The following is a 72,089-nucleotide window of genomic DNA, read 5'->3' as shown; positions in this document are numbered from 1 at the left end:
GTTTTCACTGGATTTTATTTTGGGGCGGGAGCCATGTCACATTTCCAGTGTCTTTGTTCTACCAGTAATGTGGGAACCCCTATATTTCCAGTAACAGATGACGCACCTGCATTGCGGCTGGTTTTGTGCAGGGATAAATAAGGGTTTTCTTTGTAAATCCCACAAAAATGCAACCCTCGACGGAACCATCCACCATAATGAGGCAGATGGAGACAATTTGGACTCCATTTAGTGCCTGTTCAGATAGTATCCATCTTTCTAGGCGTTCACAGAACGGTGATCGATCACACTTGTGAACTAAAAAGACGCCTAAAATAGTGGCACACCGCCGGAACAGACACCAGACAGACTCCAAAGTGACTCCATTTGCCTCATTATAGATAGTGGTTCTGTCGGTGGTTTTGTCCAAATCAGTTTTTGGAAATTTACACGGTAACCCCAAAGTAAGCGCTCAGAGGAAAGCCCACGATAAAGTCGACCTGAGCCTTTTACTGATTTTTGGGAGGCAAAACTACGACATAGACAGCAATACAAGAATAGTTCTTATTTTTGTGTGGGTCACCGTGCAGTACAAAAGATCGTGCGGATTTATTCATTGGCTCAGTTCAATTACAGCAATACCAGATTTATATACTTTTCTATAAGAAACATTTTTTGATTAATTTTTAACCCCTTTCTGACCTCGGATGGGATAGTACGTCTGAGGTCAGATCCCCTGCTTTGATGTGGGCTCCGGCGCTGAGCCCACATCAAAGCCGCGACATGTCAGCTGTTTTGAACAGCTGACATGTGGGCGCAATTGCGGCAAGTGGAATCGCGATCCACCTGCCGCTATTAACTAGTTAAATGCCGCTGTCAAATGCTGACAGCGGCATTTAACTACCGCTTCCGGCTGCGTGGCCGGAAATGCTCGTATCGCCGACCCCCGTCACATGATCGGGGGTCAGCGATGCGTCGGCATAGTAACCAGAGGCCTCTATGGTTACTGATGCCGGCTTGCAATTCAGCTACATAGGAGCGATAGGAGCGATCTATATTTAGGTTTATATTAATCAATTGGTATGGTATATTTATAGATATATAATAATTTATATGAAATATTGCACTTATGTACACTTTGTTTTTAAGTTTTATGTTTGTTTTGTTTGATATATAAATATGCATTGCCAATTGCCAGTTTTTATACCAATTAGGTGGTTATATTATTATTAGGCGGTATGGTAGATTAAAAATTATGAGGAAATTAGTATAGATTAGTAATTGAGTAGTAGTATTCAGTCGCTGCCTGAAGGTTGCACACTGTTTCAGTCTTGCTGGGTGTAAACTTCATTCATTTCCGGCAATGTGACTTTGCTGGCACGCATTGCTCTCATAATTGAGCACCTGGGTGTTTGCGGTCCACGGTCCGAGAATAGTGAGTCACTTCCGGTACAGAGCGGAAAGAGACAACGCGCCATATTCCTCCATGGTAACACTGACGTAGTAGTAATTGTTACATAGCGGCTAATTGGTGGAGGGTATGTATATAAAGTCCGGTGTCCCTCTTCCCCGACACGCCCCCTGAGTAAGTGTGGATGAAACGCGCGTCGGGGTGTAGGAACGATTACACGGACATCACGCACCATGTAAGTTAGTTACTTTCAATTTACACACAGGAGCTTTAACTAATTGGTGTCTTTTATGCATGAAGGGTATTGATCTACGGATTGCATATGTTTACATAGCATTTGATAGTTGTTTATAAATAACCCAGCATTATGGCACTTTATGTGGATTTTCTGGCAATGGATTGCTGCATTACATTTTGCTTAAAGCCCAAATTTTAGTGTGTTCATTGCTATTTAGGATTACTGCAGGTGCTTTTTGGTTAATAGTCCTTATAAATTGTGTTCCCTACATTGGAGGTAATTCTTTTTATGAAAAATTGTTAGTGTTTTTTATATGTGATTAATAAAATTGATTATGATGTTGAATAATTTTGTGCATTGTGTAATATGTCATTTTTCGCTTTATATAAGTGAATAGTGGCTGATTTTTGATTATGGTAGTCTATTTATAGCACAATGATAATTTTGGGATCACAAAACTGTTTGATTTAATTCTGCTACATAGGAGCAATCTAATGATCGCTGCTATGTAGAAGAGCCGATCAGGCTATGACAGCTTCTAGCCTTCCATGGAGGCTATTGAAGCATGGCAAAAGTTTAAAAAAAATGTAAAAAAAAAATATGAAAAAAAAATAAAATAAAAGTTTAAATCACCCCCCTTTCGCCCCATTCAAAATAAAACAATAAAAAAAATTCAAACCTACACATATTTGGTATCGCCGCATTGAGAATCGCCCGATCTATCAAAAAAAAAAAACATTGACCTGATCGCTAAACGGCGTAGAGAGAAAAAAAATTCGAAACGCCAAAATTACGTTTTTTTGGTTGCCGCAACATTGCATTAAAATGCAATAACGGGCGATCCAAAGAACGTATCTGCACCAAAATGGTATCACTAAAAATGTCCGCTCGGCACGCATAAAATAAGCCCTCAACCGACCCCAGATCATGAAAAATGAAGACACTATGAGTAACAGAATATGGCGCAATTTTTTTTTTTATATAGCAAAGTTTAGAATTTTTTTTCACCACTTAGATAGCCTAGAAAATAGCCTAGACATGTTTGGTATCTATTAACTTGTAATGACCTCGAGAATCATAATGGCAGGTCAGTTTTAGCATTTAGTGAAGCTAACAAAAAAGCCAAACAAAAAACACGCATGGGATTGCACTTTTTTTTCAATTTCACCGCACTTGGATTTTTTTTCCCATTTTCTAGTACACGACATGGTAAAACCAATGATGTCGTTCAAAAGTACAACTTGTCCCGCAAAAAATAAGCCCTCACATGGCCATATTGATGGAAAAATAAAAAAGTTATGGCTCTGGGAAGGAGGGGAGCGAAAAACAAACATGGAAAAACGGAAAATCCCAAGGTCATGAAGGGGTTAATCATATTCTTCAGATGTAGATTAACCACCAGCAATTCAGTTATTGCTATATTTTATTTTTTACGTGGTTCAGCATATGGAAAAAGTGATAAGGCTGATTTCTTCTTCGGGTCAGTACAGTTATAGCAATACCAGATTTATATATTTGTGCGCTTTGCTACTTTAGCACACTAAGAACAATTTTTACAAAAATGAGTTTGTTTTTGCATCATCATATTCTGAGACTTGTCACTTTTTTGGAGGGCTGAAAGAGCCATATTAGGGCTTATTTTTTTGCAAGACGATTTGACATTTTTATCGCTAACATTTTTTTTTACATATGACTTTTTGATCGTTGTTTATTGTATTTTTTGTGTGTCAGTACGGTGAAAAAGCAACATTTTTGGCGTGTTTTTTATTCATTTTATTTACTGTGTTGGCTGTTTGGAATATATACTATGACCAAATGAGGCTGAGTCCAATCTGGAGGAACAGTTGGGTGCCAGTCCCGCTGGTGAGCACAGCGTGACAGGAAAAAACAACAAGGGATTAGATCAGGCACTCCGACCCATAAGGTAAAATATCACAACTTTATTTTGGCATGTCAAGCCATAATTAATAACATGAAAAACACCTGACGTGTTTATGGCGCTGTAAAAGTGCCCTAGGGTATGTGTCCATGTTCAGGATTGCATCAGGATTTGGTCAGGATTTTCCATCAGTATTTGTAAGCCAAAACCAGGAGTGGAACAATTAGAGGAAAAGTATAATAGAAACACATGCACCAATTCTGCATTTATCACCCACTCCTGGTTTTGGCTTACAAATACTGACGTAAAATCCTGACCAAATCCTGATGCAATCCTGAACGTGGACACATACCCTAAGGGCTGACCCACACGTCCAGATAATTCCGGTACCGGAATAAATCGGTACCGGAGTTATCCGTGTCCGTGTGCCTGGGAACTCACGGAGGCCATACCTGCGGCACACGTGTGCCGCCCGTATGGCGAGTGGGTACCACACGGAGCGTGTGGTACCCACTCTGCATGGTGCTGAAGCTGCGATTCATATCATCCCTGCAGCAACGTTTGCTGCAGGGAAAATATGAAGAATAGTGTTTAAAATAAAGATCCATGTGTCCGCCGCCCCCCCACCCCCTGTGCGCCCCCCCCGCTGGTCAGAAAATACTCACCCGGATCCCCCGTCGGCAGTCGCTCCTTCCTGGTCTGGCCGCGGCTTACTGTATGCGGTCACGTGGGGCCGCTCATTTACACTCATGAATAGGCGGCTCCGCCCCTATTGGAGGTGGAGCCACATATTCATGAGTGTAATCGGCCGCATACAGTAGAGAAGCCGCGGCCAGACCAGGAAGGAGCGACTGCCGACGGGGGATCCGGGTGAGTATTTGCTGACCAGCGGGGGGGGCGCACAGGGGGTGGGAGGGCGGCGGACACATGGATCTTTATTTTAAACACTATCATTCATATTTTCTCTATAGCAAACGCTGCTACAGGGAAGATATGAATCGCGGCTTCAGCACCATGTGGGGGGGACAGCGCTTACTGTAGCGCTGTCTCCGGCACGCCACACGGACCCCAGACGGAGAATGTCCGTGTGAGGTGCGTGTTTTACGCGGACCCATTGACTCTATTGGGTCCGTGTAAAACGTGCGCTCCCACGAACACTGACATGTCTCCGTGTTTGGCACACGGAGACACGGTCCGCACACGGTCCGCAAAAAATCAATGACATCTGAACAGATGCATTGATTTTTATGGGTCTACGTGTGTCAGTGTCTCCGGTACGGGAGGAAACTGTCACCTCACGTACCGGAGCCACTGACGTGTGAAACCGGCCTAAGTCATAGGATGTAACAAACAATTTGACCTGGTCTTAAATGGAAAACAAACAAACCAATCAGAGAAACATGGATAATTGCGTTAGTATGCACAAGGTGTTGAAAAATTCAATTGAAAAAACACAAAAACATATTAATAAATATAAAATAGGTAATTTCTGGAATTCATGCCCTTTTGATATTTTGTATCCAATTTTAGGATCCAAAAGGCTTCCCGTGTGGTCAATCATTTTTGTATAGACGCAAAACCAAAGAGGTGAGCACCGCAAGAAAATATATCTGAATATTAAAAAAATAACACCTGGTGCTACTAATGCGCTAAAAATATGTACATGGGAACAGAAGAGCAAGAAAAGTAGCGCAAATGAAAGTGCACACACAGAAAATATATATAATACGGCTTTATTACACAAAATGCCAGAAGACAATTACAAGTTAAAAAGAATTAAAAGACATGCAAAAGAAGTGATAGGCAGGCATAAGAATGAGAAATATCCCTTAAATCGCACATATCAATGACAAAAATATCCTTATTGATACACAGAAAAAAATATGGCAAACAGATAGCAAATTATATACGGTAATAATGTTCAATTTGAGATACGTGAAATCACAAAGAGAACCATGCAGGAGCGATCCAGCATCGGAGAATATAACATACAATAGATTATGTATACAGTGGGTGCGGAAAGTATTCAGACCCCTTTAAATTTTTCACTCTTTCTTTCATTGCAGCCATTTGGTAAATTCAAAAAAGTTCATTTTTTTCTCATTAATGTACATTCTGCACCCCATCTTGACTGAAAAAAACAGAAATGTAGAAATTTTTGCAAATGTAACCCCTTTACCCCCAAGGGTGGTTTGTACGTTAATGACCGAGCCAATTTTTACAATTCTGACCACTGTCCCTTTATGAGGTTATAACTCTGGAACGCTTCAACGGATCCTGGTGATTCTGACAATGTTTTCTCAAGACATATTGTACTTCATGACAGTGGTAAAATTTCTTTGATATGACTTGTGTTTATTTGTGAAAAAATCCGAAATTTGGCAAAATTTTTAAGATTTCGCAATTTTCAAACTTTGAATTTTCATGCCCTTAAATCACAGAGATATGTCGCACAAAATACATAATAAGTAACATTTCCCACATGTCTGCTTTACATCAGCACAATTTTGGAACCAACATTTTTTTTGTGTGGAGTTATAAGGGTTAACAGTTGACCAGCGATTTCATATTTTTACAACACCATTTTTTTTAGGGACCACATTACATTTGAAGTCACTTTGAGGGGTCTATATAATAGAAAATACCCAAAAGTGACACCATTCTAAAAACTGCACCACTCAATGTGCTCAAAACTACATTCAAGAAATGTATTAACCCTTCATTCAAGAAGTTTATTAACCCTTCAGGTACTTCACAGGTACTTTTGGAATGTTTTTATTAAAAATGAACATTTAACTTTTTTTCACAAAAAATCTACTTCAGATCCAATTTGTTTTATTTTACCAAGGGTTACAGGAGAAATTGAACCACAAAAGTTATTGTACAATTTGTCCTGAGTACGCCGATACCCCATATTTGGGGGTAAACCACTGTTTGGGCGCATGGCAAAGCTCAGAAGGGAAGGAGCGCCGTTTGACTTTTCAGTGCAAAATTGGCTGGAATTGAGATCGGATGCCATGTCACGTTTGGAGAGCCCCTGATGTGCCTAAACAGTGGAAACCCCCCACAAGTGACACCATTTTGGAACATAGGCCCCCTAAGGAACTTATCTAGATGTGTGGTGAGCACTTTGAACCCCCAAGTGCTTCACAGCAGTTTATAATGTAGAGCCGTAAAAATAAAAAATCATATTTTTTTTCACAAAAATGATCATTTCACCCACATGATGTGGGAGAAAACTACTGTTTGGGCACGTCGGGTGTTGTGAAATTGGATTCTGGGCTCCCCCGGTGGCCACTTGTGGAATTGTACTTGTGTGCATCATCCCCTCTGTTCACCTGCTCCTATCAGGATGTGGGAGTCGCTATATAACCTTGCTCCTCTGTCAGTTTCATGCCGGTCAACAATGTAATCAGAAGCCTTTCTGTGCATGTTCCTGCTACTAGACAACTCCCAGCTAAGTTGGACTTTTGTCCTTGTGTGTTTTTGCATTTTGTTCCTGTTCACAGCTGCTGTTTCGTTACTGTGTCTGGAAAGCTCTTGTGAGCGGAAATTGCCACTCTGGTGTTATGAGTTAATGCTAGAGTCTTAAAGTAATTTCTGGATGGTGTTTTGATAGGGTTTTCTGCTGACCATGAAAGTGCCCTTTCTGTCTTCTTGCTATCTAGTAAGCGGACCTCGATTTTTGCTAAACCTATTTTCATACTACGTTTGTCATTTCATCTAAAATCACCGCCAATATATGTGGGGGCCTCTGTCTGCCTTTTGGGAAAATTTCTCTAGAGGTGAGCCAGGACTGTCTTTTCCTCTGCTAGGATTAGGTAGTTCTCCGGCTGGCGCTGGGCATCTAGGGATTAAAAAACGTAGGCATGCTACCCGGCCACTTCTAGTTGTGCGGCAGGTTTAGTTCATGGTCAGTATAGTTTCCATCTTCCAAGAGCTAGTTCTCATATATGCTGGGCTATGTTCTCTCGCCATTGAGAATCATGACAGTTTGACCGGCCCAAAAAAAAAGGGTTAAATTACTGGCTGAGAAAGGAGAGAAAAAAGAAGTCTGCTACAATTTTTTTTTTTTTTTTTTTTTCCCTCTAGTTCTGAGTGTGCTCTTAATTGAATCACTTGCTAGTCTGCCTATACTGCAGCCTTCCTCTCTTTCTCTCCTTCTTATCCTTGAATGGCTCTGTGTTCACCTGTTTCAAATGGATCTTCAGAGTGTAGCTACAGGTTTGAATAATCTCGCCACAAAGGTACAAAATTTGCAAGATTTTGTTGTTCATGCACCTATGTCTGAGCCTAGAATTCCTTTGCCTGAATTCTTCTCGGGGAATAGATCTCACTTTCAAAATTTTAAAAATAATTGCAAATTGTTTTTGTCCCTGAAGTCTCGCTCTGCCGGAGACCCTGCACAGCAGGTCAGGATTGTAATTTCCTTGCTCCGGGGCGACCCTCAAGACTGGGCTTTTGCATTGGCACCAGGGGATCCTGCGTTGCTCAATGTGGATGCGTTTTTTCTGGCCTTGGGGTTGCTTTATGAGGAACCTCATTTAGAGCTTCAGGCGGAAAAGGCCTTGATGTCCTTGTCTCAGGGGCAAGATGAAGCTGAAATATACTGCCAAAAATTCCGCAAATGGTCTGTGCTTACTCAGTGGAATGAGTGCGCCCTGGCGGCGATTTTCAGAGAAGGTCTCTCTGATGCCATTAAGGATGTTATGGTGGGGTTCCCTGTGCCTGCGAGTCTGAATGAGTCCATGACGATGGCTATTCAGATCGATAGGCGTCTGCGGGAGCGCAAACCTGTGCACCATTTGGCGGTGTCTACTGAGAAAACGCCAGAAAATATGCAATGTGATAGAATTCTGTCCAGAAGCGAGCGGCAGAATTTTAGACGAAAAAATGGGTTGTGCTTCTATTGTGGTGATTCAACTCATGTTATATCAGCATGCTTTAAGCGTACTAAGAAGCCTGACAAGTCTGTTTCAATTAGCACTTTACAGTCTAAGTTTATTCTATCTGTGACCCTGATTTGTTCTTTGTCATCTATTACCGCGGACGCCTATGTCGACTCTGGCGCTGCTTTGAGTCTTATGGATTGGTCCTTTGCCAAACGCTGTGGGTATGATTTGGAGCCATTGGAGGCTCCGATACCTCTGAAAGGGATTGACTCCACCCCATTGGCTAGTAATAAACCACAATACTGGACACAAGTGACTATGCGTGTTAATCCGGATCACCAGGAGGTTATTCGCTTTCTGGTGCTGTATAATCTACATGATGTTTTAGTGCTGGGATTGCCATTGCTGCAATCTCATAACCCAGTCCTCGACTGGAGAGCTATGTCTGTGTTAAGCTGGGGATGTAAAGGAACTCATGGGGACGTACCTTTGGTTTCCATTTCATCATCTATTCCCTCTGAGATTCCTGAATTCTTGTCTGACTTTCGTGACGTTTTTGAAGAACCCAAGGTTGGTTCACTACCTCCGCACCGGGAGTGCGATTGTGCCATAGACTTGATCCCGGGTAGTAAATACCCTAAGGGTCGTTTATTTAATCTGTCTGTGCCTGAACACGCGGCTATGCGAGAATATATAAAGGAGTCCTTGGAAAAGGGACATATTCGTCCTTCGTCATCTCCCTTAGGAGCCGGTTTTTTCTTTGTGTCTAAGAAAGACGGCTCTTTGAGGCCGTGTATTGATTATCGACTTTTGAATAAAATCACGGTTAAATATCAATATCCGTTACCACTGCTTACTGATTTGTTTGCTCGTATAAAGGGGGCCAAGTGGTTCTCTAAGATTGATCTCCGTGGGGCGTATAATTTGGTGCGAATCAAGCAGGGGGATGAGTGGAAAACCGCATTTAATACGCCCGAGGGCCATTTTGAGTATTTGGTGATGCCTTTTGGTCTTTCAAATGCCCCTTCAGTTTTCCAGTCCTTTATGCATGACATTTTCCGCGATTATTTGGACAAATTTATGATTGTGTATCTGGATGATATTCTGATTTTTTCGGATGACTGGGACTCTCATGTCCAGCAGGTCAGGAGGGTTTTTCAGGTTTTGCGGTCTAATTCCTTGTGTGTGAAGGGTTCTAAGTGTGTTTTTGGGGTTCAAAAGATTTCCTTCTTGGGATACATTTTTTCCCCCTCTTCCATCGAGATGGATCCTGTCAAGGTTCAGGCTATTGGTGATTGGACGCAACCCTCTTCTCTTAAGAGTCTTCAGAAATTTTTGGGCTTTGCTAACTTTTATCGTCGATTTATTGCTGGTTTTTCTGATGTTGTAAAACCATTGACTGATTTGACTAAGAAGGGTGCTGATGTTGCTGATTGGTCCCCTGATGCTGTGGAGGCCTTTCGGGAGCTCAAGCGCCGCTTTTCTTCCGCCCCAGTGTTGCGTCAGCCTGATGTTGCTCTTCCTTTTCAGGTTGAGGTCGACGCTTCTGAAATCGGAGCTGGGGCGGTGTTGTCGCAGAGAAGTTCCGACTGCTCCGTGATGAGACCTTGTGCTTTTTTTTCCCGTAAATTTTCGCCCGCCGAGCGGAATTATGATATTGGGAATCGGGAGCTTTTGGCCATGAAGTGGGCTTTTGAGGAGTGGCGTCACTGGCTTGAGGGGGCCAGACATCAGGTGGTGGTATTGACTGACCACAAAAATTTGATTTACCTTGAGTCTGCCAGGCGCCTGAATCCTAGACAGGCGCGCTGGTCGTTGTTTTTCTCTCGGTTTAATTTTGTGGTGTCTTACCTACCGGGTTCTAAGAATGTTAAGGCGGATGCCCTTTCTAGGAGTTTTGAGCCTGACTCCCCTGGTAATTCTGAGCCCACAGGTATCCTTAAAGATGGAGTGATATTGTCTGCCGTTTCTCCAGACCTGCGGCGGGCCTTGCAGGAGTTTCAGGCGGATAGACCTGATCGTTGCCCACCTGGTAGACTGTTTGTTCCTGATGATTGGACCAGTAGAGTCATCTCTGAGGTTCATTCTTCTGCGTTGGCACGTCATCCTGGAATCTTTGGTACCAGGGATTTGGTGGCAAGGTCCTTCTGGTGGCCTTCCCTGTCACGAGATGTGCGAGGCTTTGTGCAGTCTTGTGACGTTTGTGCTCGGGCCAAGCCTTGTTGTTCTCGGGCTAGTGGATTGTTGTTACCCTTGCCTATCCCGAAGAGGCCTTGGACGCACATCTCGATGGATTTTATTTCGGATCTGCCTGTTTCTCATAAGATGTCTGTCATCTGGGTGGTGTGTGACCGTTTCTCTAAGATGGTCCATCTGGTTCCCTTGCCTAAGTTGCCTTCTTCTTCCGAGTTGGTTCCTCTGTTTTTTCAAAATGTTGTTCGTTTGCATGGTATTCCGGAGAATATCGTTTCTGACAGAGGGACCCAATTCGTGTCTAGATTTTGGCGGGCATTCTGTGCTAGGATGGGCATAGATTTGTCTTTTTCGTCTGCTTTCCATCCTCAGACTAATGGCCAGACCGAGCGGACTAATCAGACCTTGGAGACATATTTGAGGTGTTTTGTGTCTGCGGATCAGGATGATTGGGTTGCTTTTTTGCCTTTGGCGGAGTTCGCCCTCAATAATCGGGCCAGCTCTGCCACCTTGGTGTCCCCGTTTTTCTGTAATTCGGGGTTTCATCCTCGATTTTCCTCCGGTCAAGTGGAATCTTCGGATTGTCCTGGAGTGGATGCTGTGGTGGAGAGGTTGCATCAGATTTGGGGGCAGGTGGTGGACAATTTGAAGTTGTCCCAGGAGAAGACTCAGCTTTTTGCCAACCGCCGTCGTCGTGTTGGTCCTCGGCTTTGTGTTGGGGACTTGGTGTGGTTGTCTTCTCGTTTTGTCCCTATGAGGGTTTCTTCTCCTAAGTTTAAGCCTCGGTTCATCGGCCCGTACAAGATATTGGAGATTCTTAACCCTGTGTCCTTCCGTTTGGACCTCCCTGCATCTTTTTCTATTCATAATGTTTTTCATCGGTCATTGTTACGCAGGTATGAGGTACCGGCTGTGCCTTCCGTTGAGCCTCCTGCTCCGGTGTTGGTTGAGGGTGAGTTGGAGTACGTTGTGGAAAAGATCTTGGACTCTCGTGTTTCCAGACGGAAACTCCAGTATCTGGTCAAATGGAAGGGATACGGTCAGGAGGATAATTCTTGGGTCACTGCCTCTGATGTTCATGCCTCCGATCTTGTCCATGCCTTTCATAGGGCTCATCCTGATCGCCCTGGTGGTTCTGGTGAGGGTTCGGTGCCCCCTCCTTGAGGGGGGGGTACTGTTGTGAAATTGGATTCTGGGCTCCCCCGGTGGCCACTTGTGGAATTGTACTTGTGTGCATCATCCCCTCTGTTCACCTGCTCCTATCAGGATGTGGGAGTCGCTATATAACCTTGCTCCTCTGTCAGTTTCATGCCGGTCAACAATGTAATCAGAAGCCTTTCTGTGCATGTTCCTGCTACTAGACAACTCCCAGCTAAGTTGGACTTTTGTCCTTGTGTGTTTTTGCATTTTGTTCCTGTTCACAGCTGCTGTTTCGTTACTGTGTCTGGAAAGCTCTTGTGAGCGGAAATTGCCACTCTGGTGTTATGAGTTAATGCTAGAGTCTTAAAGTAATTTCTGGATGGTGTTTTGATAGGGTTTTCTGCTGACCATGAAAGTGCCCTTTCTGTCTTCTTGCTATCTAGTAAGCGGACCTCGATTTTTGCTAAACCTATTTTCATACTACGTTTGTCATTTCATCTAAAATCACCGCCAATATATGTGGGGGCCTCTGTCTGCCTTTTGGGAAAATTTCTCTAGAGGTGAGCCAGGACTGTCTTTTCCTCTGCTAGGATTAGGTAGTTCTCCGGCTGGCGCTGGGCATCTAGGGATAAAAAAACGTAGGCATGCTACCCGGCCACTTCTAGTTGTGCGGCAGGTTTAGTTCATGGTCAGTATAGTTTCCATCTTCCAAGAGCTAGTTCTCATATATGCTGGGCTATGTTCTCTCGCCATTGAGAATCATGACAGTCGGGGCTTGGAAGGGAAGTAGTGACGTTTTGGAATGCAGACTTTGATGGAATGGTCTGCGGGCGTCATGTTCCGTTTGCAGAGCCCCTGATGGACCTAAACAGTGAAGAAAAAACACAAGTGACATTATTTTGGAAACTACACCCCCCAAGGAACTTATATAGATATGTTGTGAGAACTTTGAGCCCCCAAGTGTTTCACTAAAGTTTATAACGCAGAGCCGTGAAAATAAAAAATCAATTTTTTCCACAAAAATGATTTTTTAGCCCCCAAATTTTTATTTTCCCAAGGGTAACAAGAGAAATTGGACTACAAAAGTTGTTGTCCAATTTGTCCTGAGTACGCTGATACCCCATATGTGGGGGTAAACCACTGTTTGGGCGCACGGCAGAGCTCAGAAGGGAAGGAAGATCGTTTTACTTTTTCAACGCAGAATTGGCTGGAATTGAAATCAGACACCATGTCGCATTTGGAGAGCCCCTGATGTGCCTAAACAGTGGAAACTCCCCAATTCTAACTCCAACCCTAACCCCAACACACCCCTAACCCCATCACACCCCTAATCCTAATCCCAACCCTAACCCTAACACACCCCTAGCCCCAACACACCCCTAACCCCAACCATAACCCTAACCCTGACACACCCCTAACCCTAATCCCAACCCGATCCCCAGCCGTAAACATAATCCAATCCCTCAGCGAAACTATAGCCCCAACCCTACATTTGACCCCAACCCTAACTTTAGTCCCAAACCTAACTTTAGCCCTAACCCTAACTTTAGCCCCAACCCTAATGGGAAAATGGAAAGATAATTTTTTTATTTTATTATTTTTCCCTAACTAAGGGGGTGATAAACGGGGGTTTGATTTACTATTTATAGCGGGTTTTAATATTGGGTTTTCATGTTTGGCCGCTGTCACACGCTAAAAGACGCTTTTTATTACAAAAAATAGTTTTTGCATCACCACATTTTGAGAGCTATAATTTTTCCATATTTTGGCCCACAGAGTCATGTGAGGTCTTGTTTTTTGCGGGACAAGTTGATGTTTTTATTGGTACCATTTTCGGGCAGGACATTTTGTGATCGCTTTTTGTTACGATTTTTGGGTGGCAGAGTGAATAAAAACTAGCAATTAATGAATTTATTTTGGGTGGGGCGTTAATGCCGTTCCGCGAGTGGTAAAATTGATAAGGCAGTTTTATTCTTCGGGTTAGCACGATTACAGCGATACCTCATTTATATCATTTTTTATGTTTTGGCGCTTTTATACAGTAAAAACTATTTTATATAAAAATAATTGTTTTTGCATCGCTTTATTCTGAGAGCTATAACTTTTTTATTTTTTCGCTGATGGCACTGTATGGAAGCTCATTTTTTGTGGGACATGATGATGTTTTCAGCGGTACCATGTTTATATATATCTGTCTTTTTGATCGCGTGTTATTCCACTTTTTGTTCGGCGATATGATGATAGAGCATTGTTTTTTTATTTTTTTATGGTGTTCACTGAAGGGATTAACTAGTGGGACAGTTTTATAGGTCGGGTCGTTAAGGTCGCTGGGATACCAAATATGTGTACTTTTATTGTCTTTTTTATTTACATAAAGAAATGTATTTATTGGAACAATATATATATTTTTTTCTTTATTTAGGAATTTAAAAAAATATATTTTTACACAGTATAATATATATATATATATATATATATATATATATATATATTTTTTTTTACTTTGTACCAGGGTGGGACATCACTATATAGTGTCAGATCGCTGATCTGACACTTTACAGAGCACTGTGTCAGATCAGCGATCTGACAGGCAGTGCAGGAGGCTTGCCACTGCCTGCTCTCAGCAGGCACTGAGAAGCCACCTCCCTGCAGGACCTGGAAGGACTCCGTGGTCATCTTGAATCTGGGGGCCTGCAGTGAAGAGACAGGAGGAGACCCTCAGAACAATGCTATCTCTGGAGAGACCTGAAAATGGCTGTCCGCCAACGTTCACCATCCAACCTGATGGAACTGGAGAGGATCTGCAAGGAAGAATGGCAGAGGATCCCCAAATCCAGTTTTGATAAACTTGTGGCATCAATCCCAAGAAGACTCTGTACTAGCTCAAAAGGATGCTTCTACTCAATACTGAGCAAAGGGTCTGAATACTTATGACCATGTGATATTTCAGTTTTTCTTTTTTAATAAATTTGCAAAAATAGAATTAGACTTACCAGTAATTTGGTTTCTAGTAACCCACCACGACAGCACACCTGGAGGATGTTACCCCTTTCCTAACAGAGACAGCAAATGACAAAGAGGTTAAATAACCCCTCCCTCATCCTCCCTTCAGTGTTATTATAAAGGACCACAGGAGAAGGAATGCTTCAAATTATATTTATTCTTTGAAGAACGTAAAGTAAAGGGAGCGATTACTCCTACTGTCGTGGTGGGTTACTAGAAACTGAATTACCGGTAAGTCTGATTCTGGTTTCTCTAGTAACCACCCACAACAGCACACCTGGAGCAGTACCCAAGAGTAATGGTTAAGGAGGGACTATAGCTCTAAGGACTTTTTCTCCGAAGGCCAAGTCCTCTTTTAACATCAGGTCTAGCCTGTAATGTTTGGAAAATGTATGGACCGAGGACCAGGTAGCAGCTCTGCATATTTGCTCGATGGGAGCACTGGTTTTCTCAGCCCAGGAAACAGCTGTTGCTCTGGTAGAATGGGCTGTAAATTTCTTAGGCGGTGGAAGGTCCTGGACCTGATAAGCCTCCAAGACTGCTCTCTTGATCCAGTTGGCGATTGTAGACTTGGAAGTCTTCTTCCCTTTATTTTGGCCCTGAAGATGAATGAACAGGTTCTGGTTCTTCCTAATTTTCTCCGTCACTTGGAGATAATGAAGTACAATACTCCGAACATCCAGAGTGTGGAACTGTTCTTCTTCCTCACTTCTTGGATCTTGATAGGAGGGGAGAATTATCTCCTGAGACTTATCGCAGAATAAGTCGGCCTTTAGGATCTTCAGCCTGTAATTCTCCCACTCTCCTGGCTGTAGTTATTGCTACCAGGAAGGTGGTTTTTCAGGCATGTCTGTCAACGTCTATTCACGACAAGGGCTCAAAAGGTGGAAGTGTGAGTCCTTTTAGGACTATATTGAGGTCCCAGGATGGAACTTGGTTCATAGCTCTTGGACACATGCGGGATGCTGCTGTCATAAACCTTCTGATCTATCTGTGATCGGCTAAAGACTGGTCAAAATATGAGCTTAGGGCCGCCACCTGGACCTTGAGGGTGCTGGGTCTGAGACCCTTCTCCAGCCCTTCCTGCAAAAAATCCAAGATTCTGGCTAAGTTCGGCCGATGTGGCTTAGACCGTTTGAGAGCACTCCATGTGATAAAGGTCTTCCATATCTTCTGGTAAATGGAGTTGGTCACTGCCTTTCGGCTTTTTTATAGTGTCTTAATGACCTTCTCTGACAGCCCTCTGGTCTTCAGGATTGAGAATTCAGAAGCCATGCCTTCTGGTGTAATCTCTCGGGATCCAGATGAAGTATTTGCCCTTGATAGAGAAGGTTCTTGACTGGAGGTAGTGCTATCAGTCCATCTACTCTTAGGTTGGTAAGGGTTCCCAACCAGCTTCTTTTGGGCCAGAATGGAGCCACCAGGATTACCTTGATCCTTTCCCCCATTTTTTTTTTTAGGACTCTTGGTTGAATCGGTAATGGAGGGAAGGCATAAGCCAGTTTGAATGTCCATGGTTGGGCTAACACGTCTACACCTAGGCCGGGATCGGTTGGAACTAGTGAATAATACTGGTCCACCTTTGTGTTCTGACCACTTGCGAACAGGTCTACCTCTGGCTGGCCCCACCTTCTGGTCAGTCTCTGAAAGACCTTGAGGTCTAGACTCCATTCTCCGGGATGGATCTTTATTCTGCTCAGGAAATCAGCCTGTATATTTATCGCCCCATTTATGTGTAGAGCAGACAGTGAGAGAAGGTGTTCTTGTGCTCACGAAAATATTCTGGCTAATATTGCTTTCAGATCTTCGTGCCTTGTACTTCCCTGATGGGGAAGGTGGGCAACAGTTGTCATGTTGTCCGAGTATATTTTGATATAGGAATCCTGGACAAGTTACTGCTGCTCTGAGGTCCTCCTCTACCGCTTTTAGTTCCCTGAAGTTCGAGGATCGTCGGCTTATCTCGTCTGACCAGCATCCTTGTAGTATGTGTTGGGATGCCATGGCTCCCCATACTTTCCCGCTGGCGTCTACTCTTATAGTGATCGCTGGGTCTTGCGACCAGGGAACTCCTCTGGTTAAGTTTTCCTTTTGTAGCCACCATGTTAATGAGTACTTTAAATGCGGTGGTATGCGGATCTTCTTGTTTAGATTCTGGGGATCCATCCCAGTTTGCCAGGATATGAGTCTGAAGTGTCCTGGTGTGAGCTTGTGCCCATGCTACCATCTGGATGCAGGATGTCATGGATCCGAGAACCGACATGGCCCATCTTAATCATACTATTTCTTTGTCCCGCAACATCTTTATCTTTGCTGTTAGCAAGATTTGTTTTTGTCTGGGCAAGAAAGATGTTTGGCTTTGTGAGTCTAGTAGGACTCCTAAAAATGTTTTTGCTGTTGCTGGACCCATATCCAATTTCTTGTTGTTGACTATCCAGCCTAGGGACAATAAGATCTGGACTGTCGTCTGAAGATGTTCTTGTAGCATGGGTACAGAGGGAGCCACTACCAAGAGGTCGTTGAGGTATGGGACTATGCATATATGTTGACCTCTGATGTAGGCCATAACCTTGGACATGATCTTTGTGAAGATCCTTGGGGCTGAGGATAGTCCACACGGGAGGACGTTGAACTGGAAATGGTCTATATTTTTCCCGACGATTGCAAACCTTAGGAATCTTCGATAAGTTGGATGGATTGGGACGTGATAATATGCGTCCTGTAGATCTATAGTCGCCATGACGAAGTCCTGGCCTATCAGAGGTACTGTTGACCTGCCAGATTCCATCTTGAATCTTCTGTATGCTGCATATCGATTCAGGGGCTTCAGGTTGATTATGTATGACCCGATGAGACCCGTTTGTTTTTTTTTCTCCTGAATAGGTTTGAATAATGTCCCCTGTTCCTTTCATTCTCCGAAACTATGGAGATTACATTGGCGGTTAATAGGTCTTCTACTCCCGCTATCAGGGTGGATTGTAGTCTTGACTTAGATTGACATGTTGTTTTTAATATTCTTTGACGGTATGAGACAAACTCTGTTGTTATCCCTTCTCTGACTGATCTGAGGGTCCATTGATTTGAGCAGATTTTTTGCCAGTACGGGAGGAAGTTTGGGATACGACCTCCCACTGTGATGGCGTCATTGCTTTCTTTGTTTCTGGGAGTGGGGAAGAAGATTCCTGTCTTTTCCCCCTTTTGGATAAATCCAACGCCCCGACTTGCCCTTCCCTTTGTACTGAGGAGTATGCTCTTGTTGGGGCAGAAGGGTCTTTTCCTATGATTTCTAGGCTCTGGTAATGTTTTCTTTTTGTCCGAGGCCTTTTCTAATAGTTGGTCTCAGGCCGGATCAAACATATTATTATTATTATTTATTTTTATAGCACCATTGATTCCATGGTGCTGTACATGAGAAGGGTTTACATACAAATTACAGATAACACTTACAGTAAGCAAACTAACAATTACAGACTGATACAGAGCGGCGAGGACCCTGCCCTTGCAGGTTTACATTGTACAGGATGGTGGGGATGGAGACAATAGGTTGAGGGTTGTAGGAGCTCCGGCGTTGGTGAGGCGGTAGATTCGGTAGTGGTAAGGAGGCAGCAAGGTCAGTGCAGGCTGTAGGCTTTCCTGAAGAGGTGGGTTTTCAGGTTCCGTCTGAAGGATCTGAATGTGGTTGATAGTCAGATGCATTGGGGCAGAGAATTCCAGAGGATGGGGGATATTCTGGAGAAGTCTTGGAGGCAGTTGGTTGAGGAGCGGATGAGTGTGGAGGAGAGAAGGAGGTCTTGGGAGGACTGGAGATTACATGAGGGAAGATATCGGGAGATTAGTTCAGAGATATATGGAGGAGACAGGTTATGGATGGCCTTGTAAGTCAGTATTAGTAGTTTGAACTGGATACGCTGAGGGAATGGGAGCCAGTGAAGAGATTTGCAGAGAGGCGAAGCAGAGGAGTAGCAAGGAGAGAGATGAATTAGTCGGGCAGCAGAGTTAAGGACGGACTGGAGAGGTGCAAGGGTGTTAGCAGGGAGGCAACAGAAAAGGATGTTGCAGTAGTCAAGGCGGGAGATGATGAGGGCATGCACAAGCATTTTAGTAGATTGACGTTTGAGGAAAGGACGGATTGCAGCGCCCCAGAGTCCTGGTCGTTGCAGTACTGTTGCTCTGCCGCTATGGGGGGCTATGGTACGTCTGATGGCACTGAAGGAGTTCATCTGACCAGGTATCACAGACACCAATACATTTCACAGTCTGGCCTCCAGGGGGAGCTAAGGGCACTATGCATTAGGCCACTCCTCACAGTCTTGTAAAACTGGGGGTTGGATAGGAAGTTAGAGGAGAAAGCTGACTGGGTTGGAACCAGGCAACACCTTGTGGCAGAGGGTGTTGTAGGGGAAGATTCAGAGGGGTCCCTGTCAGGGGTGGGATCCTGACAGAGGCCTAGCGAACAGAGAGAACGTTACGGGACCGCGCCTGCACGATATAGCGGCGGTACCCTAAGAAAGGACAAGAAGCGAGGTATATTGTGCTGAGTGAGAAACGAGATCAACGCAACAAGAAGTAATACCAGTGGGAGTCGTGCTGTAAGATCGAGGCAACATCCTACTGAGGCGCGTAGCCGGTGGCCGGAACGCCGAGGAAGTATCAGGCTCCAAGCAATACTTCAAACCTACGGCAGGACAGTCAGCTATAGGCGGGCTGTCTCACACCAATCACCTATGAAGACATGGGGGGCACACTAGGAGAAGGGCGACACTAGGGTCCAAGAAGAGCTCCGAGCCTACCCGTCATACGGGTGCGTCCTAGCCATATCATCTGGGGGACGAAGAACATCAGAATCCAGTTGTGAGGGAACACGAGAAACAGACACAACAGTTGTGGGGACTATCCCGTAAGCACAGCAGGGGAGGACCGCAACACACAAGCGCTAGAAGGTAGGCACAGATTTCCACCTGTAAAGGGAACTCTGGAGGTGCCATCGGACCGGCCGGACTTGCGCAGCCTGGCTAACCGTATTCCGGACTGAGGATCCAGAAGCCTTCAGTAAAGAGGTAAAGAGACTGCAACCTGGTGTCCTCGTTATTTACTGCGACCGGCACAGCACCGCACTACCACCACCATCCACACCCTATTATTTGGGCGCCCCTCAGCAGGGTCCCGGACCGGGCCTAGCCACCGTGACAACCCCCAGAGCAGAGACTCAGAGGCCCGGTGCCGGGTACCCCTCGGCCCTGCGGCAGCGGGGGCGCTGCAAAACTTGGCGTCACGAACAGGATCTACTTAAGCCCGAAGAATCAGGTCATGTGTGCCTTGGAACTGTGATTTATTATACTTGGACTGTGACTTATTGCAAAGACTGTGGATTGCCATTTGCCGCCAAAACCAGCCGCCATTACAGCGCTAGGGAGAGCGCAGGAGAAGAAGAAGGGCGTGGAGTAGGCGTGGACCAGCTGAAGAGCGCGAAAGACAATGGCCGCCCAGTCTAAATATTTCTGCATCCTGAGGACGTGTCCGTCAGCAGCGGAGGTCCGCCTTCTCATCCTCTTTGCAGGGTGGAGACCATGGAGACGGGGCCACCCATGAAAGAGACCGCGGGAAGAAGACACTGGAGAGGAAACAAAGATGGCGACGCCGGGAGCACCGCGTGGGGACGACCCGACCAAGCATGAGGCCGCACCACCCGACACGGCCCCAGATGCCCCATCGTTGCAGGGACTGGCCCTTACGGAGTTACCGACGGGCAGACCCATCTGGCCGCCGTCTGAGGAGTGTGTGGCCGCAGCCGAGGCCCGGCAGATAGCACGCCGCCTTGAGGCCGACGCTTGTGTGATCGCTCGGCTGGGTCAGCCTACAGAGGTCCGCCTAACTCCAGTGTCCCCTGCTTCCCCCATCCCGGCAGCAGCAGAGTGTGAGCTGCAGGCACAGGGCCTGAGGATCCTGCCGGAGGCAGAACACCTGCGGTGCCTGATGACAGCATGGCGGAACAGACCCCAGCCTGCAGCCCAGGTCGATCTGACGAGCGTCGAAGAGACCCCGCTGTCACACTGGGGTGTTGTGGTGTCCTTCAACTCCCGGAAAGGAAGGGGAGTTATTCAAGAGATCGGGGAGCCACTACAGGTCCGTGTTGATCGAGAAGAAGTGGAGCCCTGCGGGGGAAGGTACGATTGCGACCTGGAGCCAGGCGACGCAGTGACCTATACCCGGTGGAGGAGGGAAGCTGGCGAAACTGGCTGGATAGCTCGAGGCGTCCAACGGTGCGTCGCACTCCAGGCTGCTGCCGGAGCGTCGGAGGACGAGCCTCCTGCAGGGAAGGTGCCGGAGCCCGTCCCCACGGAACCTCAGGAGGTCCGGGCCACCGCGTGCCTCTGGGTCGCGCTCGCCCACAAGCAAGGAGGGCATCCCGACGAGGGATCCTGTCGTTGCTGGAGCCGGGACCGGTCCTTGTCACGTCAACGCGACCCGTTGGCCGGGTGAGACCCGGAAGGAGACCGCCCCCTGCGCTGCTAGAAACTGAGTAAGCAAGAATGCTTCATCATTTGTATATAGTTAACTGTTTGTCTTTCTGATGTTTTTGCTGCTACAACCCGATCAGGGTTAACTCTTAAAGGGATCCCTTTGTTTACCCCGGATCCCTTCTTCTGCTTTTTGTTTTTGTTTCCTGTTTATTCATCATTGAAAGAACTGCTGAATCATGAACAATGCATGATTACAAACTTTTTGTACATAGTTTGCACCTTCTTAAAGGTGCTCTCTACTGGTTTTACACAAGGAAAGGACTCTTTGCGAAGACACTGGTCTTGGAACCAGCACCGGAGTCCTTACTGCGAACAGACTTGCAGCTTGAGAAGTTGCACTACCTCATAGAGACTTGGTCCCCTCTTAAAGGGGATGTTCACATATTGCACTTATGAACAGTGTTGCCTTAAGATGGTTAAATGGCAATAATGTCTTGAAAGAAGTTAAATGTAGCTAACTAGTTGATTGTGAGAAATGTTTAATGATGTTGATAGAAGAATGAGGACAGAAAGTGAACCCGTACGGGGTTAGTCAGTGAGTCCTCCTAGGAGCCATACAGAGATGGCTCAGTAATCCTGAACTGAAAGATGGATAAGTTCTATACCGTGTATAGTAGTAGAAAGGCAGTAGGCCCGGGCGGAAAGGGGCGGTCCTGTAACAGAAAGGAGAGGCAGTAGGCCTGGAGCGGATAGGACAGGCGGTCCTGCAGATGTAAAGAAGGAGAATGCAGAAAAGTTGATTAGCCTTATAATGTTTTATAAGAAGGTCTTTAGTGGATTCAGCGAGTACGTCCTTAAAGGCAAAGTTAAATTATTGTTCAAAAATTTGCACTTTGTAGAATACCCGGTTGGGTAAAAGAAGTTATTTATAGTATGTTACTTAAATATTTAACCATGTTTGTAACGTTCAAGTGTCCTCACCTCCCATAAAGGGAAGCTCTGTTCAAGTATACTTATTGTTATTGCATTTCAAAAATTGTATGTCTTTTTGCTGACATGTATTGTTGTTTTCTTCCCAGTCCAGGAGTACTGGATTTAACCGGGGGGGGAGTGCAGCGCCCCAGAGTCCTGGTCGTTACAGTACTGTTGTTCTGCCGCTATGGGGGGCTATGGTACGTCTGATGGCACTGAAGGAGTTCATCTGACCAGGTATCACAGACACCAATATGTTTCACAGTCTGGCCTCCAGGGGGAGCTAAGGGCACTATGCATTAGGCCACTCCTCACAGTCTGGTAAAACTGGGGGTTGGATAGGTAGAGGAGAAAGCTGACTGGGTTGGAACCAGGCAACACCTTGTGGCAGAGGGTGTTGTAGGGGAAGATTCAGAGGGGTCCCTGTCAGGGGTGGGATCCTGACAGAGGCCTAGCGAACAGAGAGAACGTTACGGGACCGCGCCTGCACGATATAGCGGCGGTACCCTAAGAAACGACAAGAAGCGAGGTATATTGTGCTGAGTGAGAAACGAGATCAACGCAACAAGGAGTAATACCAGTGGGAGTCGTGCTGTAAGATCGAGGCAACATCCTACTGAGGCGCGTAGCCGGTGGCCGGAATGCCGAGGAAGTATCAGGCTCCAAGCAATACTTCAAACCTACAGCAGGACAGTCAGCTATAGGCGGGCTGTCTCACACCAATCACCTATGAAGACATGGGGGGCACACTAGGAGAAGGGTGACACTAGGGTCCAGGAAGAGCTCCGAGCCTACCCGTCATACGGGTGCGTCCTAGCCATATCATCTGGGGGATGAAGAAGAACATCAGAATCCAGTTGTGAGGGAACACGAGAAACAGACACAACAGTTGTGGGGACTATCCCGTAAGCACAGCAGGGGAGGACCGCAACACACAAGCGCTAGAAGGTAGGCACAGATTTCCACCTGTAAAGGGAACTCTGGAGGTGCCATCGGACCGGCCGGACTTGCGCAGCCTGGCTAACCGTATTCCGGACTGAGGATCCAGAAGCCTTCAGTAAAGAGGTAAAGAGACTGCAACCTGGTGTCCTCGTTATTTACTGCGACCGGCACAGCACCGCACTACCACCACCATCCACACCCTATTATTTGGGCGCCCCTCAGCAGGGTCACGGACCGGGCCTAGCCACCGTGACAACCCCCAGAGCAGAGACTCAGAGGCCCGGTGCCGGGTACCCCTCGGCCCTGCGGCAGCGGGGGCGCTGCAGGATTCTGGAGATATTTTTGAGCTGGAAGCGACAGGAGGTGGAAAGAGCTTGGATGTGCGGTTTGAAGGGCAGGGCAGAGTCGAGGGGTACTCCGAGGCAGCGGACTTCCGGTACGGGGGAAAGCATGATGTCGTTAATTGCGATAGATAGGTCAGGTATGGAAGATCTATGAGATGGAGGAAAGATTATGAGTTCAGATTTGTCCACATTGAGTTTGAGGAAGCGAGAGAAGGAGGGTATGGCTGATAGACACTCCGGGATTCTGGACAACAGGGAGGTGACATCTGGGCCAGAAACGTAGATCTGAGTGTCATCAGCATAAAGGTGGTACTGGAATCCATGTGACTTTATGAGTTGTCCCAGGCCAAGTGGATATATTGAGAAGAGTAGGGGTCTCTTAGAACAGAGGCTTGGGGGACTCCAACAGAGAGAGGGTGGGATGAGGAGGTAGTGTGGGAGTGGGAGACGCTGAATGTGCGGTTAGAAAGGTATGAGGAGATCAGGATAGGGTGAGGTCTTTGATGCCAAAGGAAGAGAGGATCTGTAGTAGGAGGCAGTGGTCATCTGTGTCAAAAGCAAAGGACAGGTCTAGAAGGAGGAGTATAGAGTATTGTCTGTTAGCTTTGGCTGTAAGTAGGTCGTTAGTAATTTTGGTCAGGGCTGTCTCAGTTGAGAGATCGGGCGGAAATCAGATTGTAGATTGTCAAAGAGCAAGTTAGATGAGAGGTGGGAGGAAAGTTCAGCGTGGACGTGCTGCTCCAGGAGTTTGGAAGCGAATGAGAGCAGTGATATTGGGCGATAGCTGGACATAGCAGTTGGATCGAGGGTTGGCTTTATAAGGATAGGTGTGATTGTGGCATGTTTGAAAGCAGAAGGGAAGGTACCAGAAGTTAGTGATAGGTTGAAGAGGTGGGTTAGGGATGGGATGAGAGTGGTGGTGAGGTTGGGGAGGAGGTGGGATGGGGTCGAGCGAACAGATGGTGAGGTGCGATTTGGGGAGGAGACAATTAAGCCCCCCTTCAGTGAGCTTGGAGAGGGACGTTATGGGGTTTGGGCATTGGTCTGGTATGCAAAGGGGTTGTGGTGGTTGAACAATGAAGACTTGCCTTGTTTGGTCAATCTTAGTTTTAAAGTGTGTGGCAAAGTCCTCAGCAGAGATGAGGGAGGTTGGAGGGGGCAGTGGTGGGCAGAGGAGGGAGTTAAAGGATTTGAATAACTGTTTGGGGTTGTAGGATAGGGAAGATACGAGGGTTGTGAAGGTCTGTTTAGCAGAGGTGAGAGCAGATTTAAAAGCAAGTGTTGCCTGTTTGAATGCAGTGAAGTCATCTTGCGAATGTGTTTTCTTCCAATGCCGCTCTGCAACCCTGGACAGTTACCGGAGCCTTTTAGTGGTGTTATTGTGCCGGGGTTGTCTATTGATACGTCGCACTCTGCCATGAACGAGAGGGGCGACCGTGTCAATAGCTGATGCGAAAGTGGCATTGTAGAAAGCAGTTGCACTGTCTGTGTCATGAAGTGAGGCTATGGATGCCAGTGGTAGGATAGAGTCAGAGAGCGTTTGGGTGTCTAGGTGTGCAAGGTTTCTGCGGGGGTGCGCATGTTGCTGGACATGGGTGACTGGTGAGGAGGACAGGGATGAGAAAGTGAGCAGATGGTGGTTGGATAGAGGGAGAGAGGAGGTGGTGAAGTTAGAGAGCAGAGACGGGTGAAGACCAGGTCTAGTGTATGTCCGTCTGTGTGGGTGGCTGTGGAGGACCACTGAATAAGTCCAAAAGATGAAGTAAGGGACAGAAGTTTGGAGGCTTTTGACTGAGGGGTATCAGTGGGGATGTTGAAGTCACATATATTTCCCCTTGAAGGAAATAGAGCACAACTTCATCTTTGAAGTCATATCCCCGGACCAAGATCTTAGCCAGAGTGCTCGCCTCACTGAGTTTGACAACCCTGATGATCTTGCTGCCACTCTCACTGATTCTGCAGAGGCATCTGCTAGAAAGCCTGTCGCCTTCTGGAAGAGAGGTAGGGAAGCTAGAATATCTTCTCTGGGAGTACCTGGGGACAGGTGCTCCTCTAGTTGTCCCAGCCAATGGTACATTGATCTAGCCACACAGGTAGATACTGCTTTTGTGTTCAATAAAGATGCCGACGTTTCCCATGACTTTCTTAGTAGTCCGTCCATCTTACATTCCAGAGGGTCCTTCAACTGGGAGGCATCCTCAAATGGTAGTGTTTTTTTAGCTACCCTAGCAATCTAGACGTCCACTCTTGGAATTTCCGACCACCTTCAGGAGGGGTACTAGGAGAGGGTGTGGGCTGGGAAAGGGCAGCCAGGGAGGTTTTAATTTTGTGCTGGATTAAGTCCTTAATCTCTTCCGTCAAGGATGGTTGCTCTTCCCTGATGACTTTTTCTGTGCACTCTTTGCATGTTTTCTTATATGAAGAGGCCAATTTTTTCGTACAGATTGTGCATCTGCGTGAAGTCTTAGAATTGCTTCCTGATGCAGGTTCCTTGTCCCCCTGCAATAAAGGGGAGAAGGAATTATAAGATTGCAACCTGCATCACGGAGTGGACACCCGAAGCCAGACTACTTACTGGGGCCGGGATGGTGCTGGGATCTGCAGATGCAGAGAGCGAGGTAGCTGACATCTCCATGCTGATTTTCACCACACAGTGGTGCTACCTGAGATGTCTTCCTGTCCGGGGCTCTTATATAGGCGACCGGACTGCAGCACCTGTCCTCTTGATCAGAGGACCTCCTCCCTCCGATGACCTTTCTTGTATGCTGAATCCGGCCGGCGTCTGACGTCACATCCTGCCACCGGCTTCAGACTGGAAGTCTCCGCGCACCGCACGACATGCTGGCTACAATGCCTGAGGAGGAGAGGGGCTGGAGAGCTTCAAGAGGCCTCCAGCCGAAGAATGCTCCTAGACCTTTCCCGAAGGTGCGGACTGGTGGCGGGTGTCCCGAGCCCAAAGGAGACGGGAGCAGCACTCGGGGAAGAGAAGTAAGTCTTCTCCCCAGCTGCCCGGGTTATGAGCTTTTTCCCCTCGTTGACCGCTGCCGGCACAGTACACCTGGGATGACCTCTTCATCCCTAGTAGAGACAGGAAAGAACACTGAGGGGAGGATGAGGGAGGGGTTATTTAACCTCTTTGTCATTTCCTGTCCCTATTAGGAAAGGGGTAACATCCTCCAGGTGTGCTGTCATGGGGGGTTACTAGAGAAAAATTACATTTGTTTTTCTCAGTCAAGATGGGGTGCAGAATGTACATTAATGAGAAAAAAAAGAACTTTTTTGAATTTACCAAATAGCTGCAATGAAACAAAGAGTGAAAAGTTTAAAGGGGTCTGAATACTTTCCGTACCCACTGTAGATGAATGCAATGCTAAGCTGTGCTGGATCGTGAGAGCATGGACTCAGTTGCAAGGGGGTCTATAAGATGATATATGCGACACTAATAAATTTCACACATAATGCGTCCCATAAGCCATCTAGAGACCATGAATACAAATGGAAATATTTACTAGGTTGTGGTATCACCCAACGCATGTTGCTACTTCAAGTAGCTTCATCAGAGGAACTTCCTTATGAGTCGGAGCGCCGATGTGACAGGCCAGAATATACCACGTCACAGACAATGCCCCGGCTTAAAGTGGCTTAGGCCAGAGTATATTCTGGTCTAGGCTAAACTATACCCCTCCAAGCCCAAATATTGGTCTGTTTTATTAATAATAATAATAATCTTTATTTATATAGCGCCAACATATTCCACAGCGCTTTACAGTTTAACAGTTTCAAACACAACAGTCATAGGTAACAACGTAAACAATACAGTAATAAAGCAAAATAAGACAAAATAAGACGACCCTGCTCGTGAGAGCTTACAATCTACAATGAGGTGGGGAGATACAAAGTACAGGTGTGTATTTACAATTATGTATTTACAAAGATGGTCCAGCCATCTTCAGGGGGTGGGGGGTAGATGGAGATAGTGAATGGGCTACACACACACAAACATAAAATGACTTTGATTAGGGAGCATGATAGGCCGCTCTGAACAAATGTGTTTTGAGCGAGCGACTAAAACTATGCAAGTTGTGGATGGTCCTAATATCTTGGGGTAGAGCATTCCAGAGGATTGGCGCAGCACAGGAGAAGTCTTGAAGTCGGGAGTGGGAGGTACGGATTAGTGCAGAGGTTAGTCGAAAGTTGTTTGCAGAGCGCAGTGGTCGGCTAGGCCGATAGACAGAAATGAGGGAGATGTAAGGGGGTGCTGCACTGTGGAGAGCTTTGTGGGTGAGAACAAGTGCTTTGAATTGTATCCTGTAATGAATGGGCAGCCAGTGTAACGACTGGCGAAGAGCGGACACGTCCGAGTAACGATTAGCCAGATGGACGACCCTAGCTGCCACATTAAGGATAGACTGGAGAGGGGAAAGTCGCGTGAGGGGGAGGCCAATTAATAGAGCATTGCAGTAGTCCAGGCGGGAGTGGATTAGGGCAACAGTGAGAGTTTTTGTTGTCTCCATAGTGAGAAAAGGGTGGATTCTAGAGATGTTCTTTAGGTGTAAGCGGCACGAGCGGGCAAGAGATTGTATGTGGGAGGTGAAGGAGAGATTGGAGTCAAACATAACACCCAGACAGCGTGCCTGCTGCCGGGGTGTTATTATGGTGCCACCCACGGAGAGGGAAATGTCAGATTTAGGGAGGTTAGTAGATGGCGGGAGCAGAAGAAGTTCAGTTTTGGAGAGGTTGAGTTTCAGATAGAGAGCGGACAGGATGTTGGAGACTGCAGACAGACAGTCAGTGGCTTTCTGTTTTCCCTTCTCACCCAAATCATTGTTGCTGTGGTGCCAGCAATCTAATGCACATTTCTGGTGTTTTTGAGCAGACTGGATCATTTTATTAATGTTGTTATCAGTGTTAGCCTTTAACCCCTTCCCGACCTTTGACGCCACGTAGGCGTCATGAAAGTCGGTGCCAATTTCACCCATTCTGCAGGGACAGGGGGAGTGGTGCTTCAGCCCAGGGGGGGTGGCTTCACCCCCCCGTGGCTACGATTGCTCTGATTGGCTGTTGAAAGTGCAACAGCCAATCAGAGCACTTCGTAATATTTCACCTAAGAAAAGTGGTGAAATATTACAATCCAGCCATGGCCGATGCTGCAATATCATCGGCCATGGCTGGAAACCCTGATGTGCCCCCCCCCCCCCCACACACACAGCCACCGATCGCCTCCCCAGTCCTCGGTTCTGTCCCGTACTCCCCTCCGGCCGCCTGTCCGCTCTCCCTTCCTCCTGCTCGCTCCCCCGTGCTGCGATCCACCCCCCCGTGCTCCGATCCCACACCCCCATACTTACCGAGCCTCTCGGAGTCCGTCCGTCTTCTCCATGGGCGCCGCCATCTTCCAAAATGGGGGGCGCATGCGCAGTGCGCCTGCCGAATCTGCTGGCAGGCAGATTCATTCCAGGTACATTTTGATCACTGTGATAAAACTTATCACAGTGATCAAAATAAAAAAAATAGTAAATGAACCCCCCCTTTATCACCCCCATAGGTAGGAACAATAATAATAAAAAAAAAATTTCTGCACTAGGTTTAGGGTTAGGGCTAGGGTTAGCATTAGGGTTAGGGCTAGGGTTAGAATTAGGCCATGTACACACGGTGCGGATTTGGCTGCGGATCCGCGGTGGATTGGCCGCTGCGGATTTGTAGTAGTTTTCCATCAGGTTTACAGTACCATGTAAACCTATGGAAAACCAAATCCGCTGTGCCCATGGTGCGGAAAATACCGCTCGGAAACGCTGTGTTGTATTTTCCCCAGCATGTCAATTCTTTGTGCGGATTCCGCAGCGTTTTACACCTGTTCTTCAATAGGAATCCGCAGCTGAAATCCGCACAAAAAACACTGGAAATCCGCGGTAAATCCGCAGGTAAAACGCAATGCCCTTTACCTGCGGATTTTTCAAAAATGGTGCAGAAAAATCTCACACAAATCCGCAACGTGGGCACATAGCCTTAGGGTTAGGGTTGGAATTAGAGTTAGGGTTGGAATTAGGGCTAGGATTGGAAATAGGGTTAAGATTAGGCCTGTGGTTAGGGTTATGGTTAGGGGTGTGTTGGGGTTGGGATTAGGGTTAGGATTAGGGTTATGGGTGTGTCGGGGTTAGGGTTGTGGTTAGGGGTGTGTTGGGGTTAGGGTTGTGATTAGGGTTAGGGGTGTGTTGGGGTGAGTGTTGGAGTTAGAATTGAGGGGCTTCCACTTTTTAGGCACATCAGGGGTCTCCAAACGCAACATGGCGCCACCATTGATTCCAGCCAATCTTGCGTTCAAAAAGTCAAATAGTGCTCCCAAACAGTGGTTTACCCCCACATATGGGGTATCAGCGTACTCAGGACAAACTGGGCAACAATTATTGGGGTCCAATTTCTCCTGTTTCCCTTGCAAAAATAAAAAATTGCTTGCTAAAACATAATTTTAGAGGAATGAAAAATTATTTTTTTATTTTCACGGCTCTGCGTTATAAACTTCTGTGAAGCACTTGGGGGTTTAAAGTGGTCACCGTACCTCTAGATTAGTTCCATGGGAGGTCCAGTTTCCAAAATGGGGCCACTTGTGGGGTGTTTCTACTGTTTAGGCACATCAGGGGCTCTGCAAATGCAACGTGATTCCCGCAGACCATTCCATCAAAGTATGCATTCCAAAACGTCACTACCTCCCTTCTGAGCCCCGACGTGTGCCGAAACAGTGGTTCCCCCCCACATATGGGGTATCAGCTTACTCAGGACGAACTGGACAACAACTTTTGGGGTCCAATTTCTCCTGCTACCCTTGTGAAACTAAAAAATTGCTTGCTAAAATATCATTTTTGAGGAAAGAAAAATGATTTTTTATTTTCACGGCTCTGCGTTGTAAACTTTTGTGAAGCACTTGGGGGGTCAAAGTGCTCACCACATATCTAGATAAGTTCCTTGGGGGGTCTAGTTTCCAAAATGGCATCACTTGTGCGGGGCTTCTACTGTTTAGGCACATCAGGGGCTCTGCAAACGCAACGTGACGCCCGCGGACCATTCCATCAAAGTCTGCATTTCAAAAGTCACTACTTCCCTTCCGAGCCTCGACGCGTGCCCAAACAGTGGTTTACTCCCACATATGGGGTATCAGCGTACTCAGGACAAACAGGACAACAACTTTTGGGGTCCAATTTCTCCTGTTACTCTTGTGAAAATAAAAAATTGCGGGCTAAAAAATAATTTTTGAGGAAAGAAAAATGATTTTTTTATTTTCACAGCTCTGCGTTATAAACTTCTGCGAAGCACTTGGGGGTTTAAAGTGCTCACCACACATCTAGATTAGTTAGATGGGAGGTCTAGTTTCCAAAATGGGGTCACATGTGGGGGAGCTCCAATGTTTAGGCACACAGGGGCTCTCCAAACACGACATGGTGTCCGCTAATGATTGGAGCTAATTTTTCATTCAAAAAGTCAAATGGCGCTCCTTCCCTTCCGAGCCCTGCCGTGTGCCCAAACAGTGGTTTACCCCCACATGTGAGGTATCAGTGTACTCAGGAGAAATTGCCCAATAAATTTTAGGATCCATTTTATCCTGTTGCCCATGTGGAAATGAACAAATTGAGGCTAAAAGAAATTTTTTGTGAAAAAAAAGTACTTTTTCATTTTTGCGGATCAATTTGTGAAGCACCTGGTGGTTCAAAGTGCTCACTATGCATCTAGATAAGTTCCTTGGGGGGTCTAGTTTCCAAAATGGGGTCACATGTGGAGGAGCTCCAATGTTTAGGCACACAGGGGCTCTCCAAACGTGACATGGTGTTCGCTAACGATTGGAGCTAATTTTTCATTCAAAAGTAAAATGGCGCGCCTTCCCTTCCGAGCCTTGCCGTGTGCACAAACAATGGTTTGTTACATTTGAGGTATCGGTGTACTCAGGAGAAATTGCCCAACACATTTTAGGATCCATCTTATCCTGTTGCCCATGTGAAAATGAAAAAATTGAGGATAAAATAATTTTTTTGTGAAAAAAAAGTACTTTTTCATTTTTACGGATCAATTTGTGAAGCACCTGGGGGTTCAAAGTGCTCACTATGCATCTAGATAAGCTCCTTGGGTGGTCAAGTTTCCAAAAGGGGGTCAGTTATGGGGGAGGCTCCAATATTTAGGCACACGGGGGCTCTCCAAACGCGACATGGTATCCGCTAATGATTGGAGCCAATTTTTCATTGAAAAAGTCAAATGGCGCTCCTTCCCTTCCGAGCCCTGTCGTGTGCCCAAACAGTGGTTCCCCCCCACATATGGGGTATCGGCGTACTCAGTACAAATTGTACAATAACTTTTAGGGTCCAGTTTCTCTTTTTACCCTTGGGAAAATAAAAAAATTGTTGCTAAAAATCATTTTTGTGACTTAAAAGTTAAATGTTCATTTTTTCCTTCCATGTTGCTTCTGCTGCTGTGAAGCACCTGAAGGGTTAATAAACTTCTTGAATGTGGTTTTGAGCACCTTGAGGGGTGCAGTTTTTAGAATGGTGTCACTTTTGGGTATTTTCAGACATATAGACCCCTCAAACTGACTTCAAATGTGAGGTGGTCCCTAAAAAAAATGGTTTTGTAAATTTTGTTGTAAAAATGAGAAATCACTGGTCAAATTTTAACCCTTATAACTTCCTAGCAAAAAAAAATTTTGTTTCCAAAATTGTGCTGATGTAAAGTAGACATGTGGGAAATGTTATTTATTAACTATTTTGTGTCACATATCTCTCTGGTTTAACAGAATAAAAATTCAAAATTTGAAAATTGCAAAATTTTCAAAACTTTAGCCAAATTTCCGTTTTTTTCACAAATAAACTCAGAAATTATCGACCTAAATTTACCACTAACATGAAGCCCAATATGTCACAAAAAAAACAATCTCAGAACCGCTAGGATCTGTTGAAGCGTTCCTGAGTTATTACCTCAAAAGGACACTGGTCAGAATTGCAAAAAATGGCCAGGCCATTAAGGTCAAAATAGGCTGGGTCATGAAGGGGTTAAATGTTTATATTGTAGCAAGGTCTTGCTAGTCTAAGGCCAGGGATAAAAAGTCGCATGCAACAATCGCATACAAAGCTGCCGTGTGTCCCTGTCCTAAAGGTCCCAATACACGGGACAACTAATATGTGATTTGGGTGGGTGAGCAGGAAAAACACACCACTATTTGGGCTTGGAGGGGTACAGTATAGCCTAGGCTAGGCTATACCCGGGGCATAGTCTGGGACGTGGAATATTCTGGCCTGTTACACTGGATCTAATCCCTTGGTGTTTTTTCCCATGACAGTTTATAGTTCGGGACGTTCTGGATGTGGTGGTATCAATTATAATTGTTTTGTTTTTACACAACGGCAGTGTTTAAAATGGCAAAAAAGCATTTGGTGATTTTTGTTTGCACCTTTGTGAGGTAAGAGAAATTGACAGCGGCGGCCTGGAAAGATGCGCCGTGCATCAGTGTCTGCGGGTGATCTGCGGAGGTCTCTAGACGCATAGTGGACATGGGGTTTCTTGAAATCGCACCCACTATGCTGTAAGGGTATGTGCACACGTTGCGGATTTCCTGCAGATCTGCAAGTGATACAATGTAAATCAATGGCAAAAAACTGCTGTGCTAATGGTGCGGAAAAATCTGCACAGAAAATGCAGCAGATTCAAAAAAGGACCATGTCAAATTCTTTGTGCAGATCTGCTGCTTTTCTGCACCCATTCCATAACAGAAATCTGCAGGGGTTAAAAAAGAAATCTGCACCGTGTGCACATACCAAAAAAAGGCGCAGATTCTGACCTGCGTTTTCTGCCAAGAAATGCAGAATCTGCACAGAAAATTCCTGTCAACTCTGTAACGTGTGCACATAGCCTCACATGTGGACGCTGCAAAAATAAGTAGCGTCCAACCGGCAGCAATTACTGATTGTGGGAACTCCACCGTGCACATCCGGATCCATAATCCGCAGAGGATCCGCCGCGTGTACACGCAGAACCCCCCCCCAGCACACAGGTCACGTGTCCATCATGGCTGCGGCCGCTGCACTGGGCTGGCGGCTGTGCTGCAGACGCCGGGCCCCCAGCTGCTGTGTCCGCCAGCCCTTTCGGGTGTTCAGCAGACGAGGTACATGTATTCCTGGCGTAGACAACACGTCCGCTCAGTACGCAGCTCCGCTATGTGGTAGTAGAACCTGAGCGACGGAAACTACGAGTCCCAGCATGCCACTGTACGGGGGCTCGTCAGTGCTATCGGTACCATGGACGCTGGAATGCTGGGATTCGTAGTTCCACAGCTGGTTACAGCTTCGCAGCAGACTGGCAGCACCCGTGCTCCTGTGTCAGGCTGAGGCTCAGGCTGTGTGCTGTGGAGTCCGGGCTCGGGGGGAGTGATGGGGGCGACGCTGCACGTACATATACGGGGCGGGGCTTAGGCTTGGCGGGATTATTGTCACATTTCATCTTGTTCCCACCATGCCGCTCACTCCTGTGAACTCATCTCCCGCCAAACGGGCAAAAGAGGACGCCAGTGACAACTCTGCTGTGCTGCGCTTCGCCAAGTTGTCAGAACATGCGTCCACCCCAACCAGAGGCTCCGCCCGGGCTGCAGGCTACGATCTCTACAGGTAAGAGCCGTGCAGCTGTGGAAAGTATGGGGGATGGCTGTGACATGCGCAGTGATGGAGCACATGTCGCTGCTGCACACTTGTAGTGTCCGCTGTATGTTTCTGGTAGATGGTGACACATGGGGCACTTACATGGTCCTCACGGGTGTAGGCAGCTGGAATTAACAGTGCTGCTTGTCAGCCATTACCCTGGAGGGCAGTGTGGGGTCCTCAGCCTGAGCCACGCACCATGGAGGGGGGCACTGCTACGCCTCCATGTTGTGAGCACCGTGCTCCACCTCAGGGGCTTCATTGTAGAGGCAAACATTCAGCAACATTGGGAGTATGAGGGTCTACAGGGGTCCGCACTCTCCATAGCGCAGTGCGCCCCCTCTAGGGCCACAACAATAAGGCTATGTGCACACTTTGCGGCGTCCTCTGCGGGTTCTCTCGCAGCGGATTTGATAAATCTGCAGGGCAAAACCGCTGCGGTTATCCCTGCAGATTTATTGCGGTTTGTTTTGCGATTTCCGCTGCGGGATTACTGCTGTACTATTGATGCTGCATATGCAGCAATATGCAGCATCAATAGTAATGATAAAAATAATAAAAATTGGTTATATACTCACCCTCCGATGTCCGGATCTCCTCGGCGCTGCACCCGGCGGTCCGGTTCCAAAGATGCTGTGCCGAGAAGGACCTTCGTGACGTCACGGTCATGTGACCGAGGCGTCATCACGGTCATGTGACCGCGACGTCACCACAGGTCCTGTTCGCACAGCAACTCTGACCGGCCGGCCGCGTGCAGCGCTGAGAGGTGAGTATAACATCATTTTTTTTTATTTTAGTTCTTTTTTTTTTTTTACACTATTTATGCTTCCCAGGGCCTGGAGGAGAGTCTCCTCTCCTCCACCCCGGGTACCACCCGCACATTAACCGCTTACTTCCCGCAACGTGGGCACAGCCCCATGCGGGAAGTAAGCGGTTCAATGTATTTCTATGGGTGCAGAATCGCTGCGATTCTGCACAAAGAAGTGACATGCAGCGGGTTTTAAACCGCTGCGTTTCTGCGCGGTATTTCCCGCAGCATGTGCACAGCGGTTTGCGGCTTCCATAGGGTTTACATGTTAATGTAAACGCTATGGAAACTGCTCCGGACCCGCAGCATCAAAATCGCCGAGGATCCGCGGTAAAAACCGCAAAGTGTGAACATGGCCTTATACTCACCCTCTGATCTCCTCGGCGCTGCACGCGGCGGTCCGGCTCCAAAGATGCTGTGCGAGAAGGACCTTCGTGACGTCACGGTCATGTGACCGCGACGTCACCGCAGGTCCTGCTCGCACAGCAACCCTGCGACCGGCCGGCCGCGTGCAGCGCTGAGAGGTGAGTATATCATGATTTCTTATTTTAATTCTTTTTTTTTTTTTACACTAATATGGTTCCCAGGGCCTGGAGGAGAGTCTCCTCTCCTCCACCCCGGGTACCATCTGCACATGATCCGCTTACTTCCCGCAATGTGGGCACAGCCCCATGTGGGAAGTAAGCGGATCAATGCATTCCTATGTGTGCAGAATCACCGCGATTCTGCACAAAGAAGTGACATGCTGCGGAATGTAAACCGCTGCGTTTCTGCGTGGTTTTTCCACTCAGCATGTGCACAGCGGATTGCGGTTTCCATAGGGTTTACATGTAAATGGAAACGCTATGGAAACTGCTGCGGACCCGCAGCATCAAAATCGCCGCGGATCCGCGGTAAAACTTGTAAAGTGTGAACATGGCCTAAAGCTGCCCAATCTCTGCTGTGTAAATCCCCCTATTGTTACTTGGGTTCCTGATATGTCCCCTTCTGAAATGAGCAATGTGATTGGCGGGGGCAGTTGGTAGGCCTTCGCCCGCACAGATGTAGCAGAGCTCAGCAGGTGCCCTCCTGTGGTTACAGGGCTCTATAGTGACCAGTTTGGGAAATGGTTGAGTTTTCCATTTCTAGCTTGGGATCAGGAGTTATGGCGGGAGCTGTAAATCTCACGTTTTCTGCAATAAATCACCCCAGTATTGGGCTCTTGTACCCTCTATATAGCAGTGCTGGGACGGAGGGGTGTGTGTGTGTGTGTGTGTGTGTGTGTGTGTGTGTGTGTGTGTGTGTGTGTGTGTGTGTGTGTGTGTGTGTGTGTGTGTGTGTGTGTGTGTGTGTGTGTGGTTTTGTTTTTTTTTCAAAATAAAACCTTTTAATATTTTGGTGTGAAAGTCAGCTCATAGTGATGTGTATAATATTATTTATTATTATTTCTACATGATGGATGGTGTCTTATCCTGTAATTTCCTTTTACTCCTCTCCTTAGTGCCTATGATTACTTGATTGATCCACAAGATAAAGCTATAGTGAAGACGGACATTCAGATCTGTGTTCCCAGTGGATGTTATGGGAGAGTCGGTAAATACACGGGCAGTTCTGTCTCTTTTTTTTTTTTTTTTTCCCTCCTTTTATAGCCCCTTGGCCTTTCTGAGTAAAATGACATGGATCACAGTGTGTGGACGGGGGGCTCGGGAGCGGAGATCCATCGGTTACATAGCCGGCATTTGTCTCGACCAGCAGTGGCCGGATCTAAGCTCTGATTGCTGCTGAATGGATGATGAGCGGTTACTTCCATTATTCCCCCACGACACAAGCACTGATAAGTTACTATCGAGGCAGGCTGAAGCCCCCAGTTGCTGCCATCTTGGTGTTCCTGTAAAGCTCGGCCACGGGATGGGATTTCCACTCTATAATACTGTTGTATTACAGCATATAGTGAAGTAACCCGGCCATCGCAGGTTCAAGTAATTTAAGTGAACTAAAAAATAAAGTACATTTGATTCACCCCTTCCTTTAAAAATAAAGAAATTAGGAAATAAACACTTGGTATTGCCACGCCTGTACAAGTCCAGTTTATCAAAGTATAAAATAAATTAACATAAATAATAAATGACGTAAAAAGAAGTATAATCAAAACATGTCTGGCCCTAAACTGGCATTGATAAGTCAACTCCTCACCGGGAAAAAAAAAACCCCACATCAACGAAAAGGTAAGACTTTGAGGGTCTTGAAAAGGAAAATTACACAAACCAACTTTTTTTTTTTTTTCTTCCCCTAGCTAACTAGATAAAAATCTATGCAAGCTGGTTATGGCTATAAGGGTATTTGTGCCATAAAACCTGAAAACTATAGTGGAATGGCATTTTGTCAGTATATTGAATGGTGTCATTGAAAACAACTGATGTGTGTGTGTTTTTATTTTGTTTGTGCCAAATTCTTCCATATTGTGCCCGTAGTTCGTGAGTTTGGCACAATCTAAAATATGCCAAATTGGAGATGCGCAGAAAAATAATTGTGATATTTGATTAAAAGATGCATTTTGTGAATCTGAGACTTCTGGATAAATAGTTTTTCACAGAAAGCTAAAATAGAACTAAGTGGCACAAAATGTATAGAGAAGAATGCGCAAATCCTAATGTCACTAAAGGAGAAAACTACTCCAGCACTTCCTGATGTGGCTAGAGCCGCCGTCACTCAACAGCACGGCAGTGATGATTCTCTGGTCAGCGAGGTCTCACTGCTCAGACGCCATGTCCAGTGTTGAGTGCATGCTGCTCCTGAGGAGGCCTGCTGCTTTTACATTTTTCCCTGGTACTCCTCAGTCCACTATGTACCATCTGATCAGATTGAGAACTCTTTAGTCGCAGCACAGATCAGTGTGACAGAAGCCTGAGACTGGAATGGACAACTATAATATACTTATCACTGGAGAAGGGCAGTGATGACCCCGAGAGCCGCGCGCATGGAAACACTTCTGGTCTCTTCACTAAGCAGCAAGATCTCGTGTAATAAAGTATGTCCTCGGGAGCAGCGTGCTTCCAGTCTGCCCGGAAGGGATCTGCGAGATGCCGTACCATCCACAAGAAGGCAGCATGCTTCTATTGAATAAAGGTACATCAACCACAGGTTTTTAGTTACTGGCTCCTTTGAAAGTCAGTATTTAACATAATAATAATCTTTATATAGCACCAACATATTCTGCAGCTAACATACGGTAACTAAACACACAATATTTTAACACAAACTAGCTTTTTTTTTTTTTTGTGATGTGCACTCATTAAACAGAGAAAAAGACCAGCACGTCCAAGCTAGTGTGAACTGGCGCCAGGAGAGGTGACAAAATTAGGACAGGGAACCAATTTACAAAGGACGCCTTGATGTGGCAATTGGGCTCACATATAGTGTGTATGGGAAGTATTCAGATCCTTTTACATTTTTCACTCTGTTTCATTGCAGCGACTTGGTAAATTCAAACAAGTTCATCTTTTTTCTCATTAATATACACTCTCCACCCCATCTTGGCTGAAAAAAAACAAACAAATGTAACTTTTGCAAATTTATTAAAAAAGAAAAACTGAAATATCAGATGGTCATGAGTATTCAGACCCTTTGCTCAGTAGTGAGTAGAAGCACACTTTTGAGCTAGTACAGCCATGAGTCGTCTTGGGAATGATGCAACAAGTTTTTCACACCTGGATTTGGGGATCCTCTGCCATTTTTCCTTGCAGATCCTCTCCAGTTCTGTCAGGTTGGATGGTGAACGTTGGTGGACAGCCATTTTCAGGTCTCTCCAGAGATGCTCAAGTGGGTTTAGGTCAGGCCTCTGGCTGGGCCAGTCAAGAATGGTCAAGAGTTGTTCTGGAGCCACTCCTTTTGTTATTTTAGATGTGTGCTCAGGGTCATTGTCTTGTTGGAAGGTGAACCTTCGGCCAAGTCTGAGATCCAGAGCACTCTGGAAGAGGTTTTCATCCAGGATATCTCTGTACTTGGCCACATTCATATTTCCTTCAATGACAACCAGTCGTCCTGTCCCTGCAGCTGAAAAACACCCCCATAGCCATAGCATGATGCTGCCACCACCATGTTTCACTGTTGGGATTATATTGGGCAGGTGATGAGCAGTGCCTGGTTTTCTGCACACATATCTCTTAGAATTGTCACCAAAAAGGTCTATCTTTGTCTCATCAGACCAGAGAATCTTATTTCTCATACTCTGGGAGTCCTTCATGTGTTTTTTTTGTTTTTTTTTTTAGCAAACTCTATGCGGGCTTTCACACGTCTTGCACTGAGGAGAGGTTTCCGTCGGGCCACTCTGCCATAAAGGCCTGACTGGTGGAGGGCTGCAGTGATAGTTGACTTTGTGGCACTTTCTCCCATCTCCCTACTGCATCTCTGGAGCTCAGCCACAGTGATCTTGGGGTTCTTCTTTACCTCTCACCAAGGCTCTTCTCCCACGATTGCTCAGTTTGGCTGGGTGGCCAGGTCTAAAAAGACTTCTGGTGGTCACAAACTTCTCCCATTTAAGGATTATGGAGGCCACTGTGCTCTTAGGAACCTTGAGTATTGCAGAAATTATTTTGTAACCTTGGCCAGATCTGTCCCTTGCCACGATTCTGTCTCTGAGCTCCTTGGCCAGTTCCTTTGACCTCATGATTCTCAGGGAGGATCACAAGGAAATGGACATCATGTGCCTAAATATGAGTGTCGGAGCAAAGGGTCTGAATACTTATGACCATGTGATATTTCAGTTTTTCTTTTTATTAAATTTGTAAAAATTTCTATATTTGTTTTCTTTTTTTCCAGTCAAGATGGGATGCAGAGTGTACGTTAGTGAGAAAAAAATAATTTTTTTGAATTTACCAAATGGAGTGAAAAATATAAAGGGGTCTGAATACTTTCCATACCCACTGTATATTGGCCAATCGATGTGCGAAGTACCTTCCTTTATTCACATCAATTTTTGCAGATAAATATTTCATGTGTACATTATATACCACGTATTTCCCATTTTCTATGGCAGTAATACATTTTCAATGTTCTCGAAAAATCATTCTTGGTAATCATGGTGCACTCAATAAAGCCACTTACCAGTGTAAAGACTGACTGTTTTACACTTAAACTGGACATGGTAAGGGGAGGATACATTAGGCAGCGTGTGAGCAGTCCGTTCTTGAAGTTCATGCTCTATTTGTGCACTTGACCTAAAGCTCCAGACATCTTCTCGAGCTGTAGAAACAGGCTGAGTGCTTACAGTAGTTCTCTGGCTAGCGCATATTCATTCGGACTCCCATGACAGCACCACGAGAGGGGATCCGCCCTTCAGGAACAGGAAACCTACAGATACAGAAGGGCGGTACCTCTCCCACGTATCAGTTGGTTTCCTGTTCCTACAGGGACTGGATCCTACGGAAGATGGATCCCAGGCCGGCCGACTCGGGTAGCGAGGGGGTGTTCTGCCTCGGCCGGTGCGGAGTTCCTGGAGGCGTCGCGGTGGTCCTGGCAGGGCTGCACGGCGGTGATGCTCATAGCAGGGAGCGGTGGCCAGCGGTCTTTTCCGTCTCCAAGCTGGCGCGAGGTAAGTATGTTCCACCCTGGTTGTTTGCCACTGGGGTGTATGGCGCTGGAGGCTGTGCGATCCGGGGAAGCTGTCCAGGGCACCGCTGGCTGGCCGGGCGTCCCGCTCTGCTCTTGGCTCCTACAGGAACCAGACCAATGACTAGCAATGTCGGTAGGGGGGAGGTTGTTGGCAAGGAGAATGGTCTTTAAACAGGGACATCTTCAATCAGATTGTCCGCAAATGGGGTCAACCGGAGGTAGACCTCTTTGCCACCAGAGGCAACAGAAAAGTAAGAAAATTCTGTTCCCTGAATCCCAGGGAGAATCCTCTGGCTGTGGACGCCTTCCTGATAAAATGGGATTTTCATTTGGCCTACATTTTCCCACCATTGAACCTGTTACCTCTGGTGAGGAAAATCAGGGAAGATGGGGCAAGAGTTATACTGATTGCCCCGTTCAGGCCCAGGAGGACCTGGTTCGTATGGCTCAGGACAATGTCTGTAGACGATCCCTGGGTTCTTCCAGACATCCCGAACTTACTGTACCAGGGACCGATCAGCCATCCACAAGTAAAGGGGCTCCATTTAACGGCATGGGAGTTTGAGCGGTGGTTGTTAAGACAGAGGCTTCTCCCCAAATTTAGTAGATACCTTTCTTAAAAGTAGGAAAGAGATCTACTCTAGAACTTGGAAGAAGTTCCTGGCCATTTCAAACTTCAACATTAAAGAGGGGGAGCCGATACGCCAGATCTTAGTTTCTGCAGAAGGGATTGGAATTAAATCTTTCCACTAGTACACTAAAAGTACAGGTCTCAGCCTTGGGTGCCCTGTTCTCCTGTAATATTGCCAATAACTATTGGGTTTCGAGGTTTATTAAGGCTGTTGGTAGAGCTAGACCCATACATAAGAATATGACGGTACCATGGGATCTTAATCTAGTCCTTTCATCTTTGACAAAAGAGCCCTTCAAACCCCTACAATCAGCTTCTATAAATATGCTATCCCTTAAAACAGCTTTCCTGGTAGCGATAACGTCTGCACGTAGAGTAGGAGATATCCAAGCACTTTCCAGGCTTCCCCCTATACAGAATTCTTGCAGGATAGAGTAGTCCTCAAGCCGGACCCAGCTTACTTGCCGAAAGTAGCATCCCATTTCCACAGGTCACAGGAGATAGTTCTACCATCATTTCTCCCTAATCCTTCTAACTCTAAGGAAGAAGAACTCCATACATTAGATGTCAGAAGATGCCTTCTGCAATATATCTCAGTTACTGATACTTGGAAGAGAGATAATGCTCTATTCTTAGGGTACCGTCACACAGTGCCATTTTCATTGCTATGACGGCACGATTCGTGACGTTGCAGCGTCGTATGATTATCGCTCCAGCGTCGTAGACTGCGGTCACACGTTGCAATACACGGCGCTGGAGCGATAATTTCATGACGTATTTGCGATGTAGAAGCCGTTGGTTACTGTGCGCACATCGTATACAACCTGTGTCACACGATGCAATCATGCCGCCACAGCGGGACACTAGACGACGAAAGAAAGTTTCAAACGATCTGCTACGACGTACGATTCTCAGCGGGGATCCGGATCGCAGTAGTGTGTCAGACACAACGATATCGCTAGAACGTCACGAATCGTGCCGTCGTAGCGATGAAAATGGCACTGTGTGACGGTACCCTTATCCTTTCAAGGTCCTAGGAAAGGATTTAGAGTATTAAGATGCACACTAGCCAGATGGATTAGGGAGGCTATCTCTCTGGCTTATACAGCAGGTGGGGGTCCGCCTCCGCAAAATCTGAGGGCGCATTCCACCCGAGCCATGGCATCATCCTGGGCAGAAAGATCTGGAGTGTCAATAGAACAAATATGTAAGGCGGCCACATGGTCATCCCCTTCCACCTTTTTCAAACACTATCGGTTGGACTTGGGGTTCTCCTCAGATCTCACCTTCGGGTTAAGGGTGCTGCAGGCTATAGTCCCTCCCTAAGGTGGCTTACATCTCTGTAAATCTTGTGGTGCTGTCATGGGAGTCCGAATAAAGCATTAAAGGGCCACTGTCACCCCCCTCCAGCCGTTATAAACTAAAAGAGCCACCTTGTGCAGCAGTAATGCTGCATTCTAACAAGGTGGCTCTTTTAGTTTTAGGTTCAAGTATACCCCAAATAAAGCGTTTTTATACTTAGCCACAATTCCTGTCTCTAGCCAGGTAGGCGGGTCCTCACTCCCCAGCTTGGCCAGCTCCTCTGCCGTCACTCACATCTTCCTGCGCTTTCAGCGCCGCCCCCTCAGCGCTGTTATCGTTTCAAAACCGGCGCCTGCGCTGTGTACTGGTGTCCTGCGCAGACGCAGTAAGCTCTGGCCGTCTGATGTCCCAGCCAGGCTTGCACACTGCGCCTGCACAGGCATTGCGGCCGCCGGCCAGCCAAATTTTGAATCCCCGGAAAACGTCTTCTTACCAGTATATATTTATGTTTCACCTATACAGAATATTCCGTGTAATGGCTGATACCAGAGAACAAAAGACATCCACAGAGCACCAGGATGGATCGCTGCCCAGCAAATGGCTGTAGGACCTGTGATGACGTCACTGCCATGTGATTGCCCTAATCACATGGCAGTGACGTCATCACAGGTCCTACAACTATTTGCTGTGCAGCAGATTCATCCTGGTGCTCTGTGGATGTCTTTTGTTCTCTGGTATCGGCCATTACACGGAATATTCTGTATAAGTGAAACATAAATATATACTGATAAGAAGACGTTTTCCGGGGATTCCAAAGGTGGCTGGCCGCAATGCCCGCACAGGCGCAGTGTGCAAGCCTGGCTGGGACATCAGATGGCCAGAGCTTACTGAGTCTGCGCAGGACACCAGTACACAGCGCAGGCGCCGGTTTTGAAACGATAACAGCGCTGAGGGGGCAGCGCAGGAAGATTGGAGTGACGGCAGAGGAGCTGGCCAAGCTGGGGAGTGAGGACCCGCCTACCTGGCTAGAGACAGGAATTGTGGCTAAGTATAAAAACGCTTTATTTGGGGTATACTTGAACCTAAAACTAAAAGAGCCACCTTGTTAGAATGCAGCATTACTGCTGCACAAGGTGGCTCTTTTAGTTTATAACGGCTGGAGGGGGCTGATAGTGGCCCTTTAAGCTACTAACCAGTAGCGGTGTTTTTCGGAGGCCCAAGACAGCACCCTTAGTTCCCTCCCTATTTCATGTGGAGGATATATAAAATATATATACATACTCACTCCCTGAAATACAACTGATACGTGGGAGAGGTGCCGCCCTTTTTTATCTGTAGGTTTCTTCTTCCGGAAGGGCGGATCCCCTCTCTCGTGCTGCTGTCATGGGCCTCCGAAAAAACCCTGCTGCCGGTAAGTAGCTTAATGCTTTTGTGGCCACTGCAGGGCGTCTGTCGGCAGAAATTGATAATACAGTGACTACCACAATGTAGAATTACATGGCAAGAAGAGAAACATTGTATCTCGTCATTAGTGGGTTCATGGTGTGATAAGTCTTCTTGTGCCAATGTGTTAATTTCCCTGTTTTCTCATCTTTTTTTCAGCTCCACGATCTGGTTTGGCAGCTAAACACTTCATTGATGTTGGAGGTAATTCTTGCTATTTCACATGCAGAATATGTATAATACATTGTGGCACTCGCAATGCTTTCTCTGTCAAGGTTGTTCTAGAGCAGAGGCTGCTGAAATTGTGGCTCGGGGGCCACCTCTGTAGCCCTCTATTATTGTACAGCGCCCAACTGTCTGGTGACTGAAATGTACCCCTATATGTGGCTGTCTGCATAGAAAAGCAGGCGACACACCATTAGATCAAACTTCTCAAGCGCTAAGACTGCGCTTACGTAAATTTTTAAATAAGACATTCAATCAACACAGCAGAGGGAATGAAGCTGAAGACCCTGCTGACAATCCGGCACCAAACATTGAAGATATGAAAACAAAGAAACTCCACAGATTAAAGAAAATCTACAAAACTGATTTCTTCACCTGAGGCATCATTTTAATCACTATGGCAGCGCCAATATGGCCCCGTCTGCACTTCACTTAGTAAAATGCTGCTGACAGGTTCTCTTTAAAATCCAAGTTCTCTGTCCCCGGTCATATACTCTCCTTCCGGCGTTTTAATCTGTTTTCGCCACTGCTCTGGTCTGTTTCCTACAGCTTGGCCTTCTGGCTGCTCCAGTGTTTGATGGAGCGAGTTGGAGGTCACTAATCACTGTACGTCTGAGAGCCTCGTTCTTAGGGTACCATCTCATAGTGGCACTTTGGTCGCTACGACGGCACGATCCGTGACGCTCCAGCATCGCTCCAGCGTCGTAGACTGCGGTCACACTTTGCAATGCACGACGCTGGAGCGATAATTTCATGACGTATTTGCGATGTAGAAGCTGTTGGTTATTGTGCGCACATCGTATACAACCTTTGTTACACGATGCGATCATGCCGCCACAGCGGGACACTTGACGACGAAAAAGTTTCAAACGATCTGCTACGACGTACGATTCTCAGCGGGGTCCCTGATCGCAGTAGCGTGTCAGACACAGCGATATCGTTAATGCATCGCTGGAACGTCACGGATCGTGCCGTTGTAGCGACCAAAGTGCCACTGTGTGACAGTACCCTTACTCTCATAGACAGTCATTGAGAGCTTGTGACTAGTGATGAATGAACACCTTATCTGAGCATGTTCGCTTATCACTACTTGTGATGTAGCTTCTTGCTTCTGGCCAGTCAGAAGCTATGATCACAGGATGGCTCCGTGGCACCAGAGCAGTGCTGAAAAATGATGAAGGGGCAGGGGAATTGCGTTTAACCCCTTAGTGGCCAAGCCAATTTTTAGGCTGTGTCCACGTTAAGAAACAAAAAATGTAGTTCCATACATGAAAAATAGATTAAAAAGGTATAAATTTTATTACAAATGATGCTACATAATTTATCACAAATTTAACACAACCATAGAACAAAAAGGAGACCCTAGTAAGAGACAAGTAGGTCCCAGGCATAAAGATTAATGATATAAACCATCGCCATGGTGCTAATATAAAACACTGTAAACTTTGCTGACACCCAATATAAATGCTGTTCATATAACATCAATATTAACCATAATATTGGATATCCCTCTCATAGTGTATTCCCCTTAGGCTGTCACAGTGACTAATGCCCCCACAAAGGAGAAAGAGTTACAGTGCATTTAGTAGCCTAATAGCTTACCCATGATGAGCGTAACAAAATGCCAAGGGACCGGAACCACCCCCTGACGCGCGTTTCGCGTAGGCTTTATCAAAAGGGAATGTGCCCACGTCGCGGAAATGTCCACAGCTCCCTGCCGCAGGTAAAACGCATGCAGAATTTGCATGCGTTTTTCCCCAAAAACACAAGCGTTTTTAGCTTGCAGAATGCTTGCTTTTCCAAGCGATTTGAAGCATCGCTTGGAAAAGTGTTTGATGGGTTGGTCACACTTGTCAAGCATAGTGCTTGACAAGTGTGACCAACTTTTTATTATTGATGTCGCCTATGCAGCATTAATAGTAAAAGAATGTTAAAAATAATATTAAAAAAATATTGTTCTCACCTTCGACTCCCGATACGTTCCGTTCCCAGGGATGCTTTGCGCGAAGGACCTTTGTGACGGAGTGTGACCGTGACGTCATCTGTTCTGAATTCTGCTTTTGGGTTCCCTCCGGTGGTAGTAGGTGGTAATGCAGTTGTCCCTGGGTTGCAGTCCTGGTCAGGTGTGTCTGCTGATTGCAGTTCTGACTGGGGTATTTAGGTGTGCAGGATTCATTAGTCCTTGCCAGTTGTCAATTGTTGGGAGGTGTTGGACCTCTGCCTGGTTCCTCCTGCCTTTCTGCCAAATCAGCAAAGATAAGTGTCTGTTTGTTTTTTTTCCTGTGGCACACATGCTGTGTGCTTCACAATTCAGTGCTCTTCTTTGTGTTTTCTTGTCCAGCTTAGACTGTGTCAGTATTTTCTCAGTCTTGTTGGATTCTCTGGAGTGGCAGATATACATTCCATGTCTTTAGTTAGATTGTGGAACTTTTTGTATTATCTGCTGTGGATATTTTTGGAAGGGTTTTAAGGCTACGTTCACATTTGCGTTGTGCGCCGCAGCGTCGGCGCCGCAACGCACAACGCAAACAAACGCAGCAAAACGCATGCACAACGCTGCGTTTTGCGCCGCATGCATCCTTTTTTTTCATTGATTTTGGACGCAGCAAAAATGCAACTTGCTGCGTCCTCTGCGCCCGGACGCGGGCGCCGCAGGGACGCATGCGGCGCAAAACGCAAGTGCGACGCATGTCCATGCGCCCCCATGTTAAATATAGGGGCGCATGACGCATGCGGCGACGCTGCGGCGCCGACCGCAAATGTGAACGTAGCCTAATACTGACCGCCTAGTAATCTGTCCTATCCTTTCCTATTTAGCTAGAGTGGCCTCTTTTGCTAAATCCTGTTTTCTACCTGCGTGTGTCTATTCTTCTCCTACTCAGTCATTATTCGTGGGGGGCTGCCTATCCTTTGGGGGTCTGCTCTGAGGCAAGATAGCATTCCTATTTCCATCTATAGGGGTATTTAGTCCTCCGGCTGTGTCGAGGTGTCTAGGGTTTGTTAGGCACACCCCACAGCTACTTCTAGTTGCGGTGTTAGTTCAGGATTTGCGGTCAGTACAGGTTCCACCGACTCCAGAGAAAGTTTTCATGCGGCTCCAAGGTCACCAGATCATAACAGTCATCCCAGGTGATTCACGTAAAGCATCCCTTGGAACGGAAGCCGCCGCATGCACCGCTGAGAGGTGGGAGGACTCTGGGGGCCATCAGAAGGTAAATATATTCCTATCTTTTAATTCTTTTTTTTTTTAACACGTATATGGTTCCCAGTGCCTGGTGGAGAGTTTCCTCTCCTCCACACCCGGGAACCAACCGCACATGATCCGCTCACTTTGCGCATGGTGGACATAGCCACATGCGTAAAGTGAGCGGCGATTCCGCAGAAATAACATGCTGCTTTGAGGTTATAACTAGTGATGAGCGAATATACTCGTTACTCGAGATTTCTCGAGCTCGCTCGGGGGTCCTCCGAATATTTTTTTTAGTGCTCGTAGATTTAGTTTTTATTGCCGCAGCTGAATGATTTACATCTGTTAGCAAGCGTAAGTACATGTGTGGGTTGCCTGGTTGCTAGGGAATCCCCACATGTAATCAAGCTCGGGAAATCTCGAGTAACGACTATATTCGCTCATCACTAGTTATAACCCTGGAACACTTCAACGGATCCCTCTGATTCTGAGTCTGTTTTCTCGTGACATATTGTACTTCATGACAGTGGTGAAATTTCTTTGATATGACTTGTTTATTTATGACAAAAATTTAGCAATTTTCAAACTTTTAACTTTTGTGTCCTTAAATCAGTTTATCACATAAGTTCATAAATAACATTTCCCACATGTCTACTTTTCATCAGCACAATTTTGAAAACCTACTTTTTTTTTTCTTTTCTTTTCTTTTTTTTTTTTTTTTAGTTAGGAAGTTATAAGGGTTAAAAGTTGGCCAGTGATTTCTCATTTTTACAACAAAATTTACAAAACCATTTTTTTTTTTTTTTTTAGGGACCACCTAACATTTGAAGTGAGTTTGCAGGGTCAGGATGACAGAAAATACCCAAAGTGACACCATTCTAAGGCCTCTTTCACACTTCCGTCGGGAGTGTCACGTCCCCATGCGTCGGCGAGACGTACTGACGAATGTTAGAAAATATTGGATCCTGTTTTCTCAATAAATGACATATCTCGACGGGACTACAAAGACGGAAGTGTGAAAGAGGCCTAAGAACTGCTCCCTTCAAGGTGCTCAAAACCACATTCAAGAAGTTTATTAACCCTGCAGGTGCTTCAAGAGAACTAAAGAAATATGGAAGGAGAAAAAATTAACATTTAACTTTTCACAAAAAATGTACTTTAGAACCAAATTTTTATTTATTTTTTTTTCACAAGGGTATGAGGCGAAATTGTACCACCAAATTTGTTGTGCAATTTCTCTTGAGTACACCGATACCCCATATGTGAGGTAAAGCCACTGTTTGGGTGCATGGCAGGGCTCAGAAGGGAGGGAGCTCCGTTTGACTTTCTGAATGCAAAATTGGCTGGAATCAATGGTGGGCACCAAGTTGTTTGCAGAGCCCCTGATGTACCTAAACAGTGGAAACCCCCCCCCCCCGGCCCCCAATTCTAACTCCAACCCTAACACGACCTTAACCATAACCCAACACCACCAGTCTAACCCTAGCCCCAAAGAATGGGGAAAAATACATTACCACCCCACCCCACCCCGAACTGAGGCGGTGACTTACTATTAATGTTTTATTTTGATCACTCTGATAGACCCTATCACAGTGATCACAATGAACCAATAGGAAAAATCTCCTATTGTTGTCGGGAACTGGCGGGCACACTGCGCATGTGCCCACCATTTTCTTCCAGGAAGAAGATGCAGAAGGCCGTGGGACGGAGCAGGAAGGACTGGGGATGGTGTAGGTCCAGTGGGGGGTGCCCCCCATTTCTATATCTGGTATGCTAGATCATGTCAGAGGAGAGAGAAATGAATGCTAAATCTGACTCTTTATTTACCGTATATACTCAAGTATAAGCCGGGACCCCTAATTTTGCCACAAAAAAACTGGGAAAACTTAATGACTCGAGTATAAGCCTAGGGTGGAAAATGCAGCAGCTACCGGTAAATGTCAAAAATAAAAATAGATACCAATAAAAGTAAAATGAATTGAGACATCAGTAGGTTAAATGTTTTTGAATATCCATATTGAATCAGAAGCCCCATATAATGCTCCATACAGTTTGATGGGCCCCATAAGATGCTCTATTAAAATATGCCCCATATAATGCACAAATGCTGATTATGGCCCCATAAGATGCTCCATAGAGATATTTGCCCCATATGCTGTTGCTGCGATTTAAAAAAAAAAAAACAAAAAAAAAACATACCGTATATACTCGAATATAAGCCGAGATTTTCAGCCCAAATTTTTGGGCTGAAAGTGCCTCTCTCGGCTTATACTCGAGTCATGATCGGCAGTGGGGTCGGCGGGTGAGGGGGAGAAGAGGTCTGTCATATACTCACCTAGTCGCGGCGCTCCCCTGCCCGTCCCACGGTCTTCGGTGCCGCAGCTCTTCCCCTGTTCAGCAGTCACGTGGGACCGCTCATTAAAGTTATGAATATGGACTCCACTCCCATAGGGGTGGAGCCGCATATTCATTCCTCTAATCAGCGGTAACGGTGACCGCTGACAGGAAGAGGCTGCGGCACCCGGAGACCAGCTGTCCGGGAGAAGGAGCCAGGGACGCCGGGAGCAGGTAAGTATGTCATAGTTACCTGTCCGCGTTCCACACGCCGGGCGCCGCTCCGTCTTCCCGTCCTCTTGCTCTGACTGTTCAGGTCAGAGGGCGCGATGACGTACTAGTGTGCGCGCCACCCTCTGCCTGAACAGTCAGTGCGGAGAGACGCCGAGGCGGGACGCTGAGGAGCTGCGGGCAGCAAGAGAGGTGAGTATGTCATTTTTTTTTTTTTTTTTTTGCAGCAGCAGCAGCATTATTGCACAACTTTATGTGGAGCATCTATGGGGCCATAATGAACGGTGCAGAGCATTATATATGGCACAGCTTTATAAGGAGCATCTATGGGACCATAATGAACGGTGCAGAGCATTCTATATGGCACAGCTTTATAAGGAGCATCTATGGGACCATAATGAACGGTGCAGAGCATTATATGTGGCACAGCTTTATGTGGAGCACCTATGGGGCCATAATGAACGGTGCAGAGCATTATATGTGGCACAGCTTTATATGGAGCATCTATGGGGGCCATAATGAACGGTGCAGAGCATTATATGTGGTACCGCTTTATACGGAGCATCTATGGGGCCATAATGAACGGTATGGAGCATCTATTTTTATTTTTGAAATTCACCGGTAGCTGCTGCATTTTCACCCTAGGCTTATACTCGAGTCAATAAGTTTTCCCAGTTTTTTTGTGGCAAAATTAGGGGTCCCGGCTTATACTTGAGTATATACGGTAAATAAAGAGTCAGATTTAGCATTCATTTCTCTCTCCTCTGACATGATCTAGCATACCAGATATAGAAATGGGGGGCACCCCCCACTGGACCTACACCATCCCCAGTCCTTCCTAAAATAAACACCATTCTATTCAGAACTGTGCAGGCTTTCACCAGATATGTCACAAGTGTATCTTTGATAATACAGGTCCTTCTCAAAAAATTAGCATATAGTGATAAATTTCATTATTTACCATAATGTAATGATTACAATTAAACTTTCATATATTATAGATTCATTATCCACCAACTGAAATTTGTCAGGTCTTTTATTGTTTTAATACTGATGATTTTGGCCTACAACTCCTGATAACCCAAAAAACCTGTCTCAATAAATTAGCATATCAAGAAAAGGTTCTCTAAACGACCTATTACCCTAATCTTCTGAATCAACTAATTAACTCTAAACACAGGCAAAAGATACCTGAGGCTTTTAAAAACTCCCTGCCTGGTTCATTACTCAAAACCCCCATCATGGGTAAGACTAGCGACCTGACAGATGTCAAGAAGGCCATCATTGACACCCTCAAGCAAGAGGGTAAGACCCAGAAAGAAATTTCTCAACAAATAGGCTGTTCCCAGAGTGCTGTATCAAGGCACCTCAATAGTAAGTCTGTTGGAAGGAAACAATGTGGCAGAAAACGCTGTACAACGAGAAGAGGTGACCGGACCCTGAGGAAGATTGTGGAGAAGGACCGATTCCAGACCTTGGGGAACCTGAGGAAGCAGTGGACTGAGTCTGGTGTGGAAACATCCAGAGCCACCGTGCACAGGCGTGTGCAGGAAATGGGCTACAGGTGCCGCATTCCCCAGGTAAAGCCACTTTTGAACCAGAAACAGCGGCAGAAGCGCCTGACCTGGGCTACAGAGAAGCAGCACTGGACTGTTGCTAAGTGGTCCCAAGTACTTTTTTCTGATGAAAGCAAATTTTGCATGTCATTCGGAAATCAAGGTGCCAGAGTCTGGAGGAAGACTGGGGAGAAGGAAATGCCAAAATGCCTGAAGTCCAGTGTCAAGTACCCCCAGTCAGTGATGGTGTGGGGTGCCATGTCAGCTGCTGGTGTTGGTCCACTGTGTTTCATCAAGGGCAGGGTCAATGCAGCTAGCTATCAGGAGATTTTGGAGCACTTCATGCTTCCCTCGGCTGAAATGCTTTATGGAGATGACGATTTCATTTTTCAGCACGACCTGGCACCTGCTCACAGTGCCAAAACCACTGGTAAATTGTTTACTGACCATGGTATTACTGTGCTCAATTGGCCTGCCAACTCTCCTGACCTGAACCCCATAGAGAATCTGTGGGATATTGTGAAGAGAAAGTTGAGACACGCAAGACCCAACACTCTGGATGAGCTTAAGGCCGCTATTGAAGCATCCTGTGCCTCCATAACATCTCAGCAGTGTCACAGGCTGATTGCCTCCATGCCACGCCGCATTGAAGCAGTCATTTCTGCCAAAGGATTCCCGACCAAGTATTGAGTGCATAACTGAACATTATTATTTGATGTTTTTTTTGTTTGTTATTAAAAAACACTTTTATTTGATTGGACGGGTGAAATATGCTAATTTATTGAGACAGGTTTTTTGGGTTATCAGGAGTTGTAGGCCAAAATCATCAGTATTAAAACAATAAAAGACCTGACAAATTTCAGTTGGTGGATAATGAATCTATAATATATGAAAGTTTAATTGTAATCATTACATTATGGTAAATAATGAAATTTAACACTATATGCTAATTTTTTGAGAAGGACCTGTATTTTACCTATGCGAACGCAAGCGCAAAACTATAAAACGCATTTCCGAAAAAAACGTTTAATTTAAAAATTTCAAAAACTGATCATATTTTAAAAAATAAAACTTACAGTGTCAGTTTCAAAAATCTTGATTTCAGATCTGTTCAGCCTGTGGTCTAACAGTGTGGGGTCTAGATTTACCAAATAATCCATGATTGCTAGATAGTACTGTATTATTTTATTATGTTACCACTTAGAAGCAGGAGAGGACAGAGGAGGAAGCTTTGTTAGGGCTGAGGATGACCAGGGGTAGACGGTGACTGCAGAGCAGATGACAGGCCGGCAGCTCGGGTCTTCAGAAGCCGTATTCACACCAAATCTTATCACCCAGGCAACTCCTCAAATGGAGGGAGAAAAATACTCTTAACATCCAGTTCATGTATTGTACAAACCAGGACTACGAAGAGGAGGAGAGTTTGTTATAACATCGGTTACAGGAAGCAGAACCCATCACAGGGACTCAGCAATACCGGACTGTCATCACATGTAGTGGAAATAAAGACGGTGACATCCATGACGTGGTAGAAGGCGGCACAAGATCGGCAATGGATGACAACTGGTGATGTGACCTGTGAATATGATCAGCGCTGGCGGCTACTGGACTCTCCAAAGATTGTGAAAATGAAGACGTAGAAGTGACTTTTCTGCACCATCTGGTCCAGCGCCATCCTTTGTGTATCCAAGAAAACCAGACATTGTAAAAGTGAACAAAAATCAGGTATAACTCAGGTGGAGCCGAGCACCATGACAGGCCGTGCATACTCTGACACAGAAGGAAACGGCCTTTGCTAGTGAGCACTTATGGGCAAGATGACATTTCACCCACTAGAAGGGACACATTGATGATAACAGGCCAGTATAAAAACCTACTATTAATTGTTTGATTAGTTCATATTTTATAGAAAGAGGATTTAACTACTGGACTATTCTTCTTAAACACTTCATAAATTACATGTTTAGTGATATAGTAGAAAAAAAATTGTTCCATGTATAAATAGGTGGTAGAAATATTGGTTCTTTTAATCTTGTTTTTAACATATAATTAGGACGAGACTGTATTTAGAAAACCACACTTGAGGATGTGATCACCTTTTTTCTTTTGGCTTGTTCAATGAATTCAGGTTGAAAATGCTGAGCAAGTTGTGTTATGATGATTAAGATGTATTTATTCTGGCACTTCGGTAGTTGTTTTTCGTGTTTATTATTACATATAAATGTTGAATGCAATAAGTTGTAATTTGAAAAGAAAAAAGGAAGAAACTCACACAAACATAAAATCAGATGATTCAAGGCTTAAAAAAAAAATACAAATTTGATAGATCCCAAGTTCAATCCCTGTACAAATATAAACAAGGACACGAGTAACATACATGCATGTTTTCCCAATTTTAACCCCTTCCCGACCCATGACGCCACGTAGGCGTCATGAAAACCCGTGCCAATCCGACCCATGACGCCTATGTGGCGTCATGGAATGATCGCGTCCCTGCAGATCGGGTGAAGGGGTTAACTCCTATTTTACCCGATCTGCAGGGAGAGGGGGAGTGGTGCTTCAGCCCAGGGGGGGTGGCTTCACCCCCCCGTGGCTACGATCGCTCTGATTGGCTGTTGAAAGTGAAACTGCCAATCAGAGCGATTTGTAATATTTCACCTGAAAAACTGGTGAAATATTACAATCCAGCCATGGCCGATGCTGCAATATCATCGGCCATGGCTGGAAACACTAATGTGACCCCCCCACCCCACCGATCGCCCCCCCAGTGCTCCGTTATGGGGTCCGGTCCCCTCGGTCCCGCTGCCCCGTGCTCCTGCCCACTCCCCCCGTGCTGCTATGCCACCCCCCTGTGCTCCGACGCCCCCCCCCGTGCCCCGATCTCCCCCCCCCCTTATACTCACCGAGGCTCCCGGTGTCCGTCCGCCTCCTCGCTGGGCGCCGCCATCTTCCAAGATGGCGGGCGCATGCTCAGTGCGCCCGCCGAATCTGCCAGTCGGCAGATTCGTTAAAAGTACATTTTGATCGCTGCGATAGAACCTATCACAGCGATCAAAATAAAAAAAAAATAATAAATAAACCCCCCCCCCTTTATCACCCCCATAGGTAGGGACAATAATAAAATAAAGAAAATATATATATATATATTTTTTTTTTTTTTCTTTTTCCACTAGGGTTAGGGTTAGAACTAGGGTTAGGGTTACGGGTAGGGTTAGGGGTAGGGTTAGGGTTACAGGTAGGGTTAGGGTTAGGGTTATGGCATGTGCGGATTTGGCCGCGGATCCGCAGCGGATTGGCCGCGGATCCGCAGCGGATTGGCCGCTGTGAATTCGTAGCAGTTTTCCATCAGGTTTACAGTACCATGTACACCTATGGAAAACCAAATCCGCTGTGCCCATGGTGTGGAAAATTCCGTGCAGAAATGCTGCGTTGTATTTTCCGCAGCATGTCAATTCTTTGTGCGGATTCCGCAGCGTTTTACACCTGTTGCTCAATAGGAATCCGCAGGTGAAATCCGCACAAAAAAACACTGGAAATCTGCTGTAAATCCGCAGGTAAAACGCAGTGCCTTTTACCTGCAGATTTTTCAAAAATCATGCGGAAAAATCTTACACGAATCCGCAACGTGGGCACATACCGTTAGGGTTGGAATTAGGGCTAGGGTTGGAAATAGGGTTAAGAATAGGCTTGTGGTTAGGGTTACGAATAGGGTTAGGGGTGTGTTGGGGTTACAGTTGTGGTTAGGGTTGGGGTTAGGGTTAGGGTTGGGATTAGGGTTAGGATTAGGGTTGGAATTAGGGTTACGGGTGTGTTGGGGTTAGGGTTGTGGTTAGGGGTGTGTTGGGGTTAGGGTTGGGATTAGGGTTATGGCTACAGTTGGGATTAGTATTAGGGGTGTGTTGGGGTTAGTGTTGAAGTTAGAATTGAGGGGTATCCACTGTTTAGGCACATCAGGGGCTCTGCAAACGCAACATGGCGCCACCATTGATTCCAGCCAATCTTGCATTCAAAAAGTCAAATGGTGCTCCCTCCATTCCAAGCCCCGACATGCGCCCAAACAGTGGTTTACCCCCACATTTGGGGTACCAGCGTACTCAGGACAAACTGGGCAACAACTGTTGGGGTCCAATTTCTCCTGTTACCCTTGCAAAAATAAAAAATTACTTGCTAAGACATAATTTTTGAGGAAAGAAAAATGATTTTTTATTTTCACGGTTCTGCGTTGTAAACTTCTGTGAAGCACTTGGGGGTTGAACGTGCTCATCACACATCTAGATAAGTTCCTTGGGGGGTCTAGTTTCCAAAATGGGGTCACTTGTGGGGTGTTTCTACTGTTTAGGCACATCAGGGGCTCTGCAAATGCAATGTGACGCCCGCAGACCATTCCATCAAAGTCTGCATTTCAAATGTCACTACTTCCCTTCCGAGCCCTGACGTGTGCCCAAACAGTGGTTTGCCCAAACAGTGGTTTACCCCCACATATGGGGTATCAGCGTACTCACAACAAACTGGGCAACAAATATTGGGGTCCAATTTCTCCTGTTACCCTTGAGAAAATAAAAAATTGCTTGCTAAAACATCTTTTTTGAGGAAAGAAAAATGATTTTTTATTTTCACGGCTCTGCGTTGTAAACTTCTGTGAAGCACTTGGGGGTTGAACGTGCTCACCACACATCTAGATAAGTTCCTTGGGGGTCTAGTTTCCAAAATGGGGTCACTTGTGGGGGGTTTCTACTGTTTAGGCATATCAGGGGCTCTGCAAACGTAACATGATGCCCGCAGACCATTCCATCAAAGTCTGCATTCCAAAACGTCACTACTTCCCTTCCGAGCCCCGGCATGTGCCCAAACAGTGGTTTACCCCCACATATGGGGTATCAGCGTACTCAGGAGAAACTGGACAACAACTTTTGGGGTCCAATTTCTCCTGTTACCCTTGCAAAAATAAAAAATTCTGGGCTAAAAAAATATTTTTTGAGGAAAGGAAACACATTTATTATTTTCACGGCTCTGCGTTATAAACTTCTGTGAAGCACTTGGGGGTTCAAAGTGCTCACCACACATCTAGATAAGTTCCCTTATTAACCATTTTGTGTTTTTTTTTTTCTTGTTTTTCATGGTTTTTATATATGTGGTGGTCTAGGATGGCATTGCACCCAATTTCATGATAGCTGTGAAGCCCTTGTCTAGCAATCTAGGGCATATGATATGATTGGTAGTATGGTCATTTCAGAACCCATCATTGTCATTTGGATTACCCTCATGGATAATTGTCTCTGCCCCCTAGTTGCTTTAGACATGGGTTTCACTTGGGTGATTGGGTTATAGGGTATGTTAATGTATTTGCTGGTAGGTTAATACTTTGGTCTATTATTTTCATCCGTAAATGTAGGTATTGACAAAGATGTACACTGTAGGCCTTTTGGCTGCACGCAGCGCCAATATTGATTGGCGTCTATTTGAAGATATACTATAGGTCTTAGAATTATCAATATTTCATAGATAGAGATTACCATAGACTATACCGGCCCTAGGGCTGCAGTAATTTCTACTAGTCTTTTTGTTAGTATCGGTACATTCAATACTCACCTCCGTATGAAAGATTATAAGTATATTTGTCTAGCAATTAAGAAACTGCCATCATTATGAGGTAATGTTATGATCAATGGCAACTATTTACACAGCCATAGGATTATATGGGCGGTTCTTTGCTCCGCATTTTGCTGTCGCTAGCCACGCCTCTTACTAGCTGCGCTCCACCTGTGCAGCGATATGCGGGCTCTTGGGCTGCAGTCTCGGAGTAGTGCGCATGCCCCGGGCTCGGCCGCACGGTGGACTCTAGCCCCGCCCACAGGGTGACGTAGGCGCTTGACGCCCGCTGACCAGGGGCGTGAACTAGAGAACCACGCTTGTTGCACGAGCGGCCGAAAACCGGGGCATGCGCCGTTTAACATCCGGGACGCGGCGGTGCCTAACACATACCTCTATGCCTAATTAGCCACCACATATAAGGGAATGTAGCTACATTCATAACACACGTGCCCCCATAAGGAAGAAGCCTGAATTGGCGAAACGGCGCTGTCGGGGTGGCAACACGGTCATACAACACTCCTACACTTTGCATGTAAGTTGATATGCTGAACTGTAAATGGCTCTCAATTGAATCTATGTATATCCTTACTTTGGTTTATTATTTATAGTATTATGGTGTCATATGAGATGTGCATATTGGGACCCATTAGTTATTTAGGATAACCAGAGGCTGATAACATATTTGCACTGTATCTATTGTTCACAAAGGCCATGTTAGCAAAATCTCTGGCTGAATTTTATTTAGCCTTCAGTTGTAGAGTATTACATTCATATTGCATACACCTACTATAGGAAACCGTTGCAGATTTTGTTCAGCATTCAACGGATATTAGTCCATATTACCACATGGAATTTTACTGCTTGCATATTGTGTTGATATGGTAGTTGCTTGGTTTTATAGGTTCTCCATCTGTCAATTTGTGTGTGGTGTTTTACTGTATTTAATAAAGTTTCTTCAATTTTAATTATAGTGTATATACCTTCATTTCCCCATGCACATAAGGGAAATTTTGTTTTACTACATTCTACTGAGGTATTTAAAACATTTGGGACTTGTTATTTGTATGTTCCCTTGGGGGTCTAGTTTCCAAAATGGAGTCACTTGTGGGGAGTTCCTACTGTTTAGGCACATCAGGGGCTCTGCAAACGCAACCTGACGCCCGCAGAGCATTCCATCAAAGTCTGCATTTCAAAACGTCACTACTTCCCTTCCGCACCCCGACGTGTGCCAAAACAGTGGTTTACCCCCACATATGGGGTATCAGCGTACTCAGGAGAAACTGGACAACAACTTTTGGGGTCCAATTTCTCCTGTTACCTTTGGGAAAATAAAAAATTGTGGGCTAAAAAATCATTTTTGAGAAAAGAAAAATTATTTTTTATTTTCACGGCTCTGCGTTATAAACTTCTGCGAAGCACTTGGGGGTTCAAAGTGCTCACCACACATCTAGATTAGTTCCTTGGGAGGTCTAGTTTCCAAAATGGGGTCACTTGTGCGGGAGCTCCAATGTTTAGGCACACAGGGGCTCTCCAAACGCGACGTGGTGTCCGCTAATGATTGGAGCTAATTTTCCATTCAAAAAGCCAAATGGCGTGCCTTCCCTTCCGAGCCCTGCCGTGCGCCCAAACAGTGGTTTACCCCCACATATGGGGTATCATCGTACTCAGGAGAAATTGGACCCCAAATGTTGTTGTCCAGTTTGTACTATTACCCTTGGGAAAATAAAAAATTCTGGGCTAAAAATCATTTTTGAGGAAAGAAAAATTATTTTTTATTTTCACGGCTCTGCGTTATAAACTTCTGTGAAGCACCTGGGGGTTATAAGTGCTCACTATGCATCTAGATAAGTTTCTTTGGGGGTCTAGTTTCCAAAATGGGGTCACTTGTGGGAGCGCTCCAATGTTTAGGCGCACAGGGGCTCTCCAAACGTGACATGGTGTCTGCTAGCAATGGAGATAATTTTTCATTAAAAAAGTCAAATGGCGCTCCTTCCCTTCCGAGCCTTACCATGTGCCCAAACAGTGGTTTACCCCCACATGTGAGGTATCGGTGTACTCAGGAGAAATTGTCCAACAAATTTTAGGATCCATTTTATCCTGTTGCCCATGTGAAAATGAAAAAATTGAGGCTAAAATAATTTTTTTGTGAAAAAAAAGTACTGTTTCATTTTTACGGATCAATTTGTGAAGCACCTGGGGGTTTAAAGTGCTCACTATGCTTCTAGATAAGTTCCTTGGGGGGTCTAGTTTCCAAAATGGGGTCACTTGTGGGGGAGCTCCAATGTTTAGGCACACGGGGGCTCTCCAAACGCGACATGGTGTCCGCTAAAGATTGGAGCCAATTTTTCATTGAAAAAGTCAAATGGCGCTCCTTCCCTTCCGAGCCCTGCCGTGCGCCCAAACAGTGGTTTACCCCCACATATGAGGTATCAGCGTACTCAGGACAAATTGGACAACAACGTTCGTGGTCCAGTTTCTCCTTTTACCCTTGGGAAAATAAAAAAAATTTCGCTAAAAGATCATTTTTGTGACTAAAAAGTTAAATGTTCATTTTTTCCTTCCATGTTGCTTCTGCTGCTGTGAAACACCCGAAGGGTTAATAAACTTCTTGAATGTGGTTTTGAGCACCTTGAGGGGTGCAGTTTTTAGAATGGTGTCACTTTTGGGTATTTTCAGCCATATAGAACCCTCAAACTGACTTCAAATGTGAGGTGGTCCCTAAAAAAAATGGTTTTGTAAATTTTGTTGTAAAAATGAGAAATCACTGGTCAAATTTTAACCCTTAACTTCCTAGCAAAAAAAATAATTGTTTCCAAAATTGAGCTGATGTAAAGTAGACATGTGGGAAATGTTATTTATTAACTATTTTGTGTCACACAACTCTCTGGTTTAACAGAATAAAAATTCAAAATGTGAAAATTGCAAAATTTTCAAAATTTTTGCCAAATTTCCGTTTTTTTCACAAACTCAGAAATTATCGACCTATATTTACCACTAACATGAAGCCCAATATGTCACGAAAAAACAATCTCAGAATCGCTAGGATCCGTTGAAGCGTTCCTGAGTTATTACCTCATAAAGGGACACTGGTCAGAATTGCAAAAAGCTGCAAGGTCATTAAGGCCAAAATAGGCTGGGTCATGAAGGGGTTAAAACATACGTTTTTTTCAGAATTGCGCATCAACATTTTTAATTTGATTTCTCCAAAACAAAATATAAAGAAACATAGTATTGTGACATATCAAATGAAAGCCGGTACCGTTCTGAGAAAAATGATGCCTCTCCCACCTCTATATCTTAATTCTAGCCCGAGATAAGATAAAAAATGTAAAGCCATACCAGGCCAAAATCCGCGCTTTTTCAAAACTTTAAAAATCTGTAAAAAATTAACTGATGAAGAAAAAAATTCTAAACTTTTAATTTGTAATTAACTAAAGTTTTACTTCATAAAAACAAAAAATAAAAAAAATCTAAAGACGTAAGGTAAAAAAAATATTCATATTTGGATCACTTGATATGGAATGACCCTATTGAGCGGTCACATGGTACCGCTCATTACAGTAATGAATATGTGGCTCCACCCATATGGGAGTGAGGTCCATATTCATTACTGTAATGAGCGGTAACATGTGACCGCTCAATACAGGAAGAAGCTGCCGGCGCCCGGAGAACCAGGGACCGTGCCGGAAGCAGGTGAGTATTATTAGACAGCTGCCGCTCCCCCTCCCCTGCCGACCCCTGGGAATGACTCGAGTATAAGCTGAGAGGGGCAATTTCAGCCTAAAAAAATGGGCTGAAATTCTCGGCTTATACTCAAGTGTATATACGGTATTTATTTATTTTTTTTTTGTGTGTGAACACCGATCGAATCATGTTGTATCCCCGGTAGCCGAGACCCTGGAGATTTTCCGATGCGAGGGGGTGCTATACCCTAACTTCTCATTGCCGTTAAAAAGCAGCGCTGAGGATTAAGGCCCCCTTAACTGCCGCCCTGCACCAATGGGACTCAAACCTAGTCTTGAAGGCTCACTAATGCCCCTTCTAATATAATCCAGGTCATTCCTATTAAACCCTTTACACTGAAATGCTGTTTCCTCAATGCAGTTAATTGGTTAGGCGCATTGGGGAACTCCTAGCAATGACCGTTTCTGTTCTATACACTACGTTTCTAGACATCTGAGTTATCACAAAACTGTATCCAGCCTTCCTTCTGAAAGTATTGTCCAAGTTCCAGAAGTCCCTAATCCTAAATTAGAGAAAGATTTTTAACTACTTCGACATATTTAAAAGCTACATCTTTTCGACTAAATTAAATCTTTAATTCGGTTTGGGGAGTCAAATAAGGGGAAAGTGGCTATTAAAAGGACCGTTGCTAGATGGAGTAAACAGATGGGGGGCCATATGAGTTGTTTTCTATTTCGTTTACTAGAGCCTTGTCCACATCTTGGGACGAAAAGTCATGGGCTTCTATAGAATCTGTATGTTAGGCTACTTTCACACTAGTGTCGGGCACTGCACGTCACAATGCGTCGTTGTGGAGAAAAAACGCATCCTGCAAAGTTGCCCGCAGGATGCGTTTTTTCTCCATAGACTTTTATTTGCGACGCAGTGCCACATGTCGCAACCGTCGTGCGACGGTTGCGTCGTGTTTTGGCGGACCGCCGCCACAAAAAAAGTTACATGTAACTTTTTTTTGCGCGTTGTGTCCGCCATTTTCAACCGAGCATGCGCAGCCGAAACTCCGCCCCCTCCTCCCCGAACCTTGCATTGGGCCAGCGGAAGCGTCGTAAGACTGCTTCCGCTGCCCACGTCGGGCATTTTTTTCACAGTATGCGTCGGGCCGACGCAGCGCGACGGGCCCGTACCGACGCTAGTGTGAAAGAAACCTTAAGCAGCCACTTACAGATTTTTTTTTTTTTTGTCTCTGCCCTTTCTGAGGTGAAGTTCTGCAAGTGGTGGTGTCACCCTAAAGGCCCCGTCAAACTTAGCGACGCTAAAGCGATCCCGACAACGATACGACCTGTCAGGGATCGTTGCTGCGTCGCTATGTGGTCGCTGGTGAGATGTCAAACAGTGAGATCTTCCCAACGACGCAGCAGCGATGCGGCGACCTGTAGCGACCTGTACAACGATGTCGTTGTGACCCTGTCACATGGCAGCTATTATGACGATTCAGACCTCGATGAGGGACGTCCTGTGTGACGTTGTAGTCACACAGGCGTGCATTTGCGTTGCCTTTTCCGCGCCCATTCAGTTCCGATTGGTGGTCGCTACTGCGTTCTGATTGGTGGCGGCCTTGCCTTATGAGGCGACACAATAGCCCTTCCGTCCTTTGTTCCTGACCGCGTGGTGGTTTGCAGAAAATATAGGTGTCAGAAGAACCGTTGAAGAATAGATAAATCGAAGAGGAGTCGCAGGCCGGAGAACTCTACAACGATCTGCAAACCACCACGCGGTCAGGAACAAAGGATGGAAGCGCTACTATGTCGCCTTCTGTTGAAGGCATGACCGCCAATCAGAACGCAGTTACAACCACCAATCAGAGCGGAGGGGTGCGGAAAAGGCAACGCAAATGCACGTCTATGTGTCGGTGTCTGAGTTGTCAACGAGGTCGTTGGTAAGGTGTCAAACACAGCGATGTGTGCTACCCAGCGGGACCTCAACGATCAAAAAAAGGTCCAGGCCATTTTGACACGACCAGCGATCTCACAGCAGGGGCCTGGTCGCTGCTACGTGTCAAACATAGCGAGATCGCTACTGAGGTCGCTGTTGCGTCACAAAACTAAACAAAAGCTAGTGACCTCGCTTAGTGTGACGGGGGCTTAAGGGATGATTCCTCTGTGTTCTCTCATGATGTTGTCATGGGTGTGGGGGAACATGAGAACTACACTAACCAGTAACTTGATTTTCTGGTACACATGACCACATCCTTTTAATTCATTCTTTTCTTTTGTCTTTACATTGGAGGGGTCATATATTACTTAGTTTTTAAAATATGTGACACCTATCTTTTTACAAATATGCAACACCCAAGTGATATGACCCCCTTCCTCCAACATAAAGACAGAAAAGGAGGCATGCTGTCGTGCTCCAGGAAATCAGTTTACCGGTTAGTGTAAATTTTTTTTTTTTTTTTGCAATTCTTTTCTTAAAATATTTTCTCCTTATTTCCCAACATTTTGAATCCTCTATAGAAATACAAGCACAAAGTCACATTGTAGTCAGTCCACAGCTGGAAGGCGTAGGCAGCCTCTAGAGCGTAGGCCCTGACACAGTTAGCATTTGCATCTCGGGGCCATCACATTAACCTGCCAGCACCAATATGCATTTTTCCACTGATGACTGCAGTGTATTTTCCATCATTACACAATGCAGAATATCTTTCTGTATTGTGAAGGAATTTCCACATTGCTCCGCCTGTCATTTTCAAAGTGTTTTTGTTTATTTCCTCCTTTTTTGACGTTGCATCTGAAATGTGGATGTAAATATTATACAGATGTTGGTCTTCATGTATCTTTTTTTTTGTTTTTTTTGTTATTTAGCTGGTGTAATTGATGAAGACTACAGGGGAAACGTTGGGGTTGTATTATTCAACTTTGGAAAAGAGCCCTTTGCTGGTAGGTGCCATTGTGTTGAGATGAAGGTTCATATGTGTTGTAAAGAGCTATTGCTGCACAAAGGGTAAAAGCTCATGTAGGCTACCATTAGTGTGATCTAACATGGAGGAGTCCTAGAAGGGATTTATTTTTCAAAAATGTGAAAGGGCTATGCCTTCAATAAAATACACAGCAAATAAGAACTTAAAGCAATCTCATCTGAGCGGTGACCCGATCAGCAAATTGTCATGAGGATTTTCACTGGGTTCCCTATAACCCTAACCCCAAAGTTCTATGTACCTCATGATACTAATTGACGTGTTTGTGTTTCTCGAGTGCTTAAGGAAAGTTCAGGTAGAGCACATGACACCAAAAAGCTGCACTTTGGAAATATTTTAACTTTTAGTCGAAGATCCAATGATGAGTGATATGGAGGCGCAGACTTTCTTCACCAATTTAAGTTACTCCCAATTTTCTCTTACCCCATGACGGCCCCACGGAGAGAGAGGGATCCGCCCTCAGGGACAGGAAACCCACAGGTTAAAAAGGCGGGATCTCTCTTCCACCTCGGTTCGGTTTCCTGTCCCTGACGGGGAACCTACAGGTGACATACCTTCGTCGCGGGATGCGGGGACCATCTGGCTGATTACAAGCAGCGGAGGGCCTTACCGCGGTCAGGGTGGAGTTTTCATCCCTGAAGGCACAAATCTGGGGTCGGCGGGCCCTGCGTGTGTGCAGTGAAGAGGAATCCAGTCTGCCTCTTCCCTTCTCCAAATTACCGGTAATAGGTAGCGGCGGCTACCTGGTTAATTACCGCCGGTCTGAGGCCCTGGGGGAGAGTGGCGGCGGTCGCTGACAGGAAGCACCGCTTGTGAGTGCAGCTGCGGCGGCGCTTCCAATACTCCTGGGAGCCGGCTGCCAGCATGGGTGCGCGCGAGAGACTGGCCTCAAGATGAGTGCGCAGGCGCGGCGGGTCACTTCCGGGTCGGCACTGAGCACCTCCGAAACCGGAAGTTAATGGCGCTGCGGGCGGGAGATTTAAACAGCAGAGCAGCCTGAACCGCTGCTCAGCGATTCACAATGAGTGGAAACAGAGCAACCCGCAGAAGAAGTTCTGCAATCCCCACCGAAGAGACGCCTGCAGCATAACCCGCAACGGCGTCAACAGCAGCAGCCTACTCATCGCCACAGCTCAGGATCCCAACGCAGCCGAGGCTCCAGTGGATCCAGAAGGAAGGCAACGGTTCAAGTCGAGGATGCATCTCCAAGACCTGAACCGGTATCTCCCTCATATTAGGAGGGTAAGTGACCTTCGTGAATGTACATAGTCTAGTAGGGTTTTATTGTACCTCTTAGGGAAAGAAATGTACGGAAAAAAACTAAACACACAGTGTGTGCAATCTGCTCTGCAGATCTACCTGCTACATGGGTGAAAAAACTCTGTGCGAATTGCATAGAGAAAACTTTAAGTGAAGAATCCCCAAGATTCGCATCTGACCTTAAGGAACTGATTAAATCTCAGGTGGAAGATGCATTAAAAAGCGTAAAAAGTCTTAAAAGAAAACACAAATCCAGACGTAAATCCCCGGATTCCAGTTCTAGTGAGGAATACAGTGTCCAATTTAGCTCGGATAGTTCACTGTCCTCTTCATCATCCTCCGCATCATCAGAAAGTGGTCGTAACTGTTTTCCTATAGAGGAAACAGATGCGTTGATAAAAGCGGTTAGAACAACCATGGGGCTGGCAGAGACTCGGTCTAAAAAAAAATGGCGGAAGACCTTATGTTCAGCGGATTAGAGCAGAGGAAGCGTCGGGCATTCCCGTTAAACGAGAAAATACAGACCCTAATAAAAAAGGAATGCAAAAGGCCAGACAAAGTCCTCCTAGCCCCAAAAAGGAAATATCCGTTTGACGACCCTGCATGTGCTTCTTGGGGAAAAGCGCCAAAAATAGATGTCGCTATTGCGAAGGCCTCTAAAAAATTTGCGTTACCCTTTGAAGATATGGGGACCCTATGGACAAAAAAGCCGAAGTTTTCTTAAAAGGCTCCTGGGAGGCGGCTAGTGGGGGTTTAAAACCAGGAATAGCCGCTACATGCACGGCAAGAGCATTAATGGTATGGTTAGATCACCTAGAGTCCTAATTGAAAAATAAAACCTCAAGGGAGTCGATATTGGATTCTGTGTCAATAATGAGGGGTGCAGCTGCATATTTAGCTGACGCTTCCATAGACTGTGAGACTGACGGCAAGGTCGGCTTCATTTTCAAATGCAGCTAGAAGAGCATTATGGCTCAAGTGCTGGCCAGGAGACCTACAAACCAAAGCAAAGTTATGCTCTATACCAGAGGTGTCAAACTGCATTCCTCGAGGGCCGCCAACAGGTCATGTTTTCAGGATTTCCTTGTATTGCACAGGTGATAATTTAATCACTTCCACAAAATGATTCCAGAACCTTGTGGAATGCTAAGGAAATCCTGAAAACATGACCTGTTGGCGGCCCTCGAGGAATGCAGTTTGACACCTCTGCTCTATACCATGCGAGGGAGAATTTTTGTTTGGGTCTACCTTGGACAACATTCTCGAAAAGGCCGTAGACAAGAAGAAAGCCTTCCCAGGGTTTCTTAACCAATCTTACAAACAGCCCTTTCGGGGTAGGAAATTGTTGTGAATTCTGCTGTTGGGCTCCCTCCTGTGGTTTTGAGTGGTATAGCTGCTTCTTGGATTTAGCATCAGCAGCTGCTTCCACTGATCGTCTTTCTGGCTCGGCTATTTTAGTCCGGCCTTATCCCTCAATCAATGCCAGTTGTCAATTGTTCCTGCTTGGAGTCACTGCTCTTTTGGATTTCCCTGACACTCTGACCAGTTCAGCAAAGATAAGTCCTTGCTTGTCCTTTTGCAGTCCACTCGTTGTGGACTTTATTGTTCAGCACATTCTATGTTTTGCTCATTTGTCCAGCTTATCAGTATGGATCTATTCAGCTAAGCTGGAAGCTCTGGGCTGCAGATTTTGCCCTCCACACCTTTAGTCAGGTGTGGAGATTTTTGCATATCTCTGCGGTGGACTTTTTCTAGTTTTTATTACTGACCGCACAGTGTTCTTTCCTGTACTATCTATCTAGTGGCCTCCTTTGCTAAATCTTGTTTCATACTACGTATGTCCTTTCCTTCTCCTCTCACAGCCATTATTTGTGGGGGGCTGTCCTATCCTTTAAGGATTTTCTCTGAGGCAAGATAGCTTTCCTATTTCTACCTTTAGGGGTAGCTAGTTCTCCGGCTGTGACGAGGTGTCCAGGGAGTGACAGGAACATCCCACGGCTACTGCTAGTGTTGTGTTAAGAACAGGAACTGCGGTCTGTATAGTTACCACCTGCTCAGAGCTAGTCGCATGTCGCTCCTAAATTACCAGTCCATAACAGGAAATTTATGCGTAAACGCCCCCCAAAAAACAAAGAAGGATGGGAGGATAAAAGGTTTAGAGGCAGAGGCTTCATGTTCAACAAGACGGACAATAAGAAACAATCCCAATGAAGGTACGCCCCAGATGGGAGGGAGACTGACATACTTTCTTCAAGCCTGGGAAAAAATATCAGAAAGCGAGTGGACACTAAATATAATAAGGACTGGTCTAAAATTAAATTTTCATACAATGCCACGCAACCATTGTGTGATAACACCACAGAGAAAATCAGAGATCGAACAACTGGGCCTGCAAAAGGAAATATACAGTCTTCTCACAAAGAATGTTCTACAGGAGGTCCCACAACAGGAAAAAGACACGGGGTTTTATTCTCCGCTTTTTCTCCGAACGAAACCAGATGGAACCTTCAGAACAATAATAAACCTGAAAAAATTTAACAAATATCTAGTGACCCAGAGTTTCAAGATGGAAACAATAAAAACCTGTGTCAGAACCCTTCATCCGTCTTGTTTTATGACTATAGTCAACCTAAAAGACTCATAGTATCATGTGCCCATCCATCCCAGTTATCAGAAATACCTCAGAGTGGCGGTGATGATGCAAGGAGAACTGAAACATTATCAGTTCAGAGCTCTCCCATTTGTCCTTGCTATAGCCCCGAGGGTATTTACGAAACTGATGGTGGAAGTGATGGCCCACATAAGGGAGCAAGACATGCTAATAGTCCCATATCTGGACGATCTCCTAGTAGTGGGCAGATCCTCACAGCATTGCAGTCAGCAGTTAGACAAAGTGATGACAGCCCTGTCAAAATTGGGTTGGATGTTGAATCTAGAAAAATCCAGGATTATTCCAACACAAATACAACAGTACTTAGGAACGATAGATTCAACAAAACAAGAATGCCGTCTTCCGGGGACGAAAGTCTCCAACATGATACAATTAATAGGACAATTAAGACTTTCATCAGTCATCACATTACGGAAAGCAATGTCTGTGTTATGATCAATGACAGCCTGTATTCAGCAGTCCAATGGGCTCCGTATCACTGCAGAGATCTCCAGTGGGAAATAATGGAAGCACAACTCCACTTAAAGGGGGATTTAGAAAAGCGCTTAAAAATCTCCTCACAAACCATATGTTCCCTAGCTTGGTGGATAGACCCGGCCAACCTAACCAGAGGGGTCCCCTGGGTATGGCCAGTTTCTGTAACCCTGACCACGGATGCAAGCCCATGGGGTTGGGGGGCTCATTTAAATTATCATGTCTCCCAAAACCCTTGGTCAGAGAAAGAAAAACTCTTCTCGAACATGAAGGAACTCTTGGCGGTAGAATACGCACTCAAAACACTTCCTTTTCTCCCTCCGTTCCCATCATGTAAGGGTGCTTTCAGACAACAGGGTGGTGGTGGCATACCTGAATCATCAGGGGGGAACAAAGTCCTGCTCACTGATGGAAGTGACAAAATCTATTATGTCACTGGCGGAAGTCAATCTATTCTCCCTGTCAGCCCTTCACATCAAAGGGACAGAGAATCAGGCGGCAGATTTTTTTTTAAGCAGAACACAGTTAAAGCAGGGGGAATGGGAATTAAATCAGGAGATATTCAACCACATTGTGGATTGTTGGGGAGTTCCGGAAATAGATTTATTCGCAAACAATCTAAACCGGAAAACACAGGCATTCTGTTCAATCGACCCACGGGGGAATCCAGTGACCCTAGACGCCTTTTCTAATTCCTTGGAATCTAGCTTATGCCTTTCCTCCGATAGCATTAATTCCGTTAGTTTTGAAGAAAATCCGGGAGGAGGGGGCAAGAGTAATTATGATAGCTCCGTTTTGGCCGAAAAGAGCGTGGTTCTCATGGCTACGCTTAATGTCCGTAACAGAACCTTGGGTTCTCCCGGAGATCCCAAACCTCCTACGTCAGGGGCCAATAAATCATCCGCAAGTAAAAAATCTGCATGTGGTAGCCTGGAATTTGAGAGGGAACTTTTAGCGAAAAAGGGGTTTTCTTCAAATTTAGTTTCAACCCTTTTGTCCAGTAGAAAACCAGTAACTACCAGAGCATATGGCAAGGTCTGGAAAAAGTTCCCCTCTAATTCAAATGTCAGCGTGTCGGGGAAAATTCCAATTCAGGAAGTGCTAGAATTCCTTCAGAAAGGATTAGAAAAAGGGTTAGCAACAAGTACCCTTAAGGTTCAAATCGCAGCATTAGGTGCTCTATACAACTATGACCTAGCAGGGAATCATTGGGTTAAAAGGTTTATTAAAGCCTCAAGTAGGTCCAAACCAGTCATACACCACACTTCGCCTCCCTGGGACCTAAACCTTGTACTGTCTGCACTAACTAAAGCGCCTTTTGAACCTTTGTCTCAAGCTTCCTTAAAGATAATCTCCCTGAAAACTTCTCTTCTGGTAGCACTAACCTCAGCCCGCAGAATTAGTGACTTGCATGCCCTCTCAGCTTACCCGCCTCTAACTCAGATATTAGAGGATAGAGTAGTCCTTAGGACTGGCCCGTCTTACCTGCCTAAGGTAGCGTCACGGTTTCATAGATCTCAGCAGATATCCTTACCATCTTTTTGCCCAAATCCCAAGAATGAAAAGGAAAAATCTCTACACACATTAGATCTCAAGAGATGCCTGACCCAATATATATCAGCCACAAGAGTGTAGGAAAGGCAGGTCTCTGTCTGTTTTCAGGGTCCAAGTAAAGGGCACAAAGCATCAAAAGCCACGCTGGCGAGATGGGTAAGGGATGCCATCACTCTAGCATACGCCTCATCTAATGAAGCCGTTCCAGACAGGATCAATGCTCATTCAACCAGATCGGTGGCAACCTCTTGGGCAGAGCAAGCAGGAGCATCGATCGACCAGATATGTAGAGCAGCCACTTGGTCTTCTCCCTCTACATTTTCATATTTTTCATGGGGTAAGAGAATATCGTAGTTACTTACCGATAACGGTATGTCTCTGATCCCATGACAGCACCCGTATATTCCCTCCCTTTTCATGTGTGGGTGTGCACACTAGTAGGTGTCTTGTAAAAAAAAAAAAAAAAGTTATTTTGCTGTTTGTAGTCCTGTTAAGGCTCTGTAAACCAAACTGAGGTGGAAGAGAGGTCCCGCCTTTTTAACATTCGGGTTCCTGTCCCTGAGGGCGGATCCCTCTCTCTCCCCGTGGTGCCATCATGGGATCAGATAAATACCGTTATCGGTAAGTAACTACGATATTTTTTTATGGGGCAGGGGTTCCACAAGCTGCATTTTTTTGTCTCCTTTTTGGAATATCATGTTTTTAATGCCGTTTTCATTTGTCTATGGGGGAAATCCGCAAATCAGAGGCAGATTTGCCACGAGTAATTTTATATCTTGCAGATTTCAAAAAACGCACCACAAGTCAGTTTCCGAGCTGTTAAAATAATATGGGGGGGGGGGGGGGGTGGAGTACAGTGTGCATGGGAGGTCTCTAAATCCCATAATTCGCTACAACTGTAATATACTGTGTTTTTCACAGCAGAAAATACAGCAAATGCTCATCATGGCTTTAAACTAGTCACTCGCCACAGCATTTTTAAAGGGAACCTGTCACCCCCAAAATCGAAGGTGAACTAAGGCCATCGGCATCAGGGGCTTATCAACAGCATTCTGTAATGCTGTGGATAAGCCCCCCGATGTATCCTGAAAGATGAGAAAGAGGTTAGGTTCTACTCACCCAGGGGCGGTCCGGGGCCTCCCATCTTCTTACGATGACGTCCTCTTCTTGTCTTCACGCTCCGGCGCAGGCGTACTTTGTCTGCTCTGTTGAGGGCAGAGCAAAGTACTGCAGTGCGCAGTCGCCGGGCCTCTCTGACCTTTCCCGGCGCCTGCGCACTGCAGTACTTTACGCTGCCCTCAACAGGGCAGACAAAGTACGCCTGCACCGGAGCTTGAAGACAAGAAGAGGACGTCATCGTAAGAAGATGGGAGGCCCCGGATCGGACCTGCGACGCCCATCGTACCGGGACCGCCCCTGGATGAGTATAATCTAACGTCTTCTCATCTTTCAGAATACATTGGGGGCTTATCTACAGCATTACAGAATGCTGTAGATAAGCCCCTGATGCTGGGGGACTTAGCTCACCTTCGATTTTGGGGGTGACAGGTTCCCTTTTAATTAGTGCAAAAACACACATGCCTGGGTTTCCTAGCTAATGTGTAACCACCATGATGCCAAGTGTTAATAATTGTATAACTTTATACTTCAGTTAAGAAAGGCGACCGAGTGGCTCAGTTGATATGTGAGCGGATAGTCTACCCTGATCTTGAGGAACTTAAAGTGAGTATTTGTATTTAATAACTATTTGTTATAAATGGCTTATCCACATGACCCAGCTGTGCTAGTGTCCGCAGAGCTGATGGCTGTTACATCCTCTACCCTTCTGTGTCTTCCTCCGCAGGTCCTAGATGATACAGAGCGAGGTGCTGGTGGCTTTGGATCCACTGGTCAGAATTAGGACTTGCTGAGCTGCGCGCTGTTACTGTGTGAGCGGGAATTATTCCGCTTTGTCCATCTCTACTCCATGAAGCCGGGATTGTACTGTATTCTTCCAAACCTGCCTTCACAAGGGGCTATGCTTTGTGATTGGGCTGTATTATACACCAAATGTGACCTGCTCCAGAAGTATCCACTTGGTAAATGTTGGATTGTATTTGACACCTTGAATTTCTGTTCTCTCTAGGTCAAATGTTTTGTTAGAAAAAATAAAGTAAATTGAAATTTGTTTTACTACTAATCGCAACTGTTATCCTTCTGGTATAGGTGATATATAGTTGGTAAAGAATTTTTGGCAGCGGGAAGAGCATTTTTCTTCTTGCATAGGGGTATTCCAAGATCCTATCCAATATGTAGTAGGTGTAATAATATTCCACCTAGAAATGTAGTGTTGTTTTTTGTTTGTTTTTTTTTTTATTCGCTATGTCTTTCCTTATGTGCAGTGCATTGCAGGACCTTAGGTATCCATGGTTACCACCACTAGCTACTTCACTTTATCAATGGATGTAACCATGGATACTGAA

The 72,089-nt window shown here is 45.7% G+C and overlaps 1 protein-coding gene across 2 annotated transcripts; it reads left to right on the top strand.

Moving 5' to 3' along the window:
- Window positions 1-33,431: 33,431 nt before the first annotated feature.
- Window positions 33,432-71,806, top strand: DUT (deoxyuridine triphosphatase). 2 transcript variants are annotated; one of them, XM_077263723.1, is made up of 7 exons: window positions 33,432-33,586; window positions 33,980-34,085; window positions 36,404-36,495; window positions 44,048-44,092; window positions 63,556-63,630; window positions 71,279-71,349; window positions 71,471-71,806. In XM_077263723.1, the coding sequence occupies exons 1-7, from the start codon at window positions 33,490-33,492 to the stop codon at window positions 71,525-71,527; spliced, it is 543 nt and encodes a 180-aa protein (XP_077119838.1). In that variant the 5' UTR covers window positions 33,432-33,489; the 3' UTR covers window positions 71,528-71,806. The 2 variants fall into 2 exon arrangements, with proteins under 2 accessions (XP_077119838.1, XP_077119839.1); XM_077263724.1 differs by lacking the exon at window positions 33,432-33,586 and having other exon boundaries at window positions 33,874-34,085.
- The last annotated feature ends 283 nt before the right edge of the window (window positions 71,807-72,089 follow it).

Source organism: Ranitomeya variabilis, chromosome 5 (assembly GCF_051348905.1).
Source record: "Ranitomeya variabilis isolate aRanVar5 chromosome 5, aRanVar5.hap1, whole genome shotgun sequence".
NCBI classification, from domain to species: domain Eukaryota; kingdom Metazoa; phylum Chordata; class Amphibia; order Anura; family Dendrobatidae; genus Ranitomeya; species Ranitomeya variabilis.
The sequence above is the reverse complement of the archived record's forward strand: the minus strand, read 5'-3'. Positions and strand labels throughout refer to the sequence as shown.

Bases quoted from the DNA above. Each gene is read 5' to 3' on its own strand.
- DUT (XM_077263723.1), top strand. From the start codon at position 33,490: ATGGCTGCGGCCGCTGCACTGGGCTGGCGGCTGTGCTGCAGACGCCGG. The intron at 34,086-36,403 runs GTAAGAGCCGTG...TCCTCTCCTTAG, and splicing joins GCAGGCTACGATCTCTACAG to TGCCTATGATTACTTGATTG. The intron at 36,496-44,047 runs GTAAATACACGG...TCTTTTTTTCAG, and splicing joins TGGATGTTATGGGAGAGTCG to CTCCACGATCTGGTTTGGCA.